At 36.7% G+C, this 72,089-nt stretch overlaps 1 protein-coding gene across 6 annotated transcripts; it reads left to right on the forward strand.

Moving 5' to 3' along the window:
- Positions 1-20,122: 20,122 nt before the first annotated feature.
- On the forward strand, positions 20,123-39,190 carry Macir (macrophage immunometabolism regulator). 6 transcript variants are annotated; one of them, XM_005326122.5, is made up of 3 exons: positions 20,123-20,302; positions 26,827-26,916; positions 36,654-39,190. In XM_005326122.5, exon 3 carries the CDS (start codon positions 36,677-36,679, stop codon positions 37,298-37,300), a length of 624 nt encoding a protein of 207 aa, XP_005326179.1. In that variant the 5' UTR covers positions 20,123-20,302; positions 26,827-26,916; positions 36,654-36,676; the 3' UTR covers positions 37,301-39,190. The 6 variants fall into 6 exon arrangements, with proteins under 6 accessions (XP_005326179.1, XP_021582555.1, XP_077901366.1 ...); XM_078045240.1 differs by lacking the exon at positions 20,123-20,302 and adding an exon at positions 20,645-20,791; XM_021726879.3 differs by lacking the exon at positions 20,123-20,302 and adding an exon at positions 20,818-21,406.
- The last annotated feature ends 32,899 nt before the right edge of the window (positions 39,191-72,089 follow it).

Raw genomic sequence — 72,089 nt, forward strand, 5'->3', positions numbered from 1 at the left:
ATACAGTAGATACTTTTCTCTTCCCCTTTCCATAGATGATGGAACTAAGGCACAAGATATTTACTTCCTTGTGAGCCAGAACTCGAGTCCAGGTTATCTGACTCCAGCATCAATTGATGCTCCATGCTTTCTTTGAAAATCCATAAAGTAGAACACACTGCTGGGTGTGATCCTGTATCATTCAATTGTTCAAATTCTAATCACAGTTATGAAGGAAAAACTCCCCTTCTTTTAGGTCCTCTGAAATGGGAGAATGTTCTCCACTTTATTCAAAACTGACTGACATTAGTGTTTGTCCTGTGACCTCTTGATATATGACCTTTTCTCAATCCAAGATGAAGCTAAAATTGATGTGAGGGATACTGTTCCAGGTAAAACAACTCAGGTGATAAAACATGTTACCTCAGCAATGCTGCCTAAAGGACAAATGTACATTTTTTCATGAAAAATTTTAGTTAGAAGGCCTTGATATCATTTTATGCACCATTTAATCAGATTTAGCTCTAGAAATAGAGACAGAAAAGGTTTCATTTTTTGAATCAGCTAATGTTTGGGTGGAAAAATAATCTACATACTACAGAGAGTTTTGAATAACATCATTAATTTATAATTTAAAATAATAATGTATAATTCCTCTACCCAAAGATAATTACATTGATAAATTTACTTATGCTCTCTTTTGTATATTGAATATGTGTATGTGTGCTTGACATAATGAAGACCATACTAAACACATTTTACATGTTATACACTTTATTTAATATTATATTATGACATTTTCTGAAAATATTATGTCCCTAAAATTCTTGGTATAAGGTTAATGTTTATTCTGATGTTTGTCATCTTCTTTTAGGATTTTTACTTTTATGCTTTGGAGCCCTTTCCTTTGTTATCTTTCAGTAAAAGGAATATGCTTATTTTGTTTTTATCTTCTGCAACCATTTTTATGGTTTTCACTTCCTGGCTGAACTTAACAGGTGAACAAATAGGTTTCTAATTATGCAAGTTAAAATCAATCCAAACTGTCTTTTTTGACTCAGCCCACTTCAACAGATGCTTTTTATCTTTCTGTTTCCTCTTGTTTGTCTTCCTCCTCGTCTTGATCCTTGTTAACATCATTTGGGGGTTGTGTTAGTCAGCTTTTTGTCTCTGTAACCAAAATACTCAACAAGAGCAACTTAGAGGAGGAAAAGTTTATTTTGGTTCACAGTTTTAGAGGTCTTGGCCCATGGTTGGCTAAATACCTTGCTCGGGGCTTAAGATGAGGCAGAACATTGTAGAAAAGGAAACCCTCTCAGCTCACAGCAGCCAGGAAGCAGAGAAAGAGAGAAGCTACGGGCAAGATATAGCCCAAGGGCATACAATAGGGACCTGTTTCCTTCAACCTACTTGCCTATAGTTACCATCCAGTATTTCATTCAGCTATCAATGGATTAATCCATTTGCTGATCAGAACCCTAATCATTGCCTTAAAACCCTTATCTCTAAACATTGCAGCATTGGGGATCATGTTTTCAGTACATGAACTTTTCAGGAAACATTCCATATCCAAACTATAACTGGGTTTAAACTATTGTTTAATCATACACATATACACACATATGTATTCTCTTTTTTAAAAAAAAAATTTAGTTGTAGATGAACACAATACCTTTATTTTATTTATTTTTATGTGGTGCTGAGGATTGAACCCAATCCTTCACATGTGCTAGGCAAGCGCTCTACCACTGAGCCATAACCCCAGCCATATATTCTCTTTAAAGATAATCATATGTATATATACATATATATATAGTCATATATATACATATATATAATAAAGTCCCTTTAAAGATGATTTACCATTTTCAACAAATCTTGTGACCATATTCATTCAGAAATAATTTCAAACATGCAGAATATTTTTAAAAGTACAAAGAAAAAATCTCTCATAACCTTTATCTAAATTTGACTACTCTTAACATTTTATCCCATTTACATTCTCTATCTATCTACCTACCTACCCATCGCCTCTTCTCTGATCCATTTAATTAAGAATTATCAATGGATGCTATATCCAGGAGAAAGTGTAGATGAGAAATTCAAATTAAAACTTCACTGAGAGACCATCTCACTCCAGTCAGAATGGCAATTATCAAGAATAAATGCTGGTGTGGATGTAGGGGGAAAGGTACACTCATACATTGCTGGTGGGATTACAAATCAGTGCAACCATATGAAAAGCAGAAAACTTGGAATGGAACTACCATTTGACTTAATTATCCCACTATTGGTTTACACCCAACAGACTTAAAATCAGCATACTACAGTGACACTGCTACATCAATGTTTATAGCAGCTCAGCACCACATAAACTATGGAATCAGCATAGTTGCCCTTCAACAGATGGATGGATAAAGAAAATGTGGTACATTTACACAATGGAATGTTACTCAACCATAAAGAAGAAAAAAATATGGATATTATCATGCTAAGTGAAATAAGCCAATCCCAAAGAACCAAAGGCTAATTGTTCTCTCTGATATGAGGATACTAAATCATAATGGGGGGGTAGATAAAATTAGAAGTACTTTGGGTTAAACAAAGGGGAATGAAAGAAAGGCAGGGGGAATGGGAATAGGAAAGTTAGTAGAATGAATTGGACATTACTTTCCTACACATATATATGAATACATAACCAATGTAATTCCACATCATGTACAACCAGAAGAATGGGAAGTTATATTCCTTAAATGCATAATATGTCCAAATATATTCTACTGTCATTTATAACTAATAAGAACAAACAAAAAAAGTCATTTTTAGGTAAGAATTATCATTATCCTCCTCATCACATTTGTCTATTTGTCATTACCATCCCAATAAGTGTTAGTCTTGCTCCCTCTCTCTAAAGCGCTCGCACGTGCACAAATACACACACACACACACACACACACACACACACAAGAAAATTCTTGGACCTGATTGCCTAAATATTGGAATTTCCTTGCTACCAACCTCTTTATACCATATCTGAAAATGCAAGCACCAAGGCTTTTTTATTTGACAAATTATTTACAAAATGTGCTTCCCTCTCTCCCTCTCTGCCTTCCTTCCAGCCTACCTTCCCTCCCTCAACAGTTACTGGGCATTTACTATGTACTAGCACTAAATGATATTGGAGATAAAAAACGGAAAAAAGTAGTGGTCTCTGATCCGTGCCTTCCACAAGACCTAGAGAATGGGTGAGCTCAATGCTTGGCAGCCTTAAGCTAAGTATCCTGGGGGATAAGAGGTTTGAGGAAGCAAAGAAACTGGACCACAGAGCTACTGATGGCACATCACCAGGATGTAAGGGTGAAGGAAATTACTAGTCCAGGATTTGTAGCAATGGAAGGCAAGAACAAAATGTGATTAAAGGTATACTGGGTTTAAAGAAAGGAAGAGTGAATGCATTCCACTGTCATATATAAATTAAAAAAAGAAAGAAAGGAATGGTGATCAGCAACCTCTCCAGGAAGGTAAAGATAGCTCTGCTCTCCTCTCGATGTTTCTGTTTTGATCTATCTCTTTGCCCCTGCCCCCATGCATACACACCCCAGATTTGAATTATGGGCCAAACCTTAAGCTTGCTCTGTGTGATTTCAAGAATCAACTCTTATTACCTGACCCAATGATGATTTAACACCACACAGAGGTGCAAAGGTTTTCCTTTGCCTGGGACTCTGAAGTGGTTAAAAAGGTAGCATCCCTGAGGTGTTTATGTTACTGAAAAGCAAAAAGAGTAGATTTATGAACTCTGGCGGATGAGTCATTAGGACGAGCTGAAGTTTCAAAAACAATCAATAACATAATTGTGTGAAATTATGATGCCTTATAAGGAGGTCACAGTTTTCCTGCTTGCTTGTGGTACCTAACATGGTAACTTGTTGATTAAACTTGCTAACTTGTGGTGAGTGGAGGTACCACTTCCTTAAAAGTCTCTATAAGAAGTTAAGAGGGGTTAATGCTGAGGGGTTCTCTGTAAGAGAACTGCTTATTCAAGTGAATACTTAACAAAAGAATAGCCTGAAGGACTTGGGAACAACTTAGGGCTCTTGCCTTCAGTGTGGTCCAGGAATGAGCCAATAAGATCTCAATAATCCATTCAAACCTACCTTGGTAGGTGCAGTTTTTAAGTAAGCAGAGTTCTAATATCACACTGGTTTCTGTACCAGCAAGAATATTTCCCTTGAGAAGAGTTAACTGGATTTTCTACTTCAAATTCATCTCATGTGACTTGGACAGTGATTTTTTTCTAGGGAATGGATCTTTTCAGTTGGACAAACTGTAGCATAGGATGAGAGAGAAAAGGAATTGTAAAGTCCTTTTTAAAATACTACCTTGTCCTCCTTAACTATATACCCCTCAAAAAGAATTCAAGAACATTGTCATGTACTACAGAAGAAGAATTCAGTATTATAAAAAGACTATCTTTTTCAAGAAGGATGTACTGAATTTGAGATTTGTGAACACTGGGATCCATACATTATGTCCTTGTGAGTCTTCTATTTATTAATTCTTTTGCACACTTTGGGAGAATATTTGGCTTAAATAAAAAAGTCTGTTAAAGAAGTTTAAGAAATGATAATCATCTTGTGGTGCATATTTACATATGTGTATTATTATTTAAATGATTATATGAAAGTCCTATGATTTGATTGTCCTTTTGACTAAATTATAGTTTGAATTAAGAATTTAGTGCATGCAAATTGTGCATCAACTAATGGCATATTATAATATGCTATTATGGGGACTTCAAAACCGCAACTGAAAACTTACATGAAGGCTTATTTTAAAAATTTATTCTTCTACATCATTTTAGAAACATATATAACCCTTAGCTATTAAACCAATATTGAAAAATCAAGAAAACATCACATATATCTATAGGTTTGGTTGGATATGCACTAGCTTAATATGTATAGAACTGTGTCTCTTTTTGTGCTGTCCTCAATTAGGTGGATGCAAACATAGATACAACATATTACCAGTGTCAAGCTATTGATTTAATAAGCACTTACCTGTTAAAATGTACTCGGATCAATTTGTTTTCAGCTTTGGTTAGGTGACTACGCAGCTGTCAATCCTGTGACTTTGGAAGTTTGCTTGTGATGAAACAAAGCACCCAAGGAAAGAACAGCAGAGGTGAATGCAGGAACTGTAGCTTGGTTCATTAAGGGTAGTTTCATATCTGAGAAGGAATGTGTCCTCCACAGAGTGTAATCTTCATGGCTGCCTCCACCCATTTCAGATGTCAGTTTCTCCACAGGATGTCAGTTTCTCCACATCCACTCTTGAGGCCTCAGCTTGGCAACTGCCTCTTCACTCTGCATCCCCTCACCACCCCAGTTCCACTGTAGCTTTCTATCATTTGAGGCTCCCATCTGTCCTCCATAGTAAGGGTGCCAGGCTGGACTCTTGTGGACTGGTGTACTAGGAAAATCCAGTACTTCATTACCATGCAGCTTAGATGCCCCAGAGCACGAGCAATCAATGCAGCTCTATGGGTGAAACAGTTTTCCCTGAAGATTTGGGAACTAAAGAAAGTTAATGACAACCACTGCCAAGAGGTCACATGTAAGGGCATATGTCATTTCTCCCTTGTTCTTGAGCCTTCTCTTACTTTCCTTCCAAAATGTGACCCTCTCTTTTTAAGAAAAACTCTACTGTTGACCCCCACAGGGACTTGTCTTGCCCTAGTTTTGTACTCTTTCTCTGAAAGTGCAATCAATAAGATGAAATAATCTCCAACCATCTATATTTTCAACCTCTGAGTTGTTCACTCTGGAACAACATGGAGGAAACATCAGCAGAAAAGTCAGTCTGGGGGACTTTGTCATCACAAATGTGGAGTATCCAAAGGTTTAAGGTATAGTCATGATTTTCCCCCTTCCCAGAAATAACTAAAGAAACACACACACACACACACACACAGCCATCTCAGACCACAAGAGTCTAAATCCACAGACTATGACATTGCATTTGTGACAAAAAGATGAGATACACTTGACATTGTTGTACAGAGCAGTTAGTTCCCTCTAGCTTACCTCAGTGGGTGCTTTGTTTTCTGAAACTGAATTTTTTTCTTTCAATAATTTTAGTTCTTGAGCCACCACTGTTGGCAGACACTGCAGATAGCTTATATTAATACTGAAAGTAATCTGGAAAAAAAAGAGATATTATTAAGTCTTTTAGAAATGAGGAAACAGTGTTAAACCATTTGAACAAGGTCACATGGATAGAAATCTTATCTTATGCTTTCAAAATCCATGCTGTCTCTACCCTGATGCTACAGCACCTCTGCCATACTTCTGAGAGCCAGTGATCAGTCATTCCCAGCCCCACCGGGACTTCATGTCACAGGCGTGTGTAGGGCGGGCCTACTGGGGAGTCCACAGCACCAAGACAACACACTCCAGGGACCCTTAGCCTGAGTTCAAATCCCAGCCCTGCCACTAGCCAGCTGCAGAGAGAGAGCCAGCCCCAACCAACTTACTGTGCAAGCCACCTCCCTGCCCCATGTTACATCGTATCTTGTAAAGAAATTTGGTGACATAAGATGTCAAGGCTGGGGCCTGAGATTTTAGCTTAGTGGTAGAGTGCTCGTTTTGCATGTGGAAGGCATGGGGTTCGATCCTCAGCATCACATAAAAATAAAAGTGTTGTGTTCATCTACAACTAAAAAAATATTTTTTTTTAAAAAAAAAGAAGATGTCAAGGCTGCTCAACTGACCTATACATGCAATAGTTCACAACAATAGGAACAAAAATTATTTTAATTGCTTTTTTTTCACGGAAAAGAATGAGTTTACAGAAGTGACTCTTCATAATTAAAAATGATTAAGCTTTTGGCTGTGTTTGGGAGGATCTAGAAGCTGTAATACTACAGTAGGTTAATGATTAAAAGGATAAAAAGCCACTACATGTACTTTTAGACTAGAAAGTTAACAAATTAACAAGACTGTTGGCAATGGGAAAACCTTGAGTTTTGACTGAGAATTTAAACTGATATTAAATTTAAAATTTTTTTTGAATGGGCATCTATTTAACATAATCAATATTTAAGACTTATGAAAGACTATTTAGTAAAAAGTTTATGTCTTGCCTCTGTTCCCCATAAACTTTTCTTTCCTAATGAGATCCAGTGTTTTCCACTTATTACGTATGATTCTAGAGTTAAGTTCTAAATGTGCATATGTGTTGCTTTTACACTTCAGTTTATTTTTTTTCCTTTTTTATTATTAGTTGTTCAAAACATTACAAAGTTCTTGACATATCATATTTCATACATTTGATTCAATTGGATTATGAACTCCCATTTTTACCCCGTATACAGATTGCAGAATCACATCGGTCACACATTCACTTTTTTACCTACTGCCATACTAGTGTCTGTTGTATTCTGCTGCCTTTCCTATTCTCTACTATCCCCCCTCCCCTCCCCTTCCCTCCCCTCCCCTCCCCTTCTCTCCCCTCCCCTCTCCTCCCCTCCCATCTTCTCTCCCTACCCCATCTACTGTAATTCATTTCTCTCTCTTGTTTTTTTTTCCCCTTTCCCCTCACTTCCTCTTATATGTAATTTTGTATAACAATGAGGGTCTCCTTCCTTTACCATGCAATTTCCCTTCTCTCTCACACTTCAGTTTAAAATAACATTTTATTTTGAGGTAAATGTACAACCACAATCAATTATAGGAAAAAATAGATCCCCTATACTCTTTATCCAGTTTTGCCCAATGATAATTCATATTATAGTGCTATGTAATTTTATTTCATAGTACAGTATCAAAACTATAATACCACACCAGAATATTGGTCTTGATGCAGCCAGGATACAAAAATATTTACATTAATCACAAAGATGCCATACATTGCCCTTTTATAGCCACAGGTACTTGCGTCCCATCCCCATTTTCTGCTTCATTCCTGACAACCAACTATCCGTTCTCCATTTCTAATATTTTGTCATTTTCCAGAATGGCAAATGGAAATAGAATCATGTAATTCATAGTCTTTTAAAATTAGTCTTTTTCTGTCAGCAAAAGCCACTGGAAATTCATCCAGGTTGTTGCAATATGAGTAGTTTGTTCCCTTTAATTGCTGAACAGAATGCCACCATATAGATGTTCTACAGTTCAGCTCTTCACCTAGTGAAGGACATCTGTTCATTTCTAGCTTGGAGTCATTATGAGTAAGGCTAAATGTTCTGAGCATTCGTGTACAAATTCATGGATAAATATACATTTTTGTTTCTAATAAATGCTTAGAAGGGTAAGAACTGCTGGATCTTATGTGATTACATGTTTAATTATTTTCAAATTAATTTTCCAGATTGTTTTTCCAAAGTGCTTCCCAGTGACTGTACAATTTTACATTCTAACTGGTAAAGTACAGGTAATTTAGTTTCTCTATGTCCTCATCCGCATTGGGTGTTGTCACTGTGAGAGTCAGTGGTGATATTTTGTGGTTTTACCTTTCAATTCTCTAGTGGTTAATGTTCTTGAACATCTTTTTGTATGCGTATTTGCCACCCATATGATCTTACTAGTGAAATGACTCTACTATCTTTTGCACATTTTTGGAGTACTTGACTTCTTTACTGTTGAATTTTATGACTTTTATTATATATTCTAAGTACTTGTCCTTAGATATGTGGTCTGCAAATATTTTTGCCTACTTTTTAGTTTGTCTGTTTATCTTTTTGACAAAGTCTAAGTAGAGCAAAGGATTTTAATATTAACAAAGTCCAATTTATCAATTTTCCTTTAATGAATAATTTTTTTCATGTTAAACCCATGAATGTTTGCCTAGCCTCAGATTCCAAATGTTTTATGCTTGTATTCCAAGTATTTTATAAGCTTTACATTTTATACTGAAATCTGATTCACTTGAGGTAATTTTTGTATAAGGTGTAATTTTTAAGGTAATTTTTGTGTAAAACCTAAGTTGGTTTTTTAATTATTTATTTATTTTGCAATTTGTTGAAATGTCTGTCTTTCTCCGTTCTGTTGCTTTGGCATCTATGTCAAAAATCAGTTTGTTGTATTTCTGTTAGTTTATTTGGTTGTGTCTACCCTTCCATTAATACTACACAGCCTTGATTATGATAGTTACGTAAGTTTTAAAATGCAGTCTATCTATTCCTCCACTTTCTTTTTCTTTGCCAAGATCATTGTGGCCACCACATAGATTATGAAACTGACATTTTTACTAATTAAGCCTTCCAATTCACAAATATCTCTCAGTTTAGTTAGATTTTTTTAAATTTATTTTATCAGTTTTTTTTCTTTGTAGTTTTCAGCACCCAAGTCTTACATACATTTGTTTGCGTTTAGACCTAGGTATTTGCCATTTGAAGTGATTGGAAATTATAAGTTATACTCTAATTTTTATTTTGATCTTCACATATTCATGGCTAGTACATAACTAGATTCTTATACATTTACCTTGTATCTTATAACTTTGCTGAATTTACTTTTTAGAGTGCATTTTCCTTTTTGGTTCTGTTTTTAGATTTCTTGGGGTTTTTATATAGATAATATGTCATCTACAAATTGAGGCAGTTCTGTTTCTTCCATTTTGTTTTCTTGCTTTACTGTACTAACTAGATCTTTCAACACTGTGTTGACTGAGAGTGAGAACAACTTTGTTAATATTAATTATTCTTTAAACATATGGAAAAATTCTCCAAAGAGATCATCTTGGCCCAGAGATGGCTTTACTTGAAATGTTTTAAATTATAAATTTAATTTCCTTAAGAGGTATAGGACTATTCATATTATCTTTTTCAAATTGGTGAGTTGTGACAGTTTGTACCTTTCAAGGAATTGGTTAATTTCATCTAAGTTCTGAAATCTCTGAATGCAAAGTTTCATATATTTTCTTATTATTCTAATATCTGTAGGGTCTGTATTTATAACCTCTGATGTGTTCCCATTATTGGTTTATTGGGTCATTCCCATTTTGATCTTCTCTCTTTTAGTAACTCTTGCTAGCGGTTTAACAATTTTATTGATCCTTTCAAGGAAACAGATTTTTGTTTCATTCACTTTCTCTTTCATTTTCTTCAATTTCACTGATTTCTGTTAGTATTTCGATTATGTCCTTTCTACTTGTTTTCCTTTGAGTTTTTTATTTTTCTTTTTTTAAATATTCTTGGTATGAGAGCATAGATTATTGATCTGAGTTTTTCTTCCTGTAATTAATGCATTCATTTAGTGCTATAAATTTCCCTCTCTGCCCTGCTTTACATGTGTCCCACTCATTCTGTATATTCTATTTTCATTTTCATTCAGTTGAATGAATTCTTTTCTCCCCCTTGAGTCTCCTTCTTTTATCCAGGTGTTATTTAGAGAGGTGATGTTTTGCTTCAAGTACTTGGATATTTTCTTGTTTCCTTTCTGTTATTGACTTTCATCTTGATTCATTGGATTAAAAAAAATGCTCTGCATAACTTCAATTCTTTAATATTTGTTGAAGTTTGTTTTATGAACCAGGATACACCTTCATAGATATTCAATGGGCACTTGAAAAGATTTTACATTTTTCTATTCTTGTGTAATGTTCCATAGATGCCAATTTATTCTTGTTGGTTGATGGTATTATTGATTCTTTCTGATTTAGTGTCTAGTTCTATCAAATGTTATTTGTGTTTTCAACTATAATTGTATATTTGCCTATCTCTCTTTTTAGTTCTATTAGTTTTGAGTCCATATCTTTTAGCTCTGTTGTTTGATGTATATACATTGGGTTTTGGGGTGTATTGACAACTTTATCATTATGTAATGTCCCTCTCTGTGTCTGGTAATTTTATTTTCTAAGGAGAATACTTTATCTGATGTCAGTGTAGCTATTCTTGCTTTGTTTTCAATAATATTTGAATGATGTATCTTTTTTCCATCCTTTTACTTTCAATCTGCCTGCCTATATCTACGTTATTATATTCAAAATTATGTTCTTGTAGATACAGTTTAATGACTTTTAATTCCACTCTGCCAATCTTTTCTTACTGTGTACTTGGCTATTTATATTTAATGTAAATTTATTTGTGTATGTGTGTGTGTGTGGTCTGGAGATCAAACTATGGCTTCACATATGCAAAGCAAGCACTCTCACACTGAGCTACACTCTCAGTCTAAGGTAAGCATTGATATCATAGGCTTAAACATGTTGTTTTATTTTTTGTTACCTCTTTGTTCTCTTTTCCTTTCTTGCATTCCCATGTATATTGAGCATTAATTTTAGAGTTCTGTTTTTATGAATCTATAACATGTTTTGACTGTACCTCTTTGTGGAGATTTTAAGTGGTTGGTTTAGGTATTACACTATTCATACACGATTTATTACTGTCTGCTGGTGCTATCATATTGTCAGTTCAAGTTTGAAAGTTTTCTTCCTCCTTTACCCTCCATTACTTATAACTATCTTAAGTATATCCTCTATATACATTAGAATCACATTAGACAGTGTTATAATATTAGCTTACTCCATCAAATATCAACAGTAAAAGGAACTTCTATCGTTCTTACCATACTTATTCTTTCTTCATTTATGGTGTACCAAAATTCCTTCTTTTATTGTCTCCCTTCTGTTTAAAACTTTCTTTAATATTTTGTTTAGGGTTGGTCTGAAATTGACAAATTCTTTTAGTTCTTAACTTGCAAATATCTTGTTTTTTCCTTTCAGTTCTGAAATATATTTTAGCTGGTATAGGATTCTGAGATAATAGGTTTTTTTTTCTTTCAGCAAATTATTTGTGGCTTGCATGGCTTCTGATAAAACATCTGCTATCATCTGAGTTATTTTTCTCTGCTTTAGTCAGTTTTTCACTCCTATGACCAAAAGATCCAACAAGAACAATTTTAAGGATAAAAAGTTTATTTGGAGCTCACAGTTTCAGAGGTCTCAGTCCCATAAGTGGCTGACATTTTATGGGGTATGAGGTGAGGCAGAAATGTGTAGCAGAGGAAAGCAGCTGGGAATATGGCTTTCAGGAAGCTGAGAGAGTGGGTAGTGTCTACTCTACTCACAGGAACAAAATATAGATCCCAAAGGCACACCCCCAACTCCAGTGATCTACATTCTCCAGCCACACCCTACTTGCCTTCAGTTATCACCCAGTTAATCCCTGTTGGGGATCAATGCACTGATTAGGTTAAGGTTCTCACAACCCAATCATTTCACTTCTAAACTTTCCTGCATTGTGTCACACATGAGCTTTTGGGGGACACCTCATATCTGAACCATAATGTTATAGATGAACTATAATATTTCTCCTGCTGCTTTTAGGATTTCTTTGTCATAAATGTGTGTACAATGTGTTTTAGTGAGTATTTTGGGAAGATTTTCCTCTTTAGTATTATTTTTCAGCTCTTGACCTTTTGGCTTGCCTTTTGCAAAATTTGGAAAGAGTTTGACATTTATTAACAGTAAGTTCTCAACACTATCATCTTTCTCCTCTCCTCCAAGACTCTGATGACATCAATGCTACACCTTTTTCATAGTCCTACAGATTCCCAAGAATCCACTTGTTTATTTATTTTCTTAGCCTAATATTCCTCCGTTATTTAGATTGGATCATTTCTACTGCCTTATGGTACTTCCTGAAATAATTATTTTCCAAATTATTTCCTTTGTCATCTTCATTATGATTTAGAGCTCATCCATTGCATTTTTTAGTTCACTACTGTATTTTTCAGTTCTAAAATTTTCTTTTCATTTCTCGTTATATTTTCTATTTCTTTGCTGAGACTTCTTTTTTCTTTTTTTTAGGGCGGGGGTGGGCAGGGCAGCAGTACTGGAGCTTGAACCAAAGGTACTTTACCACTGAACTAAATCCCCAGCTCTTTTTATTTTTTATTTTGAGGCAGTTTTGGTAAGTTGCTTAGGCTGACCTTGAATTTACAATTCTATTGCTTCAGCCTCCTGAGTCACTGGAATTATAGGCTTGCCCTATTATGCTTGACTTTTGGCTTGGACTTTCTATTTCTTCTATGAATCTTTCTATTTTTAGAGGGGTGAAGGTGTGTTGCTCCTAGGTTTAATCATTCCTCATACCTCAGCCTAGGAGTGCACCATTGCATCTTGCTTCATTTTCTGTGTTTCAAACATTCTTATAATAGCTTGTTAAAGCGTTTTTATTGTAATTGCTTAAAAATTTTTGTGAGAGAATTCTGAAATCTTTGTCCCCTCAATGCTGACACTGCATCTATAGATAGTCTTTTTTCATAAGTTGAGATTGTTCTGATTTTAATGAATGATCTTTAACTTGAAAATTTTGTGAGATGTTGGGTTTTATTTAAGCTTCTGACCTCAGCACTTCTCTGGGCACCTCTGGCAGAACAAGGGAAAGTGCAGGTGGTAATAAATGTCCAGGTTCTCCACTCAACCTTTGTTGGTACCAGAATGAGGGGACTCCTCATCACTTCTGGGGAGGTGGGTTAGGCAGGAATCTGGCTTTCCAACAAGCCTCTGTTGATGCCACCTGCGTGGAAAATGTCAGGATTGCTTTGTTACTGCTCCTCAAGGTGTTTTCACTAACATCACTCGACCTCCTCTGACTCTACCCATCTTGTGCCACTAGATGGAATGGAAACATAGACTTCCCAGGGGCTCCCACTAACACCACAAGGGAGAGAAATTTATTTTACTTCTCAGTTAACCTTCTCTGACACCAGTGAGGTTTTGGTGTTGAAATGCCCACAGCATAGCAAAGGTGAAAGTTCATGCTTTTCACTTGGTTTCTACTGGGCCACAGTTTTTAAAGTTAATTAATCAATTGAAAAAATTTTGTGTGTTTTACTGGAATAGAGTGATTATTATCTAAAAGTTTCTTTGTGGTCTTCCCCTTTCCTTGTCCTTTGGCTAAAGAGTGTAAGATTTTGTTAGACTTTTTTCTTTTCTAGCTTCATTCATTGTTATTTTTGCTATCTTCTCTGACATCAATTCTGTTATATATGAGGCAAAAAGAAAATCCAGTGATTTCACAATTGTAACCATTTTAAAGGGAGATGTTACAAAAAACCTCTAGTTGGTTTGTCATTATCTCTATTCCTTTCAGTCTTCTTACATTTGTTTTATATGAAACATCCAGGATTTTGCATTGTATTTTGTGGGAAGAACAGGGAGAAGTATATCTACTCCATCTTCACAGGAGAAGTCTCATTTAATTTTAACACAGAGTAGAGCACATTTTTTTCCATAACATTTTTTCCCCACAATGATGTAGTATGAAACCCATTGTTTTATACATTATTTTTATTTACTTTTCTATTTTGGAAGTTACTTCATATTAGTTTACATAGACCAGTGTTTGGGGCACATCTTGACTAAGAACAATTAATATTGATAAACTTTGTTAATTTCACTTACTTCCATGATGAAAATATTGTGATTTGAAAGAGTTATGTGATTCTCAGGCCCCACGGAGGGAAACTCCCGAAATTTCTCTTCAAACAATCGTGGAGCTTAATTTTGCAAGTTTGCATGTCAGTTATTGGAGTCTTGGGCCTCATTTTCCCATATAAACACATCTTCAGAAAATCAAAGAAAGAATCATAAAATATTATGACACTAAATTATAATTGTATAATTACTTGTCTGCCTTATTTACTTGACCTTCAATTCCTCGAGAGCACTGTTTTGTCTTCTCTTTGTGTTCTCAGTTACCTACACAGGTCTGGCACATGGTATGCTTCAATAAGTCAGAACTGGAAGGGATTCTGAAGATGTTCTGGTGCTCTCTTTTGTTAAAAGGAAGACTTTTCCTCACCCCTAATGTTTTCATCTTCATTGAAGTAGATCTACTTATATCTCTGTTCTATCTCTATCACCTCATTTTATCCCTCCCAAGGAAAGAAGTAATCTCACTGGAGAACTAAATTGGGCATGCTCTCCTTAGCTGCTGTCCTTGCCTTCTTGGGGATGAAGCACCTACATGGATGTCAGTGTTCCTTAATTCCTGAATCATGATGAGAGGAGGCCTGCCTGATCAAAAGTTGCCTATAGGTTTTTTGTTTTTTTTTTTTTTAAAGTGGGGTGCCGCAGTCTGGCTGGGCACAATTCAGGAGCCACTTGTCAAAAGAAACGAACTTTATTTTTAGAACACACACACCGCACCACACAGCTCTTCAGGAATTCCCTCAGAGCCCAACTGCCACCACAGACTTCCCACAAGCCTCTCCACCTCCCCCACTCCTCCTGCTCTTAAGGCTGATTGGCTGGGTCGTGTGGGCGAAGCCAAAAAAAAATCCCCCAATGAGCAGCTCCGTGGTCTGAAAGGGCGGGGAAACAGCCCAATGAGCATCACCGCAGAGGCAGCTAGAAGTTTGCTGGGGCCGCTGTGAGCTAATCATCATCTGGCAGCTGGAAGTTTGCTGGCAGCTGGAAGTTTGCTGGGGCCCCTTCAGCTGTGGCTCTCAACAGTGGGGCCATTGTAATTTTACACTAAACTATGTCCTCTAGTTTTACCGAAACAATTGGCTACATCTATATGCCTTTTTCTTATTTATCTGTTTATTTGGAATGAGGCAGGGAATATGGGTGCTATTTATTAGTACCTCTTGAGAGCCTGTGTCTCATCTCTTAATTGCAGATGAAGGAACTGAGGCCAAGAGAAGTAAAGTTTAACTTAGCAAAATTAAGGTGATAATTTTTGAGTACTTATTATTTGCCAGTGTAAGTATTCAGAGACTCATATACAAACACAACTCAGAGATGTTTCTTAAGAAGTTTATAATTTAGTGACCAACCCCAGGTCCCACAGCAAGCTGCTGTCAGAGCTGAAACCCAGAAGACATTTACATAATTTACACTATCTTATGACATTTACTTTCAAATTTATTCTTGTTCCTTTTCTGCCTCTATTTTCCCTATTTTTATAATATAATTAAAAGTCAAATAGAACTTTCCAGGCAAATTAGGGAACTCTAATTATACTTTGTCTATGAAAAAAATATTTTGGAAGTCACATAATTTAATTCTCTGATCTACCTTGCTACTCTGTACACAGGAGGGACCTTTGACCCTCATCTGGAGTATGCTTATAACCTCGCTTTTGGAGGTGGGTGGGGAGACTAAAGAGAGGCGGGGAGCCCTGTTCATAGTGTTTGCCAATTTCCATAGTGTAAATATACCCTCCATAACTGATTTAAGAACCAGCTTGCAACATTCCTGAAAATTTAGCAATCAATTCTCCTGACTCAGATAAAAGCTGGCTCTAGCAGCTTTACTGCAGGATCTTCTTCCCCTTATTTCTATTAAAACAAACTAAAATTTAATGAGCATCTATTATATGTCAGTCTCTGGGCTTACTTTGGGGGTTAGACATAGTTCATGTCCAAAGGGAACACAGAGTCCAGAGGGAGAGACAGTCTGTTTCAGCACTCTGTGGAAAGTGTTAGATGAAGAAAGGACAAACGTTGATAGTAATCAAGAATCAAATCACTCTTCCCAGAGGTTGTGACATCTACACTGAGAGCAAGGGAATGGGTGGAAACGAGTTGGACTCAGAGGCAGGAATGAAGAATGTTCTATGATTAGGGAACAACTGTGTACAGGCTCAAGTGATAAACAAGAGGGATGTGAATGTTGAGTTACATGTCGTGTAAAGTGAGCTGAAGAGCAGTGCGCATCTCCTTCCTGAAGCTCTCTTTTGTTAGAAGAAAGACTTTTCCTTACCCCTAAAGTTTTCATCTTCATGGAAGTAGATCCACTAGTAATTACATCTGGTCTATGTCTATCACCTCATTCACATTTCCAACCTCCAGCTGGACACCTCCGAATGGATATGCTGCTGTCCCCAAATCTGGTTCACACAGTACCCACTGTCTCATACTTCTAGGGTTGGATAATATGATGAAACATTGATATTTGATTTTTTTAAAATTTTGTACTTACCCTTATGTTTGTTGCATCAGATGTGTAGCAGGGCATAGAGGAGTTGCCTAACAGAATGTTTATTCTTTTGTCTTCTTTTTATTGCCAATAGTCTGGCCTAGAGAGAGGAAAGAGTTTGCTGGCAAAGGAAGAGTGTCTGGAAAAGACAAAAGGAAGAGAAAACCTTTCCCTAAGAAGAGATCCTTCTGTATCTGGACAGAAGAGGCAGAGATCAGCATGTTACATGAGCCCTTCAGTATGAATGACTGAAGATGTGTGAGGCTTAGCAGACCGGTATCAGACCTCCAATATTTCTCTGGCCTCAAGAAGTGCTTGAGCTAGGGAAGAGCTGAACAGAAGAACTAGATATGTATGGCAGAGCCATCCCATCTATGCAGCATGTGGCCATAGGTGGCAGTTCTAAGAGAATATGAAAGAAACCTCTGGTGGACAGATGAGTAAAAGGCAAAGGGCCTTCCCCCACTCCCTGTCACCACCACCCATTCATAGCACAGAATGGTATATGCCCTTGGAACTTTGTCTCTACCCAAGGGAGTGGAGGAAACCCTGAAGAAAGATTAAAGCCTTGAAAGTGAAATAAAAGGATATGCTGAAACTTGGCACATTCACATTCTGTGTTTTACCCTGTTTTTGGTGTCTTGGTGGGTAGACTCCTGCATCCTGTTTCCCTAGTTCTTATGGCAGCTGCTTACGGGTTTGGCCAATGGAAGATACTGGCAGGGAATCAGAAGGCGGAGAAGAGAATTTGTGGTATATTTTCTCCTTCCCCTGCCGTAGGTGCTGCTTTGGCGGTGACTGTGTCTCCTCTGTGCAGCAGTTCCCACTAGCTGGCCACACTGCTTGGCCCCAGGGCTCCAGTAACCCTGCCTCCTCTCTTATTTCCCTAGCTAGGGGCTGTGGTTACTAATTTCTGGATTACTTCACTATCCCCATGTTTAGTTTCTGAGATCTTCCATCTCCCTGTTACCAAATCCTTGCTTTCAGTTATCCCTGTTTGTAGATATTCAAAGTGGTCTCTGTTTTCTTGGTTAGACTCTGTTTGAAACAGGTTGACTCGTAGAAAAGGGGATGTGGTATTTCTTGCACACCTGTCTTGGTAGTTTCTGTTTTATATCACTATGTCGGTATCAAGTTCATCTATCCTATTCTCTCAAGCTGGTTTTATTGCTAGGTGAAACTGTTTACATCAATGTATAATCATTCCCAGACAACTGACATTTTAAAGTGATTTTTTTTTTAAGAGGATGACTTGAGGCAAAGATAAAACTATACAAGGGGCATTTGAGATGGAGCATGTGAACTCTCAGGTTCAGAAGCTATTCAGACCACAGGTTCACTTCTGTATTTGGGCCTAATCTTTTTTAGTGTGTCATTTTTTTTTCTTTATAGATTGACTAGGTCTTCATAGAACAAAAAAAGAATTCTGGGAAGGACTTCTGCATTATTCCCATCCCACAAATCCCCCTCAGCCACAGTCCTTGAAAGCTCAAACCCCATCTACTTAAGATAGTACTCAGTCACAGCCTTTAGGTGGCACAGACATATCCCTGATGAGGCCACACATAAAGCTATTATCAGCCATTATTGCCTGGTGAATTGGTTTATTAGGTATTTTTTGTAACACTCAACAACTGACCCAAGTTTTGATTGGGTGAAGTGTCAGGGCTGGGATGGAAGCACAGAGTACCACCCAGAAAGAGATGCAATTTGGAGATAATTCCTTTCAGGAGGACTAGCTGTGAGCCTAATAAACTAAGTGGCAAGTCAGAACTTTATTGCTTTTGGCCAAAGAACACTGCCAAACTTTCAGAACAAAGGGCAAGTACAAGGCATTTTTTCCTGAAAAGTTTATATGATTTCAGATAGGAAAAAATGAAATTAAGTTTCTGAAAATAAAATATACAATGTTTTGGAGTTGATTTTATGGGAATGATCACCAGAACAATAAACTATTGTGTCGAACAGTTTAAAACCTGAAATAACTTTCAGTGTGTTAAGGTACTGATGGAAAGGAAAAGTCCACTCAGACTATGTTGTGCTCTGTTTTATATTTGAGATGTTATGTGTGTGTTGGAAAACAATAACCTATGTTTCCAAATTTGATTTGAGAACATTCATGAAAACATTCTCTTACCTCTACTTTCCCATGCTTACTTTAGGTCACACAAAAAGCCCTACTACAAAATATCTTCTATCTGAGCAGCCTACTGGTGAAACTGGTGTGTTTATATTTATTAACCTTTGTATTATCATGGACATTATATATAGATTCTGGAACAAGTGCTCTTTGAATTTGTATAAATGTACACCAAAATTTTATTTGTTTTAATCTTCAGATAAAGCATTATTGCTGCTTTTTAAACAACCAACTCTTGGTTTGAGATTGTGACTGGTACCTAAGTTTACAACATTTATAAATTCTGGGGTCCACACTCTGAATTCACATCAAGTCAGCTACTTATTAGGTATGTGACTTCAAGGAAGTGACATAAATTCTCTGCATCTTTAAAATGTATTTCCGAATTGTTGAGAGATGTAAACTTGGAAGTGCATTTAAAAAGACCTGGCCTATAGTGAGCTCTAAATAAATGGCAGTAAATATTCTTATCACTGAACTCAATCAGTCTGGCAGAGATATGCATAAAGATAATCTTGATCAAGAATATAATTTCTTACAAAAATAAAAAAGATCAAGTCTCCAGATTCAAAAATAGTTACGCCAATCAGAATATGAACTTTACCCCCATCCGCAACACACACACACACACACACACACACACACACATTTAATGGATATTTAATAGTTTTTAAAGATGACATATAACTTCATGGTCTTCCAGTCTTTTCTATTTCTGTTCAGTGTTGAGCCTTTAGCAGAGACTAGCGAACGACAAATTTGAGCACATCACTTAACTGGAGAAGGCTCTGCGTTCCCAGGCCTGTAAGTTGAAACTCTCCAGTTGAAAGTAGTGTTTGGACTGAGGAGGGGGTGTTACCGCTCCTCTTTCCCTCTCTACTCAGTAACGCCCCCCTTCTCCGCCCCCACCAACTTCTTTAGGCCTCTTAGCGCCTTTCTCTCCCTCCCGCCCAGCCTTCTGGTGTCTGGGCTGGGCGCAGGAGGCGGGCTCAGCGCTGACAGGCTGTGCCTCTGCAGCCAGAGGGAGGAGGCGGGAAGGCGGGCGGAGGAGGCGGAGGCGGAGGAGGAGGCGGGGACTACGCGGGGCGGTAGCTGGCGCCGAGCGCGGTGGGAGAGGAGAGGGTACCCGGCTGGCTTGGCTGGCGGCCTCTGCCCGCATCTCGGCGCCGCAGCCCTGCACCTCTCCCGCCCTTGTCGCCGGGTCCGCAGTCCCGGGCACAGAGGAGGCAGTGGAGCTCTAGGCCACTGGTAGGTTGCAAGGGGACCGCGGCTCCATCTGCAACCTTTTGTGCCGCAGAAAAGGTGGTGGTGATGGGTGGTTGTGATGGTGGGGGGTTGCCCCAGTCACCGATCCTTGGTGCCAGTCCCAATCACGGCGCCGCCCCTTCCTCTTTGCCTCGTGTCCGGGCCGGGCGCGCAGTGTATGCGCAGTGCTGGGGAATCCCGGCCGGGCTGGCCTCCGGGATGGGTGGCGGTGCGACCTCAGTGTCACTGGCCTTGGCGGGCCGGTTCCCCCGCACCCGTGTAGGGTTCTGAGCTCTGGGTGAACTGGGTGGGGCCCGCGCTAGTGCTGGGAGCCCGCAGTCCTTGGCACAGGGGTGGGGCTGGAGACGCCGTGAGTGTGCAGCGCGTGTGAGTGAGTGTGCGGGGGCGTGCGCCCCCGTGTGCGCGCGGCGTGCGCTCGCCAGGGAGGTGCGGGGATTCAGCGAACCCGAGCGCCTCTCCGGCTGTGCCGCGGTGCGGAAGTCTGGATGCGTTGGCGCGCGTGTTAGCCTCGGCCGCGGTGCCCTTACTGCGGGGCAGCAGGCCTGGGGACCCCTTTGACAAGTAGCTCTTTCTAGGCCTGCTGCGCCTCTGGCCGCGCCCTCTGTGGTGCGCAGGGTGCCACTGCCCGGGTCAGATAGCGCTTAGGGGGTGAGCCTCCAGGGCCTTATCTCACCAGCCTTCCTAGCCCGTGCTGCAACCTTCGCCGAGGCCGTCCGAGTCCGCTGGTGCGGCTGGGGTGGACGGGCAGTTGTGGCCCTGTGCGCGCCTGTGGATTGGGCCCGGAGCTTGCCAGAAAGGAAAGCGGCAGATGTCGTTGGTCATCGCCGCCCTCGCCCCACCTGTCGCGGGTGGACTTTGGGGCGGGTGGTAAGCGTAGGAAAGGGATTTCGAAGCGGTCAGCAGTCAGACCTTGAGTAGCGGCCCCATTGTGAAGCTGCCAAACTCTCTCTAGCGGTGGAATCTGCAAATCTCTGCCAGAATGGAGATGAAAACGCGAAGGGAATGGTGGCCCTGTCCTTTTCCCCTTGCAAGTGTTCCACATCCTTAGGGACTCCCTGCTTCTCCACCCACGCCAGTGTGCACCGGGTGGGTTTGTGATTTGTGTCGAGCCAAGATTTCTGTGTGTTTATGCGTATGTGTGAGGCTGTGGTGCACAGGTAAAACGGGAGCTGGGAACTTTTTCATCATTCAAAGAAAATGAAGAATGGAGGCAGTAGCATTTTGTAGTGTGCTTGCCACTCCTAGCCGAAAGAACTGTTCTTGTACAACGTTTCTGACGTTACTAAACTATTCATTTTACATTATGTTTTTCAAAAACTAGCCTATAATTTCTGGTTGTTCGTTACTTTGTTTTTCTTTTCAATCCTGTGAAGCAGAATAGACAAGGGGAAATAGAAATGACACCGTCCCAAAGTTTATTTGCCCAGTCATTTCAGAATACAGTGTTGGTTATTATTGCAGAAGTCTTGGATACTTCAGTAACTCAAGGACACAATTTATGCGAACACGACTATGTTTAATGAGTAGTTCACATACTTCTTTGTATTTATTATGTAACTGTTCATTATAAGCTTTAAATGTTCAGGTGAAAGGTAAGAGTTAATGAGCACAGGAACCTCATAATTTGATATGCACTGGTATGTAGAATGTTTTTCTACCAGTTTTGGTTTATCTAATTGTGGTTGAGACTTTTAGTGTTAATTATTCCACAGTATAAGATACATTTATTGACTTTGCGTAACAGTGAAGTTGCTTATTTTCTGTGTATCTCCGTAAATTTTGGAGAGCTCTTTTAATATTAACTCAAACATATTTGGCGTAGTTGGAATAATAAAACTTTATATATATGATTTAAAATTTCTTTGATGAGTTGTAGTTGGTAGGGCGGGGGGGGGGTGTCAGCTTATTTCTACCTGAAAGAAGTTTGATTTATGTCATCAGGCTATCAAAATGAGTACCTGGCTTTAAGCTTTCCTTTGGGAGGTTAGTCCCTCAGTGTACACCTTTCCCTTTCATTATGTTTGGAAGACGCAGATTTTTAAAAAGACTGTGTGTAAATGTACAGTTCCAGTTATTGTCTGTCATATTTGCAGTGAAACTGAATATTTTCTCTAAAAGTAGAAGGATGACTTCACCTGGTAAGAAGATATTAGTAACCTGGGTTAATTTTTACTAGCAGAAATGGAATGAAAATGAATGCCACATTTTTTTTTTTTTGAAGGGAGTTGCTATTAAAAGAACCGATACTAGAAAGAGAAACACATTTTTTTTTTTTTTTGTCTTACTGAACCAATTATGGCTTGTCTTACCATGAAGTTAATGGTTTGTTTGTAAGGTCAAGGATGGTTTTAGAAAAGTCACACCCTACTTAACTCTTCTTTAAAACCTTGGATGATTTAAGTTTTGCAAATTGCAAATGGTAAAGTGAGATTATTTGAAAGTATCCTCTAAAATGAGCATGTAGGTACAGATTAACTTTTTGATGTTGTTTTTTTAAAAAACACATGTATGTTTTACTTTGGTAATTAGTCATTTTGTTTCTTTCCAATTTGGGATATTTTGGTGCATCTCTCCCTTACTTGTTTTAGAGTAGTCTTTAAGATTACAAAATATTTCTACTAGTCTGAATGGAATTTTTTAAAAAATGTACTTTCTTCAAACTGCTTTTAAAAAAAAAATTGGCCTCTTCTTAAATAGCCACAGTGAGAAATACTGTTTCCATAAAGAAAAAAAAAAAAGTTTGGGAAGCAAGAATTAAAACCTCACTTCCACTCTACTAATTTATTGGCCTAAAATTCATCTTGCTTTTCTTAGTGCCATCTTTAATGATTAGTGAGATTTATTTACCAAAATTCAAAATGGGTGTGTGGTGGCCTTCCTATTGATAACCTTATCATTTTTCAATAACAGATTTTTAATTTTTTTTCTTCTTATTTTGGTCATGGGCCTATGCTGAAGCCTCAGATTTAAGGGTGTGTGTATAGGATTTTGTGGGGACCTGAACATTTCAATGTAGGCTTCCTTTATTTGGGAGAAAAAAATCTCATTTCTGGTTTCTTGGTATTATTCAAGTTTACTTTTCTCTGTGTTAGATTTATGTATTTCCATTTCTTTGTGTGTTATTCTCTTTGGCCTAAGTTTCCACTTTTTATATTTGCCCCAGTCTCTGAGATATATATTTGCTGAGATATTTAGTAAGATTCAAGAGATATTGTTGAATGACTAAGTGAACATTTGAATGTCCTGAGTGGGTACAAAAAAGTCTTCCTCAGACTTGGTGGAAAGCCACTGTACAAGCAAAGAGATGTTTCTTCCTTTAAAAAAACAAATCCATTGCCTTTATATAACTATGTATCACATTTGAGTAGGATAACAATATAATTGCCATTCTGGGACACTTTTGAGAGTTAAAGGGGATAACTGTAAATAATCATGCCAGGGGGTACTGACTGTGAATGAAGGCATACAATCACATCTACTTTTGAAGGACTTTCTTCTTTAACTGTGATCATATTTATCTCCTTACCTGAGAAATTGGACTCAACTTGCTAGTTAATGTTTGCAAACTTTTCTATTTGTAGAATCTTCATTTGTATGAGGTTGTTGGGTGCCTTTGGCTTAGTCATCTGTGGCTTCCCTATCCAGATGCTTGTGGGCAGCTTGTAGCTGCCCTTAATTTTTCTACTTTTCATTGTTTACAGGATAGTGACCTTGGGCTGTTCTGTTTGATTCAGCTTCTCTTTGCTGGAATCATTGTGTCCTTTAGCCTTGGCTCTACTTTCTTCAATCTGTTTCTGTGTAACATTTAGTGCCTATCTAAGAATTTCATGTAGGACCTTCCTCTTGCTGCTGGTGACAGGAGATCCATTGATAGATACCCTTCCAATCCTTCATGCCAGGATGAGGCCATAGCCATCTGCAAGTGTTAGAGGTTGATATGTTTTTAAAGTATACTAAGAATGGGTGTCATTGGAAAGACATTTGGGGGGACATTTATATTACCATCTTTTAATTCCTGTTTATAGGAGATGGGGGTAAAACCCTTAGTATAATTTTGTGGTAGATTTCTTTATAGGAAATCTCTTACAGAGGAGGTTTTTGTTGTTGTTGTTTTATTTTGTGATTTCTTACCTCACTTTTTTTTTCTTTTTCACCATCCTTGTCTGCCTCCTCCTCTTGGTGCCTGTCAGGCATACTCAGTTAACACACAGCAGAGAGAGTGGTGTGAATAAACACCAGGACTGGAGTGGAGTGTCTCACCTTGGTTTCCCTTGAGTTGCTCCCTTGGGTACTGTTTGTCTTCTATTCTTGACTTGGCACCTGTATAACAGGGACAATCAGTTATTACACTTTAATTTTCAGTCTAAATTTGTAAAACTCTAAATGAAATCTGTCTTACTTTGTGATAAATGTAGCCCTGAAAAGTGAAATGAAAATACTTATCTATATTTGGCCCAACTGTATAACCAGCAAGTATTGACTGAAACTTTTCCCCCCATGCCTTATAGTTTATGATTTAAAAAATAGCTTGGAATTTCTAAGAAGTCCATGATTTATGAAGGATTCTGTATAATACCCTCCACTATGTATCTTAAAGTCTTAATGTTTTTCAAGTTAGAAATAACCTGAGAGCAAGTAGTAAAAACTACCTCCCCCAACCATTTCACAAATGAGGTATTAAGCTTTTAGATAAAGTACCTCCTCAAACATTTAAGATAGGATTCCACTTTTAAAATGAATAAATACACATTTTTCAGAAACATGATTGTTATTTTAAAAGATTGTGTTTATAACTGACCAGAGGCCACAGAGGCATGAAAACGAGGAAGGGCTTTGGAGCCAGACAAGGTGGGATTCAGTTCAGTCCTACACTGACTCTCAAATAGTCTCCTTTGATCAAATATTTAAAGTGGGGATAGTAACTTCTATCATGGAATGAAGACTAAATGCCATAAATAACTTTTTTTGGCATAGAGAAAAAATAAGAATATTGGTTTTCCCATCGAAAATCTACTTACTGTAGATATCAATGTGACCCTTATAATGATAATATTGAGGAAACTCTTTGGGGGTAATTATATAAAGTAAAAAAATTTACCAATAGGTGTCTATTTTTGCTACATTAAAATTCACTTTATGTTAAAACCAGAGGCTTCGTCGTTGAGCTAGAACCAATTCTTAATTATCTAGATTTCTTGGTTACCCACTTTGAAAATAGTTTCAAAATAGTGAAAGGTAACATGTCATTATTCACATCCAGTGAAATTCCAAAGGCTGATCAACACAAGTTCTTTGGAATGATGTTTTTGGTGCATGAACTCCTTCCAGTTTCTGGAACTAAAGAAACAAATACCATTAATTTAGTAAAGTACCCATTTCCTTTGGCTAAAACTTATCTGTGTTAGAAAAATAATCAGTGACAGCTTCCTTGCCTTTTCCCTTATAGTTTCTCTTCAGTTTGAGAATGCTGTACAGTTCTGTTAACACTTTTCCAGCTCTGTGCCTGCATTGGTAAAATCAATCAACTCATTAATCCCCGCCCCCTCCAGTTTCCTTTCCCCCAGCTGAACACAAAAAAAGAATACTCAACAACCCAAGAAACCTTTACAGGTGGAAAAGAGCTTTGGAGAATTTTCTTGATCTCAACACATTAACCCAATTAACAGGGGAGTCAGGAGATAAAGATAGATTCTCTTACACATTAATTCCCCAGTTAAGAGGGGAAAGGCGCAGAGGAGATGCTAGAAACCTTAAGTAAGGTAGCAACTGAAAAGAAGTGAAACAAGTTTTTTCTCTGTCTTAAAAAATATTTTCCAAGAGCTTCCCAATCACTTACTTCACAGCAATCTTATAAAGAATTTTTATTGTTGCTATATATGGCTCAAATGAGTAGACACCAAAAATTAATTGCTTAATAATAACATCACACATCTGTAAAGGGCTTTGCAGCATGCAAAACACGTTCACCTACCTCATTTCATTTGATCCATGTAACAGCTGTATTAAGGAGGAAGGGTGGTATTATTGGCCTCATTTTAAAGATTGCTATTTATGCAAGGTCAGGAGACAGAGAGTTCTTAGCAAGGCCAGCACAAAGATCCCCACTCTTCCCTTGCTTTCTTAAACCCCAGCCTCAGCATTCTGTTTTCCTATAGAATACTATTAATCTGGTAACTGCAATAGGACCAGGATGGTAAAAGGAACATGGTAAGCCCCTAACTTTTCTTGTATCTTTATTTAGCTTCATTAGATACTCTTAGACTGTAGGTACAGTTTACCAGCAGAATACTGGGAACAAGCATGGTAACATGTTTGAGGATTCATTTAGCTGAATAAACTCAAAATTACTTTTTAATTGAATTAATTAGTTATTATATTCTATATAATCTGTACCTGATACTACCACCTGCTAGTTTCATCCTGTTTTGCAGTTAGAATGCACATAATTGCTTTGTAAATTGTGTTACTTGTTAAATTACAGGTTTATTTTTGTATTTCATGTTTAGTATCTGGAGTAGAACAGAAAAATTATTATGCCTGTGCTCCTTTGGGACTCTTTGGAAATTGTACAGTGACATCTTCTGGGATTTAGTCTGGTGAGTTAAAGTTTGCTTTTTCTGTTTGTTAACTAGTTGAACGTGAACATGCTATCATAATGTGCTTTGAGGATTATATAAATAGGTGAATATGCAATGTCAATGTATTATTGCAAATGTCTGTACTACAATTACAAAGTTTTTAATGGTCAGAACTGAAATTAGGATTGCAGTATGCTAACATTATTAAAATGTTTGATTCTTTGAGTATATTTTAAAATTTCTGCAAAATGAATACATAATTTTGGAATACTATTTTAGAACATATAGTAGTTAAAGATAGTTGCTATAGTTTGGGGGAAATTTTAGTAAAAACATTAATCTACAAATGTAGGCGAAACAATCTGCAAAAAGTTCTAGTTGAACATACATAAAAGATGTCTAACAGGTGGAGGAAAGCAGAATCATTTTCACCTGATTATGTCACTGTTTACTGCCAGTGTGGCATTCCTCTTAGCACACTGAATTAAAACTTTTAAAAGTATGCAATGATGTCGTCTCCCCCCACCCCCATGTGTCATCTGTGTGTTGACATAGTTGTCTGTGTGACTTCAGGTCTTTGAATGGGGGAAATAGTAATGATCTTTGTAGCTCTATATTTTTGTGAGTCTGTGCTTTGATATGTCATTCTGCTTGGCCACTACCTTTGTAGGTCCTTGCTTTGAGTTATTTGAGTTATTTAGAGAGGTCATAATCCTTGGAAAATGCAGTTTCATAATAAAGAGATTTCTAAATTAGCAATCAGCTGAAGATTGATTCAGAGAAATAGGGAGAAATAAATGCCAATTACTATTAAGAAGATGTACCCAATCAAGTTTATAAAATGCATTTTAAAACATTAAAAAAATAGAAACACTATTAAAATTTCCAAGTTTCAGGACAAGAGCAAGAAGTTTGAAAAACATAAGTATGAGGTACATTTAGAGGATTTTAAATAAGAAATAATTTGACTGGCTCACTAACTCACCCAGTTGAAATAAAGCACAAACCTAGGAGTGGGTAGAAACTAAAGGAATATATTGGTGTGTGTGTGGCTATGTCTACCTCTATGCATATATGTGTTTGTTTATGTTATACTTGAATGTATATGTTATATTGTAAGTCAAGTAACATTCTAGCAGATTTACAAAAGGTAAAATGAATCAACATAGGAGGCAGCAAGTTTTCATGTCATTGAAGGTGATCAGACATATATACTAGATAACCTTTAAGATTCCTTGTGGGGAGGGGGCTGGTGTTGTGGCTCAGAGGTAGAGCAACTAGGCAGTTAGGCACAGGGTTCGATCCTCAGCACCACATAAAAATAAAGATATTGTGTCTACCTGTAACTAAAAATAAATATTTTTTAAAAAGATTCTTTTGGATTCTAAGATTGTACAGTCTAAAATATTATAAAGTTTGGAGGACCATCTTAAACTTGGAAATATATGACAAAGACGACTTTCATTTTTTAATGTCAGTTGTTTTGGGGAGGCGGGGGCGGGGCGGTTACTGGAGATTGAACTCCCCGGACACTCAGCCACTGAGCCACATCCTGAGCCCTATTTTGTACTTTATTTAGATAATGGGTCTCCCTGAGTCCTTAACCCCTCGCTTTTGCTGAGGCTCAGCCTCCTAAACTGCTGGGATTACAGGTGTGCACGACGTTGCCCAGCTAATGTCAGATTTTTGAAGTAAAACTTACATATAGTAAAATTCAGTGGATTAAAAACAATACATTAGGAGGAAGGCCTTAGGGATAGGTTGTTAGTGATTATTAGTGAAAGAGGAAAAAATTATGTCTATCAACATGACTAAAAAGACATGGGAATTTAAGGGAGTAAAAATCTCTTTAATCTGATTAATTTCAAATTATAAAAAAAAAAAGCAGGTGCTTGGGTTAAATTCTCCTATTGATGTGCTTTATATACAAGTTCCCAAACCTCAATGCATATTAGAGTCACCTGGATTCATTTTAAAATGTAAGAGCCCAGATATACCCCCATTCAGTTAAATTACAAATCTAGGTAAAATATAGATAACAGTAATTTTGAAGCTCCTTGGATGATTTCAATATGTAGACAAGTTTGGGAGCCACACACTAGAATCATGCATGATGAATAATCATGTATTAGATTTTGAGCCGGGAGACTTGGGTTGTAGTTATGGCCACAAACTACTCTCATGGCTGCAGGCAAGCCCTGGTCTTCATGACTTTTATGTCAACTTGTCTATCACTCCAACTGTAGAGCTTCCAGGTGGGTGAATTCCAAGTTATTCTGGCATCAAGACTAGGTGATTCTGGTCATCTCTAGACTAATATTAGTCATGTTTAGAAGATCCCATTTCTCAAAGAATGACTCCATTCTGAATGGTTTATTTTAGGTATTTATTTTAGGTATTTAAAAAAATTAAACAAAACCTATTTATTTGTTTCCATGTGGAAAAACCTGGAAGTATCCCTTCAATCCTGCCCTAGGTATTTTTTTTTCACTTGGCTATTATGTTTATTTTTATTTTTTATTGGTGCATATTTCACTTCAGGTTCTTCTTGAAAAGGATTTTATTAACATTATGACTTTGTTTTAAATGTATAAGATGGTTATGTTCATATCTGTTTCATGGGGTATGGCTATATGTTGCTAAGTACAGTTAAAGCATAGGAAGCAGTTTTTGTTTGTTTGTTTGTTTTTTTACTGGTAGTGAAATTTTTGATAAGCCTGATTCTAAAAAACATTCTAGAATACAATAGTTTTCAAAAAGCAGTTTCATAGCAGTTATGAAACATATGAACAATTTTTCAGAGCTAGTCTATGGAACTAAGGCATCTTAGTTACAGTTCTAGAATATTATAGGAAGGTTGGCTTTCTGGAGAGTGTTCAGGCTGTGCGGATTCCAGGCAGGTTTTGGTGTGACTGCTCATTCTATTGACTGATCATCCTGGCACAGGAGGATCCTCTAAACAAGTGGTGTTTTGGGGGCCTGTTTGCTTTTACTCTCAGCCAGAATACTCCTGTTAGGATGATGTGTGTTGTTCCTGATAATCTAAAAATGTCCATCATGTATGTTTTTCTAGTATATATAAATTTTATTTTTCTTTTGTTTAAGAAAATTTGAGTTTTAAAATTTTCTTTTCAAGAAATATCTAAGTGCAGTAGTATGAGATATTTGAGGTCAATGAACGGATATGATGTCCTTTTCATTTATCTTTTCTCTTTGGCAAAATATTATCCTTTGGGCATATTTTCTTCCTTTCTTCTTCAGTAACTTCTGTTTATAAGCAGTAGAGTAGAAACAGGCACTTTCTTGGTGAGTAAGTTGTACTTTAAAAAAATTACATAAATTTTTAGTTTTATAAGGTAATAAATACATTTCCCTTATTAAAAAATGGGGGGAAAATGTTTAAAGCTTTGTGGTAGAGCTATAAAAACTTAAAACACATATATTCTTTTACCTGGAAATTTTACTTTTAGAATTTTTTTTTAGAAATATATTTTCAGGTGATTATTCCTAGTATGTGATTATATATTTTTTTTTGTAGAAGATGTATTAAGAGAATACAGCAAAAATAGACTTATCCAAGTTGGTATAGGGATCTAACAACAGGTCTCTGTGTCTTTTGACATCTCAGTTAAAGCTTTAGAGAGTTGAAATACTTTTAATATACATAATAGGAAATTGTTAAATCACTTAATTCTTTATTATATGAAATACTACTAGGATGCAGTATTCTCTGAAAGAATTTTTGAATAGCAGTTTGGAAACTTCCGAGCTATTTTCAAGGCTGGTCTAAGGAACTAAGGGCATTTAGATTATATTTCAAGCTATTGTTACTTATGCCCAGAGTATAGGAGGTTTGGACTCTTGGAGAGTATTCAATGACTATGCAGATTCCATATATAGTCAAAACCATTTGAATGTTCTCATTGTGATAGACTAGGTTCCCCTGCACACATGTATCGTGTGTGTGTTGTAGTTTGGACCTTTTGCTTTATTTTCAGCCAAAATTCACAATTGCATGCTATACTCACTGCTTTAAACATGTACTGTGTGTGTACATTTTTTCTAGAATTAGTATTATCTTGTCTAGCGTTGTCTAATTGAATCCTCATGTATTTCAAAAAAATACAGTAGTACATACTACCACTGCCAGGTCTTTCATACTTTATAAATAATTCAGTGCTATTATTACTGGTTGGATTGTGAAGAAATTTGATGTTGAAGATTTTTAGGTGTCATTTAAAAAATCATATTTGCTTTTAGTACTTGTTTTAAGAAGCTCAATTTTGGGCCGGGGATGTGGCTCAAGCGGTAGCGCGCTCGTCTGGCATGCGTGCGGCCCGGGTTCGATCCTCAGCACCACATACAAACAAAGATGTTGTATCCGCCAAATACTAAAAAATAAATATTAAAAAAAAATTCTCTCTCTCTCCTTCTCTCTCACTGTCTCTCACTCTCTCTTAAAAAAAAAAAAAGAAGCTCAATTTTAAAAGCATAATTTCATTTTCTGTTTTACATTCTTTTTGTCCATAGAAATTTTGCTGCTTTCCATAGAAATTTTGTTGTTTCTCTTACTAAAACTTTAACACTTCTTTTTCTATTTTGGCTCCAGTCTATTTCCTTAAACACATGTGAAAAGCACTAATGGAAAAAGAAGGCATCGTGGGTCTTTAATTTTTAGTGGTCACAAATGCAAAAGTTAGCATCAGGCCTGATTTCTTGATTTACTGTTTGTTGGTGCAGTGGAAGTCCTGCTTGTTGCTCATTCTTGTGGTGATGCTTGCAAGAGCACTTTGTAATCCTTTATCATGGCAGTGTGCTTTTGGGATACAGGTTTATTTTAGAATATGAAACAAAATGCTGAATTATGAATAGGCTTGCTAAAAATACCAAGCCTGTAAGCAGTTTTTTTCTTGATAAAACCTGAGGAATATGCTGCTAAACATAAGCTATCTCCAGTTACAGTCACTGTAGTTTTATTTCCTAATGAATGCTTTTTAATACAAAATTGGGAGCTGGGGTATATGTAGTTCAGTTGTAGAGCACATACACACCCAATATACAAAAAGGCCCTGGGTTTAGTCCCCAAGGGGGCAGGGGGGAAAAAAGGAAAGGAAAGGAAAGGGAAGGAAGGAAGGAAGGAAGGAAGGAAGGAAGGAAGGAAGGGAGGGAGGGAGGGAGGGAGGGAGGGAGGGAAAATGAATTTTGCTGTGGAAAATATTGACCATTCATATATTAAGATATCATGCTGGTCAGGCACAGTGGTGCATACTTGTAATTCCAGCTGCTGCAGGTGGGGGAGGGAAGATTATCTCTTTTTGAGACTGTGCATTTTTTACTGTTATTTTTTAGTTAAATTCTGGAATTAGAAGGTACTTAAACTTCTTCAGGTGGAGAAGTACCTAAGCAGATTCTAGTTTAATAAACAAACAAAAAATTTTAAAAAATTGAAAAGTTGATTCTCTAACTTTCTGAGGATTTTGCCTCAGTATTTAAATTCAGTCAAGAAATTCTTAGGAATTTAATAACAAAATGTTTACTTTTCAGTTACATTGAATGCTTAGTAAGCATTCTGTCCAATTAAAAATGAAATATTTACCAAATCAGAGCTCTCTTTGCTGAAACCCAACCTCCATCTAGCTTTCTTAGAGCTACCCAGTAGGTGTCCTGAGAAGGGCAATATATAAGTAAAAGGATCCTTTTAAAAAATGTAAGCCATTTGTGAGAATCCTGGTTCTAGCATTCATGTTCCTATAGAATATCAAGACATGAAGATGCTCTTGTTCATATGGTGATAGACACTACAGAGATCAATGAAACCACCCAAAAGAGCTATTTTAAGAATACATTGTTGTTTGGTGCAAAAGGACTGATGTTTAATATCTAAAAAGTGCAGTGTTCTAACTCTTAGAATTGCTTGTCAGAAATTCAGCAGGTAGCAGCTGTATATGTAATATTTAAAATGAGTCTTTTGTGTTTCAATGCAATGAGAATCCCATTCAGAAATTTCTTCCAGAGTGTGGACCTGTTTTGCATTGGCTTTAGTTGTTAGGTTACATTTTTATGTCAGAGGATATTAAAATCCTTATTTTTAACGTTATGTTTAAGTAGTATTTTCTCTAATGAGTATGTTGTCTGTTGTCTGCCTCAGTAAAGTATAGGTTACTTACACCAAGCTGCTTGGTTGAAATTTCTAAAGAACTTAAACCATGTATGTTTCTTCTATGTAACAACCCAAGTTAAACTCTTTTCTCCCAGGTAGATATCTGAAGATCTGTTTAAATAGTTTTGCTTGACTTGGGGAATATTTCCTTATGGTGTTATTGCCTATTGGAGACTTAAGTGATGTTACTTATCCATCCAACAGCATATGTATTTCATGCTGCATCTGTGAACATTATACATTTCTTAACTTACTTTCTTCGCTTTTCTAGTTTCCCAGATACTTATTTGCTAGCCAGTATGTCATTTTTCCTATTTATTTAGACCCTTATATCTTGCCATCTTTTACCTTCAACATGAAAGATTCTATGAATTCCCAGTTGTTTGTCTTAGTACAGCAGGACTGGTTTAGTGTGGGAAGAAACTTGATGGCTCTATTGACACAGAAGCTTGTGTTATCTCTTCTCTTTCTCCTGTTCCTTCCCCTCCTCTTCCCCTTCTCCTCCTCCTTCTGCTCACTCTTTGCATGTGTGTGGTACTGAAGATTGAACCCAGGGATGCTCTACCACTAAGCCTTATCCCCATCCCTTTTTACTTTTTATTATTTTTTATATTTTTTGGTACCAGGGATTGAACCCAGAGGGCACTTTACCATTGAGCTCCATCCCCAGCCCTTTTTGTTATTTTGAGGTAGGGTCTTGTGGGGAGCTAGCCATGGGCTGTGTGTGTGAACTATGAGCATGGGTACATGAGTGGACTGGACTGATGATGATGCCTCTCATCTGGCTGGTGATGTATGTGTCCTTTTCACTCACTCTGCCTATGATCCCCACACAATACATGAGATGGTGTGGCCTTTCAAGATGTCAATCAATCTGCTGACCACAAGACATCAGGAAGCTAGACTCAACCCTCTGAAACCTGACCCCCCCTTCATTGGGGTGGAACTTTCTCCAATGTCTTCCCCACAATAAAAAGGGAATGGTTTCCCACCCCCACCTTGTTTGTCTGCCTCCCTTGTGGGAGCTGGAGGAGAGGGGAGGTCACTGAAGAATCCCAAGAAAAAGATTTTTTCTCTGTCTCGGTGTGATTATTTCGTGCCAGCCCATTTCACCTGGAGTGACCCTGAATGACTTAGTTATGTATGGAGACAGGATCTCACTAAGTTACTTAGGCCTTCTAAGTTGCTGAGGATGGCCTCCAACTTGCAATCCTCCAGTGTCAGCCTCCTGATTCACTGGGATTATAGGCATGTTCCACTGAGTGGCCCTTTATATTTTTTTAAATTGAGATGGTGTCTTGCTAAGACACCAGGTTGGACTTGAGCTTGAGCTCCTCCTACCTATGCCTTCTAAGTTGAGAGAATTACAGGAGCGTGCTATTGCACCTGGTTGCTCATTCTTCTTTACTGCAACTTTGTACACTGTTGATTTGCTTAGCAATTATTTCCTTCTTCAGCAAAAGAGATGAATTTCAGACTAGCATTGATAAGAATTATTAACCTAATTTAGAATGGGTGTGATCTGAATTCATAGATTTTAAGTTCTTTCTAATATAACAAATGAGAATGAGGTGGTTGCTGGGAATCTGTGGATTCTTGTGAATAGTCACATTTGGAAGGGACCTAGATGAGTGTCCCACTACCTGCCTGTGGAGATCATTGCTTGAGTGTCACTCTCTTGGTAGCTTGTTGGGCATGTGCATGTAATCTTTATGTGGACCTGCCATTTCCTCATGGCCTGGGTTATTTTGCTTTATGACCATCCCTTCCTTGACCTTCAGAATGAACATCAGAGAAGCAGTTCCTACCTGTAGCTGCCAGTCAGGTTATATGGGTCAGAGGCCTTGGATCTGTCTTCTTGTGTTCTTTCAGGGCCATAGAATTGGGGATAAAGGAAGAATTAATTTCTCATTTGGCTAAATGTTTTTGTTTAGCCTAAAACTATGGTGATGCTTCACATGGTCCTTGAAAGTTTATTAGCTGGGAAATATTATTTTATGCATATCAGAGTACCTATATCAGTCACTATCCTGATCCTTCCCACAAAAACAAATTACACAATGGAATATAAATTTAGTTTACATTAATAAAATATGACGAGGCCACTTATTTTAAATCTAGAAGGGTTGAGAGGCTAGGGCATTTTTGTAAAATAGAAATTGGAAATAGTATAAGGTTTAGAGTAAATAGTGATCCCTGTATTGATCCCTTTGACATTTGCTTTGCTTCAGGAATCATTATGAATGTTTGTTTTCAGTTGTGCTGTAGATGGGGACCATAGTAAGAACAAGAATGGCATCTGGTAACTTCACAGCCTTTTAATAAAGGAAGGTAGAGCATGCAAGTGGAGAAATAAGGTTTCATTTTGTTTTTAGTTTTTCAATTGGACTTTGAAGTGAATATAGAGCTTAAAGAAATGCTTCAATTAGGAAATAGTTACTTGTTTTGTGAAAGAATTCGTAAGAATTATGTTATGTCGTATCCTTTTTCTGTAGATTTTGCCATCTGAAACTCAGTTTTTGACATTTTGATTAGTGATCTGAGATACTTTAACACTGTAACCTACTTCCAACTGAAGATGAAGTAGAAATCAAGTTTCTCAGAAATGACACTGTCACTATTTCCCTTAGTGTCTGGTTTTCAAAATTTGTTTTATCTGTGACTTTATGGGAACCTAAAATACTTGTGCTACTTCTTGTCAGTGGGTCCTCTCCAAACGGTGTAATGTGATAATTGTAATGAACATGTTAGTATTCATTTTGAATCATTCTGGCTATTTATTAAACTATTCAAAAGAATGTCTGAGGTATTGCAGACTATCTCAAATCATGCTATGTTTTATGATTAAAGAGCCATGTAAAATGACATTTAATATTTTATATACTTTTAAAAATAAAAAATTCCATGACATTGAATTTAGAATTAACTTGTGAACTATAAAATGATTTTTAAAAATAATTTATTGAGGATGTAGAAGGGACAACATTTGCAGTGTTTGGGGGAACCTTCTTCAGAGACTCCTCCATACCCTAAAAATATATATTTTCAGGTCTAAATTGGATTCTTCACAAAAACTGACCAGCTTGATCAATTGTATAATATTGGCTCTTAAACACAATTGAATGTAATTTCAGGTATAAAGAGCCAACCACTTACATGAATTTAAATGAGGAAAAAAATATAATTCTCAAGTTGAAAATACTTTGAAAATTCTTGTGAAACTTTCTCTGCTTGCTTTTATTTGCTTAATGTTGAGATCTGGATTTGATTTGCTTCATTTTGTATCAAGGAGCAAACTTTATCTGGTTGCAGGGTGTATTAGTACTAGAGTATTATTTTCTGTTTGTGTTTTTATATCTTCTTTTTCATAGTACTTCAGGCTTTTGTTTAATCTGCTTGAGTTCTTGCAGGCAGAGAGGTAGTGGTCCTTTCATTTGCCTAAATGTCCAGTAGACATGGAGAAAAATCTGTCAATTTGTCGTCGGCTACCTTTCAGATGAGTCTCATTTCATGGCTTCCTGACTTCTAAAATCATCCAGCATGACTTATCGTTCTGTGCCTTACACTCTTCTAATCTGAATCTGTTTACTTTTAGGAGTGTGCAGATTGGTGCCTAAAATGGAAGTAGATATAAATGGGGAGTCCAGAAGTACCCTGACCACCCTACCCTTGCCTGTGGCTGAGGTGAGCTCCCCAGGAAAAGCAGAGGCGGAGAAGCCTCGCTGCTCCAGCACACCCTGCTCACCCATGAGGCGAACTGTGTCAGGCTACCAGATCCTCCACATGGACTCTAACTATTTGGTTGGCTTCACAACTGGCGAGGAACTCCTGAAGTTGGCCCAGAAGTGCACTGGAGGTGAAGAGAGCAAGGGAGAAGGCTTGCCTTCCTTTCGCTCCAAACAGCTGGATGCAGGACTTGCACGTTCCTCTCGTTTGTATAAAACCAGAAGTAGGTACTACCAGCCATATGAGATTCCAGCTGTCAATGGCAGGAGGCGAAGGCGGATGCCCAGCTCAGGAGACAAGTGCACTAAATCCTTACCTTACGAACCTTATAAGGCCCTCCATGGGCCCCTGCCTCTTTGTCTTCTTAAAGGTAAGAGGGCTCACTCCAAATCTCTGGACTACCTCAATCTAGACAAAATGAACATCAAGGAGCCAGCTGACACGGAAGTGCTACAGTACCAGCTTCAACACCTAACCCTCCGTGGGGACCGAGTGTTTGCTAGGAATAATACATGAATGACTCTCACAGTTTAAGTCACTTTAGGTCAGCCTGCACTTGGCTAGAGAAAATCCACTGTTGTACTCTGTACATGACTCTTCACATTATAGATGGTTATATCAGCTAAGTGTCCCTGGAATATAAAAATTGTTTGGATCAAATTTTGAATACAGGAATGAAATCACAGGTACATGGGGGGAGGGTATCATGCTAGAGCACGCAACTGCAAAGAAAACAGAATGTTGACCGTTAGTTTGTATAGCTCTTTAGCTAGGAAAAAACAGACAAACAAACAAACAAAAAAAGGCTTTGGGACAGTAATTTCATCTTTATGATTCTGACACTCAAATTGGGAATGTTATCTGCTTGGTTGTTGCTGACTTGGTATGATTCATTAGAAATTTATATCTTAAGTACACAAGTACTTCTTGAAACTCTGTATTTTACTATAAAATGTATGTAATGATTTGTTTTATGAAATTTAGAACTTGAACATTGCTGAATTGGACCACTTTTTATTTTTAAATATTGAGTTTAAATATTTTATAACTGGTTTTGCACTGAAAAAAAATTAACATTTCAGATTAAGAGAATAATCTTTCTTCACTTGTCTCAATAATATTATTGAGCAATGAATTTTTTATTTCCGCATGGAAAGTTATTGATCTCTATGGCTGTAAAATATTTCTTTATAGCGTTATTAAAGTGTGTCTTAATAAAATTAAATTTGGGATACAAAGTATTTATTTTACAATGGGCGGGGGGGGGGGGGGAAGCTTTTCCAGAAAGTTTCCAGTATGAAGTTTTCATAAGTTGAAAAAGTTTCCTTAGTGCTTATTTTCTAATTTAAAATTCACTTGGAACTTTACAATGGAAAGGATTCTTTTAATTGTGGGTTATAGGCATAAGACTGTTTGCATCTGAATTTTCTGTAAGTGAATGGGACTTTAATAGAAGATCTCATGATTTCTACTATTGAATGCTTAAACTAAGTATGAACTTAATTCAGCATGGCATTGGGTCATTCCAGTTTTAGTTCTGTGCAACACAGCACTCATTGAAATTCCAGTTTCTAGGATTAGTGTAGGAGACTAAAGTGCTTCTGTAATTTTAATGGGTTAATCCTGGATTACTTAACAATTTATGTCAATTGCACTGGTTCAATTTGTTGCTAAAGAAATAATGCCCTGGCTTTAGTAACAAATACAGCTCAACTATTCTTGAATATATTTTGGAAAAAATGTATGTAACTTACCTTTTGTAAACATTTCTCTTTCTTTTTTTTTTTCCTTTCACTCTTTTGTTCTTTTTTTTTCTTTTTTGACTCTTGAAGGTGCAATTTATTACTAATCTGGCATCTCTGGCAACATAAAACCGCATATTTTTGTTTTACTGTGGGGAGTGTGAGGTTTCTCGGGTGTTAGCAATCTTGCTTATAAAAATAAGAACACCTTTTAATTAATGAGTGGGTCATTCCTGGCACAATTGTGATTTTTCCTTTAGCCAGAAAGAATGGCAAACTTTATTTAGAGCAAAGTAAGTATTAGGAAACCCTAGGAACTCTTAATCAATGTTTATTGTACTTTTACTAAGGCAAACCATGTGGAAGAGCCTTGGGAGGTTGGCGCATATCTTACTGAGTTGATCAGATTTCTTGGTGGGCTGGAAATTTTCAGCTATTGTATATTTTAAAGTAAATTGCACCTTTGTAACATATTGTATTGATGAATGATCACTAAGATTAACTATATCTATACAGTCAATAGTTTGACAAGAAATAGAATCCTGTCAGATGCCAAAGAGTTGGGATTTTTACGTTTAATGATTAAACACCATTATTTATTGATGACTTACCCTGTGGAACTGTATTATTTCTAACTATGAAATAAAAGGGTGATGTAAACACATACTGTTATGTGGTGCTTTAAAATAGATCCACCATCAACAGGCTAGTTATTGCTTAAGAATTTTACCTAAGCATGTACTTTAAGACCCTAACTTTGTGAAACAAAAACCTGAAACATTTACTTTTGATGTTCATTGGCACTTCAAGACAAGACAAATTATTCCTGGCAATGATATGTATTCCATTTACTAGGGAACCAAACTATTTTCTTGTGTGATTCATTCCTGTCTAGGTGCCTAAATTTCTTGAGTTAAATAAAAATATAGAGCTTTTTTGTTTTGTTATGTGTTTTTACTTAAGGACAGGTGATACTCAGTGGCAAAAAACAAAAGGACTTAACATATAAGATATGGCATATTTTCTGTTTCCTGATGAGTAAAGATAGATAATTTAAATTTTGGTTTCCAAAAACAAAACCAAAAAAACCCTTCAAACCCTAGATTAGTAGGGTTTTTTTTTTTTTTTATTGTTTTGTTTTGGCAAGGATTAAGTCCAGGGCACTCCACCATTAAACTACATCCCCAGCCCTTTTCAGTTTTTATTTTGAAACAGCGTCTCACAAAGTTACCAAGGATGGCCTTAAACTTGTGATCTTTCCATCTCACTTCTTGAGGCACTGGTATTACATGTGTCACTGGGCCTGGCAGTTAATAGTTTTCTAAATGAGTTGCAAAGTCCCTTCATTAGTTCAGTTTCACTTTTTCTCTGCTCCGTGGAATTGTTCTCCTATGGTGGGTAGCATTTTATTTATTTATTTATTTATTTATTTATTTATTTATTTATTTATTTATTTATTTATTTATTTTTGTGAATGGATACAGTATCATTTTATGTTTTTATTTTTATATGGTGATGAGGATCAAACCCAGTGCCTCACATATGTGAGGCAAGAACTGTACCACTGAGCTACTGCCCCAGCCCAGGTAGCATTTCCTTTTTAAAAAAAAAAAACAAAAGGTTGAATCTCTTTTAACTGGGGGGGTGGGGGTTGGGGGAACCTTCTAACATAGTTTCTATTTTTCAACTCTTTTTTAAAAATCCAATTTAATATTACATACTAAGTAGGACATGCTTCTGGCCATATACCTGATGATGTAACCTTACAGTACTTGTTGCCCTAAAACATTGCCATAATATATAACTTTAATCTTTTTTTCAAATGTGCTGTGTGTTCAAGGCTCAGATGATGCATTAAGTAGCAATAGAATTTCAGTCCTTGCCTGAACCTGAGTTGAGCCTCTTATGTTCCTTTTACTTCCATCCAGCAGCACTGGATACAGGGCTTCTCTGGTCAGCAGTCATAGAAGAAAAGACTGAACGTGTAAACCCATTCACCGCCCCCTTCTTCCCACCTCATCTTCTGGACTCCTACTCAACTGGACTACTACTGTTCCATGTCCATCAAGTCCTATTCATTTCTCCCCATGTCCCATAATGTCCATCTGTGGATTGCTGGGTCTTTTTCCTTCCCTGAGATTTACTTAAATGATTTTAATATTTGGCCTTTGGGAAGCTTTTAGAAGATTCTGAATTAATTTTTTAAAGGCAAATTGGTCTTTCTCCAGAGAAGGAATATTTCTTGCCATCTTGAGAAAATCAATGCATTTTTACTTATTTTCTCATCCTAACATCCATTTGTCTAGGAAAGGTTTTTATTCCATTATAACCATTGAACTTTTTATAAGGAAACTTTTGAATCACCCTGGCCTGAGTGGTTTGTCCTCAACAAGAATAAGGAGGAGGAGAGCCCATTACAGTTGATAAATGGTATAAATGTTCTGGAGGAGTTGGGATGGAGAGGGAGCAAGGACGTACATTATTGTAATGCAGAGTACAGTAAGTATTAAGTAAAATTGCCTTTTTAAACAATGTAATTTGATTAGGGAAATAGAAATTGATGAGGAAGATTGTCTGGGAAATACAATAAATGTGATTACAAAACTAGAAGTGGAGGTTGTCAGCACTTAATGATGCACTTCTGGTTGTAATGCAGTTTTTTTTTGATAAGAATTGTGAAATGGACTTCTTTGATATTTTGCATTAGAAAAAAAATTAAGGATTTTTTTTCTGGCTGAGAACAGTAGAAACAATCAAAAGAAGAATGGCTTTGATTTGTTAATATTGAGTTTGCCAAGCCCCTGGACACTACTGTAGTGGGGGAGATGTTAGGATGGTTTTCTTACCATTTTGAAATGACTTTGTACAAGGTTTCCTTAAATGGTTTCAGAGACAAAGTCTGAAACAAAATCTCAACATTGTCACCCCTGATCTTGGGGTTGTGTTTGATGTATAGATCTATGGGAGGGCCCAGGGTGAGAAAAGAGAACTCAGCATCTACTGGGATAGAAGCGAGTAGCTGTGCAGTCAGTGGAGTCCTTAAATGATCCTGGCTGGGGTTACTTCTGGAAAGGAGAGCTTTGATGCTTTTGCTTTTGTGGAAAAGCTAGCAGCACTTTCAAAATTCCTTCTGAATGTTCTCCAGAAAGTGACCTTACTGTGTGTCAGTGGAAAGAGGAGGGAACACTGTGTCCATGATGTTGACCTTTAGTCTGATTGACCAGGAAGAGTATTCTTCACCAAACTTTTATGTTAAAGGATTACACTTGAAAATATATATTTGGAAGACTTTGAATCCTCTACCCCTGGCTTAATGCTTCAGTTAGGCAAAGGAACTTATGCAATAAAAAGTTTTTTGATCTCTATCAAATCAGTTCCCAGCTAAGGGGAGAGCATGTACACCATCAGGCATGTGGCAGACATCACTAATCCATCCCTGCAGCCTCACTTGGAGTCCAGTGGCCTTGTTATCTTTCTTAACTATCACACAACTACTACAGAATTGATAGCAATGCCTAGGAGGTACAACATGTTTGCCCACCACATTCTAACACCCCTTGCAATGGATGACAATGTAAAATGAAAAATGGTATGAACATTCTTGAGTAGGAGACCATTTTGGACACTGCCTTTTAACCCCAAAGCAGAGGAGATGGTGCTGCCAATGTCACCACAAAGCATGGACTGAGCATGTGCAGGCACTCTGGGAATAGAGGGTTTGAGTCAGTTTTCACCTTCAAGGACAGGCCTATTTGGAGAGGTGGATAAGATACCACAAGACCATGCAAAGTCAGTGTTTTGTAGATTAAATAGCAATTTAAGAGAGGGAAGCTTCAGTCCTGTGGGACTGAAATCCAAGAAAGAAGTCTTGTTCATTTTTCTCTCAGTAGCCTACCCAGCTTATTGATGTGCTCACTTACATTGCTGATCTGTATAAAAGCTGAAATGTAAAGATTTTTTTTTTCCTCAAAAGTGCCTTTGTAAAAAAGTCTGGGGAGACAAACATAGGCAGAAGGCAAAATCTTAATAAGTGACTCTGAGAAGGGTCAGGGCATGCCAACTGTGTTCAGTTGTTACCTCTACTGTGTCCTCGGTTTGTCTGCTAAGATGAATTGACCTACTTTCTAGAAAAGCTGAAGCATTGAAGCTGGTAAATAGATATTTTTTTGTGACTTTTTCCTCTTGTCTTGCCATTCTCTTTATTCTTATGTACAGATGACACAGGAGGTTTACTTAAGTATTTAAGGTCAGAAGCACATTAAAAATATGTACTCTTGATTTAGTGCATACAAAAAATGTAATCGAAAGTATTTTGCTCAAGAAGTTTCCTAATGCAGCAGCTTTGTTTGCAGAATCCCTTCATTAGTTTGGTCTTACTTTGTCTTACTACTACATGGAATTGGACCCTATGATAGATAGTATTTTATTGAGAGAGAGAGAGAGAGAGAGAGAGAGAGAGAGAGAGAGAGAGAGAGAGAGAGAGAGAGAGAGAGAGAGAGAGAGAGAGAGAGAGAGAGAGAGAGAGAGAGAAGAAAAGAGAGAGAGAGGTTAGGCTGGATCTTTAAGCTGAAAAAAAAAATCTTGTCTAACAGTTTCTATTTCTAAACTCTTTTAATAAATCTTTTGAAATAATAAACTTACAACCCTAGATTAATTGGTAAATTTCTGTATTTTACTTTTGAATATTTATAAAATTTTAGTTCTGATATTCTTAATGTTTTGCATATATTTTTAGTGTAATGCTGATCTAATAAGAGTTGAATGCAGTTATAAGTAAAAATTTCTAAGGGATTTTCTCTACATTTACAAAAGGATGTCTATAGAAACGAACAACAGTTCAGTGGTAAGCCACATGAGGTAAATGTACTCATAGTTCAAAAAGAAATTCATCAAGCATGACAAATTGACTTTTTTTTAGGAGAAAAGGACATTTTATGTTACATTTAATATAATATTGCCTAAATACTATTTGACCCCAAATTTATGTGCTAAATGCTTGCTGGGACAAGCTGTCAAAGTGACATGATGAGAATACATTTTATTCTTCAGATTATTTAAAAGATCTTCCTTTGATTTTTTTTTTTTAAAGAAACATTTGACTAGAATAGAGATCCCAGAATATAAACAGTAGAAAATATGGCTTTTTCCACTGGGCCGGTGACTTTGTATAGAAACCAAAGGAAATGCTGCAAATGATTATGGCTCCTCATTTGTGAATGAGAAGTTGTAAGAGTGACCTCATTTGTGTTGTGTTAGGTGAATAGTCAGATAGTAATGAGACAAAGCCTCTTTGTATACTGCAAACAGATGTAGTGATTAGGAGGCTATGTGGACTGCTCAGAGAGCTATGATGGATTTTATGTAAGAATGTATAAAAACATCCGTGTTTGATATAGAAACACTAAGATCAGACTTCTACAGTTTATCTGTAGGAGCTGATATTCCTTAGACTCAGTGAGTTCAGCCTTTATTTAATCACCACATATTTACTGTAATTTTAGGTACCAGCCTCAGTGGTAAGTCATGGGAATACAAGTGAGGACACAGAAGCCATAGTCAGGAGCAAATAGTTTGCATTTTTAAATAAATGATTCTCATAAACAGAAGATTTTTTGAGCACCCAGAGGAGAACCTTCCTAATTCCACATGTGTGTTGGCAACACTTCAGCAGGGGAGCTGTTTTTGAGCCTGGAGAGTAAAGAGTTTGCCAGGTGGGTAAGACAGGTGAGGGCCTACCAGTCAAAGGAGGATGCTCATATAGGAATATAAACCTGACAAAGATCTCAGGGTCCATCCATTCTACTTTTCCTGCTGTCGAAACCAACCTAGACAGAAGTGTGTCATGTGTCTTTCTAAAAATTTTTAGGAGAGGAAATCATGCTGAGTCACTACCACTGTAGTTTGACCCACATTTTCTGGTGAAAAACTTAGCAGTGAAATTTCAAATCATAGTATTTAAACTGCCAAACTAAATTTTGCAGTCAGCATTTTTCTTAATCCTACAACTTTTTAACCTTAAAATTACTTCACCAGCTTCAAGCAGACCCCCCACCCCTGTGTGTGTGTGTGTGTGTGTGTGTGTGTGTGTTTGTCTGTTTCTCCAGTAGTCCAGAGTTGTCACAGTGACATCCACATCTGGAAAATGAATAAGCTTTTGGTTACCAAATAGTCAGCTTGAGTTCCTATATGGGAATAAAGTGGGAAACTCTGTCTGGGCCCTGAGCAAACAAGATGCTTCACTGCAATTAGCCCATGGGAAGATGGGTAGGGAACGTAGCTTTCTTTCTCTCTTTGGCTCTTGTTCTTTCCCAGTGTGGCGTTGAAGGCTCTGATGACTCTGAAAGCTCCATAGCTCATCGTTCACACATTCTTTTTTAGATTAGAAGATGTTTGGGGGAAATAGGATGTAAGTTTCTGGTGACTCCATGAGGAGAACCTTACCCTGGGCCTAGTTTGCCTGGCCACTCTAACCACTCCCAGAATTCTCTCCTTCTGCCTCTTTCTAGGACACAGAAGGATTATTTGCTGAGGGAGGATAGGAGAGAAAGGATTAGGTAAAATGTCTGGAGGCTGTTATTGTTGCTTTTATTTTTAATCTAAAGTCATTTTTAAAACCCAACAGCTCATTTTTCAATTTACTTCATTTTGCTTTAAGGACACAGCTATAAACAAAATACTGGAAGGGCAACACTGCTTTTCACATGTGATGTTCTGTAACTGTGACCATTTTGATTTTGTTGTTTTTAAGATAAAATCGCTCATCCTGGCTCTTCCCCTTTTTTGCAAAATGAGACTAATGAAGATAACCCTTAGTTTCATTTTCTTTATAAAATGGGAAAAGTAATTTCTAATTACTATTCTTGCAACAATTAGATATAGTTGGGTAATATAAAATGCTATATATAAAATATATGGTTGCTGAATAAAGTGCAGCCATTAGTAGTTAAAAAAAAAAATTTGAAACCCTTGATTTGCCTTTTATAATTTCCCCCACAACTTTTAAAAAGTTTTAGGAGTAAAATAAAAACATTACATTTAAAATTAAGTAATTTTGGTTAAATTAAAAACATATGTATGTGCTTTGTAAATTTATGTTGTCCCTCACACCCAGTTAATGAAATAAAATTGCATTTTCTGAAGTGGGATATGAAGTGGGTTCAGAGATGGTACACATGGTTATGAGAAGAAAATGTTAGGCCTGTCTTTAAAGTATTTTAAAATTTTACCCTTTTAAAGATTTTATTCATGTTCGATGATCTGTATTTAGTTTGCTAGTTTAGTAGTGAATGTATAAAATATGTAAGTAAATATAAATATATTTGAGATATCAATTTATTTATTTATTTTTTAATTTTTATTTTATTTTATTTTATTTTTTTTTTTAGACAGGATGTTGCCCAGGCTGGTCTTGAACTTGTATGTTCAAGTGATCCTCCCACTGAGAATTCTTTCTGGGTCACTGGGATTATAAACTTTAAAAAATAAAAACCACTGATCTAAATGGCCATTAATACTAAACATAAACGACATTTATAACAATCCATCATAACACAAAAATTCTTCTCATTGAGTCCAGTTTATGTTCTTGGAATTTTGTTTTATTAAATGTTTGAACATAGGCTTGAGGTTTGGCAAGATTAAAAAATGAGCACTTTTAGATGTTTATGGGTAATTTTAAAAAATTATTATTGTATGTAGCTTTGCTTGTAATTTTATATTCAGTGTTGTGGCTCTTTAGTTTCTTGGGTTTGCTCTCTTGAGGACCTGATATAATTTGGAAAATAAAAGATACTAGACCAAAACCCACCTGTCTCAATGGGCTTCTGAGGTTTGCATCTGTGAACCTTCTCTTGTGTGCTCATTATTTTTCTGGTTGGGAACTTCTGGTCTGTGTGGAGAAACATTTGTTGAATATCCTATTTGCACAATCCATTATTAGTGCTGTTAGTGAGGTTTTGCTCTTGGTGATGGTGTTTAGTCTTGTCTTTCAAAAGCATGAGAGAGAGCTTTCTACTTCTTGTCCTGCAGTTCTTTTAGGCAGCTATCGACAGTCAATTGAAACATTATATTTTTAAGAAGTAATAGAATTCCTTATCTTATTGTTTGACCCATGATTCCAGTACAGAATTTCTCTCCTGAGCTTGATTTTTTGCTCTGACACATAAAGGATTCAAGTAGATTCCTCTATTATACTTCTTAGCCATTTTATATGGGGAGAGTGTAAAACCAGACACTATGTTCTGAGGCACTCTTGTATTAGAAATTTTGTCAAAAAAAAAAAAAAAAAGAATAACATGAATGACACAAAGGAAGTGTGTCTGGGAAGTGGCTTCCTCCTTTTCTTTTTTCTCGTCTGCTTTCCCTCTTTTCCCTGATGCTGCCACACTTTTAAGGAACAGAGTTGAGTGCAACCCTCTCTAGGTCCAGGCTGTATGCTCAAGGATAGTGCTTCGGGGACTGGGGTAGGTATAGTCCAGGGGGCGTGGTTCCATGAACCCATACTTTGTGCTCTCTAGCTTTAGGACTAGCCTGCAGTCATCAAATGATACAATGTATAATAGACCCTGCCACTGTTATTTCTACAATTAACTTTGCTACAGTTACTACAGCTAATTTGCATTAAAGCACATGCTAGTTTTGCTTAATATGGAAAAGGATCCATTTTCATCATTTGCCTACTCTCCTTATAGAGAAGAAAGTATTTCCATATATTTTCAGTCTGTGTGCCACAACTTACATGTGTTTGTCCTGTATTACCTATGTTTCCTCATTAGATTTGTTTTCCTGTTGCCTCAATGCCAGTTCCAGTTTCTGGTGTATGTTTGTTGTTGTTGTTGTTTTTAGGGCTGTTTCTGTCTTGCCTAGGATAAATTTAGATCACAAAGGGTAAATTTTCAACTATTTCCACAGGAGTTTTCTTGAGTTGCTAGCAAGGCCTGTCTTTGTTGTCTAACCACAATGTAAACTGACTTCACAAAGACTGCTGGGAATTCAGCTTGTCTTCAGTTTTCATATAGAAATATATTAACTATCTTTTAATCCCTCCTCCAAAAAAAAAAAAAATCCCTTGTGACTGCTACAGCTTACTTTTTCATAGCTTCTGAAATAAAAACAAATGTGTCTTTTTCACACACAACTGTAGAATTCTCTATTCTGTGACACAGTATCAAAGTGATGTTGGTTCTTCCCTTTAATGCTTCATGACTTATCTAAAAGATGGACAAATGTTAATAAATAAATAAATAAAACGTTTATTTGGTTGCAAATGAAAAAGAAAAAAAAATAGCCTGCCTCCTTTAAATCTGCATTCACTACTCCTCTGTAACTGTTAGTTTAATTAAAAAAAAAAAAATAGCAGAAGCACTCATTGAAAAGTTGGAGGAGGGGCTGGGGATGTGGCTCAAGCGGTAGCTCACTTGCCTGGCATGCGTGCGGCTTGGGTTCAATCCTTAGCACCACATACAAACAAAGATGTTGTGTCCGCCAATAACTAAAAGAAATAAATACTAAAAAATTCTCTCTCTCTCTCTCTCTCTCTCTCTCTCTCTCTCTCTCTCTCCTCTCTCTTTTAAAAAAAAAAAAGTTGGAGGAGGGCTCTGTGAGTGTGTGATTGGACCTTTTGGAATTATAAAAATTTTTACAAAACATTTTGTATCTAAAGGGTTTTCAAAGCAGCATTCCATTCATACAAACTTAGCTATGTAATCAGTGTTTATAACAACTTTCAACCTCTTGGTTGCTTGTCAGAGACTTGTATTAACAAGCCTTTTCATGTGGCCTGTATAATAGGCATCTGCTCATTCACAGATTTGGTATTAGCAGGAAACCTTGTGGCCCCTATTCAAGGCTGGCTGGTCATATGGGCCATGCCTTGTATTCATTCTATCAGGGCTTTATTTTGAAATCTACTATATTGTATAGTATCATATAAAATATATCAATGAACTGCTAGAGAGTGTGTATATATTTTTTGTCCATATCCTAGGTTAAAACTGCTTATGTTATTCCACAGTGCATTGAGAACCTATTGTGTGCACAGAACACCTTCAGCACTAAACAAAATTAGGTAGTAGGTGACTTGTAAAGATGACAGTGATCAGAAAGCCTCTGAGTTTTCCCTGAGTTAATATTGTATGCTCTTTGTTTTATGCAAATAAAACCAAAGGTATTATGCAGTTAGGTTGTCATGACAAATTTATCTTTGGTTTGACAACTTGATAATAGTTAAGTGCTATCATTGATATAAAATTCAAAAAAGAATCTTTGAAATTACTGTTCTAAAAGGAGATAAACAATCTTACATATAAATAATTTTACTCAGTATTTGAAGAAATAAGTGGGTGAAAAGAGGCTAAGTACAATAAATTCAGCCTATGTATGGAGTTTGGGGAATAATTGCTCTAGATTTTTTTCAAAGTCTTACAACACGCATAGTGTCAGAAATGAGAGGAGCAATGCAAACAATATGGAAGCTGAGAAAAAGATCCAAGTCAGTTCAGTAACACCTACTCTCTTTTGTTAATTATCACCTGGTTTAGATTTAAAAATAACTTTTCAGTTGCAGACTTCACCGTGGGCTCTATGTGGATGCACATTGTAAGGTAACAGTGCTTTTGTAACCATTTTGGAATTGCTAAAATATCCTGTTATTTCTGTGAAGTCACAAAAAAAAATGTGCCTGCTGAAATATGCAAAAATTAGAGCAAGATGATAGGATGTAGAACACCCTATAAAAGCTTGACCTTATGCTTTAATTTATCTATCTCTCATACAATCTTTTCAAAAGCTTGATTGGATTGTAGCTGTTTTTTGTTTTGTTTTTTTGATTAGGACAATTATGCCAGAATGACTTTAAAATCCCTTTGCATGAACTGGGTAGCTTGTGCCTTTCTTATAATCACACAAAGAGGGACTAGAGAGTCCTCTCCACAATAACCAAACTAGAGCTATGGAGGAAACTGCCAGGTAAGGGCACTGTGAACTTAGGAAAGCAGTTGTCTGTGTTCTGCATGCACTCTTGCTATTGAGCCCTGCCAAAGTTGGTCATCACACTGAAGTCTGCATGACAGGAAGGAGCTAGGTCAATCTCAAACAAACCTGCATGTGCAATCACAATAGAAAGCACATAAAACCTGGGTTTGAATTCTAGCCTCTAGCCCTGGCACAGACCTGAACTACTACCTTTGCGACTTAGATTTTTGTGTTTTTGGTTTGTTTTTGTTTTGTGGTAGTTCGTTAGCTTTGTTTTCATTTTTATTGGCTTTAATTTCTTATTATTATTTGTCATGTTAACAGTACAGAATTAATGGGTTTCACTGTGATATTTCCATACTTCCCTCTATCATGTTTTGACTATATCCACCTCCTTACTACGCTTAAGAAAGAAAGAAATTATTCTTACTTCTTCCTCTTCACCGCCTTCCAAGTCTGTTTTCAATTGTCTAGTCTTTTATTTTTCCACATATGAGAGAAAACGTGATATTTGTCTTTCTGCAGCTGGTTAATTTTTCTTAACAAGATGACCCCCATTTCCATTCATTTTCCTGCAAATGACATAATTTCATTTTTTAAATGACTGAATAAAACTCTATTCATATAATACTTTTAAAAAATCCATTTATCTGTTGATAGGCACCTAGGTCGATTCCCTATCTTTGTTACTGTAAATAGTGCTGCAATACACACATGGTATGCAGATATCTCTTTCGTAAGCTGACTTCATTTCCTTTGGATATATAGCTAGGAATGGAATAGCTGGGTCACATGGCAGATCTATGTTTACTATTTCAGGGAATCTCCACGCTGAATTCTGTAATGGCTGTATTAATTTACATTCCCACTAGCAGTGAATAAGAGTTGCTTTTTCTTCTTATCCTCTTCAGCATTTGTTATTGTTTGTTGATAGTCATTCTGACTGGAAGGAGATGGAATCTCAAGGTAGTTTCAATTTGCATTTCTTTGATGGCTAAAGATGTTGAGCATTTTTTTCCATATATTTATTGGCCACTTGAATTTCTTTTGAGAAGTATCTGTTATTATCATTTTAACCATTTTACTGATTGGATGACTTGGTTTTTCCTTTTTACTTTTTTGAGTTCTTTATGTATTCTGATATTAATCCTCTGTCAGATGAATAGCTGGCAAAGATTTTTCTTCCAATCTGTAGGTTATCTTTTCATTCTTTTGCTTGTTTACTTTGTCATGTATAAGCTTTTTAATTTGATACAATTCCATTTGTCATTCTTGCCTTTATTTTCTGTGCTATTCGGAGACTCAGTTTTTAAATTTCCAAGGACATGAGCTAAGCTTAGGTGTAATTGCTTAGTGCTTATCTTGTGTATTAGCTTATTCAGGATAGCACATCCATTCACCTTTGAAATGCAGTAAAGAATATTTGTATCATTCACTTTTTTATCACTAAAAAAATGCCTTGGCATCTCATAGACAATGAAAACTAAGTTTAAAAACAATTTGGGGTATTTTCTTCTTGCTCTGAGGAATAAACTATTTTCTCAATAGATTTTGTATTAGATATTGTGCATCAAATACAGGAGGGATATACTGATGTCAAGTCTGAGTGGAGTTTCTAAGAAGAACTTCAAGCAATTGTGTATAGCTTCTAGCTGAATTTTGAAATAACATTCCTCTTCCCCAAATAGATGCTTCATTTTAATGATGAAGGCAATTGAGGATATAATGCATAATTTAACCTATAAAGTAAAAATAGTTTCTTTCTTGCCCAGTGACTTAAATTTGTTTAAGAACAAATAGAAACCCCGTGTCCCTCCTTGACCGCAACTCAAAGCATTCTTTATAGAGATTGAAAATTAATGAAATTACACAATTTATAAATGTACATTTGAAGAAGACTTTTTGCTGGGCTGAGGATATAGCTCAGTGATAGAAACTTGCCGAGTATGCACCAAGCCCTTGGTTCCATCTCAAGAACCCCAGGGTAGGAATGGGGGTGGGGTTGGAGAGGGATCTTTCCAAATTGCATCCAGGCATAGATAGACCTTTAGGTTACTTACAAAGAGTTAGATTTTTATAATATTTTCTAAATGTTTCCTGATATATAGTGATAAATTCATATCCTCTTTGAAATTTGATATTGTGTAGATAAATATATAAAATTGAAAATTAAGTGTTGAGGTGGAAATGTAGATTTACCTTAGTTTTAGATATCACTTTTTTTTTTTTTTTTTTTTTGGTACTGGGATTGAACCCAGGCTTAACCTCTGAGCCTCATCCTCAGCCCTTTTTGTTTATTTTACTTAGAGACAGAGTTTCACTGAATTGCTTAGGGCCTTGTTAAATTACCGAGGCTAACTTTAAACTCATGATACTCCTGCCTCAGCCTCCGGAGCTGCTGGGATTACAGGTGTGTGCCTCTGTGCCCGGCTAGGCATTATTTTTTTAAAGTATAGTAAACCTTTTAGTTATTAAATGTCTTTTTCATTTTTTAGTATAATTCTTGGTTAAGACTTTCCAACTTCTCCCCTCTCAGTCCTAAGACATTAAATGCATCCGGTTTAGGATTCTAGAGATTGTTGTTTCATAATTATATCAATTTATAAATATAGTTTTGAAAATATAGAAGCAAACACAAACTTAATACTTGAGATCATAGTAACTAGCATTCCTGTTTTTTATAAGTTATTTTTATTGAATATTGTGGTGAGGGATCTATTTTCAGTGTGATTCCATAATCTATTTAATTAATACTTAATGATAAAGCAGTTTTATGAGTTTCTGTCTGGGAATTGCTTATTTCGAAAGCAGCAGGTTTCTTCAAGTAATCTTTACCTAGGATTTATTTATTTATGGACAAAAAGGGAAACCACTATTTTAATAAATATAACCTAATTTACACATTTAAAAATATTATTTTAGATCTATTCTGTCATAAGGGAAGTAATTTTTTCCTTTAACATACATGTGAGAGAGCTAAGTAAGATATAGTAGACAATTTTAATACAACCATGCTGAGGACCCATAAGTATGACTATTTTCCAATTTGGGTTCCCTAGTGGGGGCAGTAAGCCTTGGAGCCCACGGTCAGCTGGAATGCATGAGAGAACAGCAGGGACCTTTGCAGCAGGGGAAGACATCGTTCTTCTGCTTCTGGCTTTTCGCAGCTTATGTGTTTGTGTTTTTAATATATGACTGAACCTAAAAGTTCATCTCTAATCTTGATCCACAGAGAAATGGCAGAAATCCTAACCAGCCAAATGATAGAAATTTAAATTTCCTGTGGAGAAAAGGTCAGTAATGTTCTGTTCTCTGGGGACAATCTCAGCACAGCAAGCCATCCTTCTGATTAAAATTCCTGTTGAGAGCTAGTGATTTGTCTGATTGGAAAACTAAATAGGTCCTTAATCACCTAGATAAGATGACATCACTGGTGCATCATGAACTGTCCAACAGATGAATAACCCCTCTCACGTATCAACTTCATTTTAAAATTGAAAAACATAAACATAGGGCTGTACTTAACAGCAACTATTTATAGTTCCATGACGTAAGGCCTCCAGTTTCCTATAATTCCCATTGTTCTCTAAAAATAAAGACCCATTTAACCCAGAAAGACTGAGAAGTGATCTTGTGATGTATCTGAGTTATTGTTAGATATGTGAGACTAGGGGGTACCATGACATTGTGCCAACACTGCTGGGACCTGGCCTGGCGGGACTCTACCTTTGCTCACTATGGATACTTGCTCCTACATGGCTACTTCAGAGAAAATAACACTCCTGTTGTTGGGGTCTGATTTTTCAGTAAAATGCATAAGATGAGCACACAGCCAGCATTATTTAGTTGGTGATAAGGGACAGACCTAATTAGACCACCATATTTCCCTCTCCCATCCATAAGTTTTCTGTTTTCTAAACATGGGAGTTTTGTATTTAAATCATCTCCATCTAATTAGGACTTTCTTTCAAGTCTCAGACTAAATTATCCTGAATATAAAAGAACCTGAAATATACATCATTTTAACCAGAGGCCAACAAAATGGTGCGAAGAAGCTACATACATTCTTGTTAACGTTTTTAACATTAGATTTTGCTTGATGGTCCCTTCTTTTAGTTTACTTCATTTTCTTTCTGGATTTTTATGTACACTGCAGTATTTGTTTTGTTTCTTCTTCTTGTAAACCACAGAAAGTAATAAAAAAATAATGTTTAAGAAAAGACATGCATGCACCTTGGGTGCATGTATATCCAACTTTTAAATTACACAGGAAGTTCCTATTTTCTCTGGCTCTGCTGGAGTGTGCAGAGAGCTCTGAGATCCAGAGATTGTAGCAGTATTCAGAAAGCCCTGGGAGTCCTTGTTTGAGGCTTCTCATCTTGTCACTTAAGGGCTGAAAGGGAATTCGAGGATTTCTCACTATCAGTACACCCTGACATTTTGTATTTAATCTCCTTTTTAATGTGAGCTGTTGGAAGCTCCAAGAAGATACCCAATTACGGTCAGAGTTGCTACCCAGTGTTTAAAACTGCTCAAGAGAAGGGCTTTCTTTTCAAGAGTCTGATTGTGAATGTGCGCCCTGAGCTTTTAGCTTTTCATATGAAATGATAATAAATTGTGCATGAAGGTGAAACACGGTGGAAGATGCAGTCTTATTAAATTGAATTTAGTGGATGGTTAATTCTGATGCTGCTGAAATATTGCTTATTCTGAAGTAGGCACATTGGTGCCAGGAAAGTCCTTGATGCGTTTGGCATGGAACTGTGACATTTAGCTATTAGGTTGGAGTGAAGCATCTTGAACAAAGCTGAAAGAGTGAGGGCTGAATAACTGAATGATCTCCCCTCTCATACATTTATGCCTCATTGTATCTGTGTCTGATTTTCATTAGGAAAATATAATTTCCTAACTAGTAATTGTATGGTCTTTATTCAAATTAACTGAGAAGGCTTATTTGTTGGATAAAGTAAATTTAGTGTATATTTCTAAATGTCTGAATAGCACATTTTCAATGATCAGAATGCAGCTGTATTTTTCTTATGAAAGTGAACTTACTGTGTATTTCAGATAAATAGCTAAAATATGTGATCAAAGGGAATATGTTTATTAATGCTGAGCCATTTTAACAAGCAAAATAATTTCAAAATTTATTTATCCTTATAATGCACACATGGTATAGAAAGCCGTGAACAAATGAAGATGAGCTCATAGCTTGAGAACCTGATAGAAATTTGTGGACAAATAAAATGATAATTAAAAATGGGGAAAAGGAACCTTTAAACAATTTTTGCTGAACCTCATGTGCAATTTCATAGTACCAAGCACTGATAAGGCTGGTGAACCTTTGGAAGGTTTGTAGGGCTTTTTCTTATCATTCCTATAGAATTAGCTATGGATGGTTGTGTCTTCAGTGATAATTTGGATTTTTAACCCCAATTCTGTACAATTCACTTTTAAGCATTGATACTGTGAAGTTATTTCACGTTACTACTAAATGGTTTTTCATTAGAGTGTTCACATTTTAGAGAGAGAGGAAAAAACCAAAACTAATTTATCTGCTCAGTGGCCATAAGTATTTTGCACTGTGATGTGCTTTGCTGACACTAAGGACGGTTGTGTGTGGGTGACAGACCGTGTCATACAGTCTCTGTCTCAGATGCTCCTCAGGCAGGGTAGGGGTCATGCAAGGACAACAGGAATCTGCAAGAGTGGATTATTTTCAAGGAGGCTCCAGATGGGATTTTATTTATCTATTTGGATTTCATTTGAAGTTACATCCAGGTTTGAAATTGTAGCCCCTTGTCAAACATTGATATAGATAAGCCAAATAATATTGATCTAGACCTGTCCTTTGTGAATTCTCAGATGTGCCCCCATTTTCTTCTATCATGCTTTGTGATTGTCTACAAATTATTCTGGAAGGGACTAGAAAAATAACATTTCACACCTAACATAAAAAATCTGTAATAATATAAATTGAATAAATTTGGCTTAATTTCCTGTATGTACAGGAGAAGTAAAATTTTGAATGTTTAGTATTTGTGTTCAAAATGTTTTGCCCAAGGATTTGTGTTGTAGCTCAGTGGTAGAGCACTTGTTTAGCATGGGTCAGACACTGGGTTTAATCCTCAGCACCACATAATAAATGAATAAATAAATAAATAAATAAATAAATAAATAAATAAATAAATAAAATAACAGTATTATGTCCATCTACACCCATAAAATAAAATAAAATGTTTTGCCTGGGTCAGAAATAGATTTTCTCTCAGGAATGTCTTCCCTTGCCACATTTTCTAATTTTGCAAATAACCTCCAACTTTCACAATGTGTTTTCCTTGCTTTATTTTTTTCCCTTATCTTTTTATGACTAATTTTCCTATCTTACTTATCATGTTTTTGTTGTTGCTACTTTCTATCAGAATATAATTTTCATAAAGGCAGAGATTTTGGTCCCTTTTGCTATTATGTTGCCATTATCAAGAACTGTACCTGGAACATTGGTACCAAAAAAGTACTTGTTGAATAAATAAATAGGTAAATTTTAAGAGGTTTGACATTCATTTATTCATTCACCGACATTTATTAAGCAGACACTGTGTGCTTGTGCCTTACATAAGAAGCCCTCTTTGCTTGTTAGCATATCTATTTAGTTAACACTTTATTAAATTTGCAATGCCAAGTGCCCTCATGTCCAAGGGGTCTGTGATTTTCAGTATTTGTTAGTTACATAATTGAACAACTCATTATATTCAACACAGTCCTACCTACTTGTAAGAATTAACACATTAACGAGATTTCTAAAGACAGAGTTTAAAATACTGAAAGTATTTAGTATCACTCTAAATGAATCATATGCATTTAGATATTGGGATAGAACCAAAGAGAAAATCTCAAATCCTACAAATGTACTTGGCCAAATCAGGCCATGCTGTCTGTCACTTGCTAATTTCAAGAGGCTGTTACCACACTGTTGTTGGGAGCACGTGCCTGGGCTTGAATGCTGACTCTGCCACCTACTAACTGAGCCACTTAGACATGTTCGGTAACCTTTTTGCATCTCAATATCCACATCTGACTAATTTTCCTTATCTCACTTATCACAGAACTGGGTTACTGTGAGGTTGAAGATGAAGAAGGGCTTAGAAGTGCCTGGCACACACTATGTGCTCACTGATGTCAGTGTTGATGGGAGCTTCATCTAGCTTGTTTTTGGATTTTGTCTGTTTGTATTTGGAAATAGTGTCCATAATATTTTTCATGCAGAAGAACCAAGTAGTAAACTGAAGTGGTACTCTTTTTCAAAGGCTGTACAGTTATTTGTTTTTTTAAAAATTAAGTACTGTCATTCACACTCTAATATATTTGCCTTATTGGAGAAAGAGAAATCACAATTATTAAACGTTGTCTGGTTGTTTTAGCCCATTGCTGTTTTCATTCTCTAGGGGAGTCAAGGATTTTGTACACTGTGTACAAACACTGTGTTACAAAAAGGAAAAGCACAAGATGGGGAGTTTGTGAATTTAAGAAAGAATTTGGGGTGGGAGGGGAGCAGTGTTCAAATGTATTGCACCCTAGGAGCGTGTGTGCTTCTTGGGGACAGCAAGGAGAAAAACCTACCAGAGGCTTTAAGGAATCAATATTGCAATGGACTCTGGACTCTGGTTCCTGGCAAAGGGATCTTGAATCAGTCCCTGGACTTCTCAGAAAAGAGTGAAGAGTAAATACTGTATAGGAAGACGCCGCACATGGAATCCTGTTGCTAATTAACTAACTTTGGATTTGGGCCAATTTGCCAAATCTCTCTCAAAGTTTTAATTTTCTTATCTGTACGTTGGCCATAAGAAAATCTCTCTCACAATGCCCATAAGATAAAGCATCAGTCAAGTCACTTTGCACTGGGCCCCCCTCTATAAATTTCTGCAGCAAATCATTACTAACATGATGGGGAATAACAGCACCCACCTTAAAATATTTAGGGACTAAATGAGATATATAAAGCACCTAGCACCAAGTACCTATTTTAAAAATGTTCCTACCACTTCCTTCTTGGCTTTCCCAAGAACTGGTGTAATTCGCATACTTCTTTGGAGAGCAGTTTCCACCTTCTGCTTCTTTTTCACCACTCCAGCAGCATCTCTTGGATCAGTCTCTGTGAGTGATGCTCAGCACATCTGCCCACATCTCTTACTTTGTGCTACTGAAATGCAAGATCCAGGAGGATGACAAGACAGGCCACTTAGCAAATGCCACACATTTCATCTTTTTGAGGTTTTCCCCTGAAAGCATATCCACCTACACTCCTCTCTTCCTCCCAAAGAGGATTACTCAGTACTTGAAATTTCACAATCTGAATACCAAATTGTTTAGTCCAGAGGTAGAAAACAGATGGTCTCAAGGCCAGTGCATCCCAGAGGCCTATTGTTTTATTTGACCATGATTAGTGCATATAGTATTTTATTTTCTTTTGAATGAGTTGTTAATATTTTAAAATATTATAAAATGTAAAATATTTCAATTTCACACACACACACACACACACACACACACACACACACACACACATTTCTGGCTACTCTGGAAAGTGAGACAGTGAGGTACAAAGTCCAGATTCCTCCAAGGGAAGATGGTCTGTGGTGCAGCAGAGCCCCTGGAGTGTCCTCTGTTTAGATCCAGTCCCCACCACGGTCTTCCTTTATTCCTACTACCCTTATGGCTTTTGTCCATACAATGGCGTGTATTTTTGTGTTTACAGATATGGGACCTGAAACCAACCAAAGCTTCAGGATGCTTACAGGTCTCAAGGTGAGTTAAAAACCAAGTGAGGCTGAGAATTCTAGTTTGGGGAATCTTGGGCCCCTGCTCTATTTCCTTTGCTGAAATTCATGAAAGATCATCATTATTCGCCTGACAACAGCATTCAAGTTTTTAGCGATGAATTTTCAAACATCTTGGCCCATTATCTCTCTTGGTTAGATCATGAGCAAATACAAATGAATTCACAGGTTTGATCTTGCTCTCCGTCCTGTTTCCTCATTTTTGTTGACAGTTCCTGGCCATATCCCACTGTTTCTGTTCCTAAATTGGAAGGCACTAGCCCTGCTTGCAGAGAATGTTCAGTGAATATTGGGTGACTTCATGTGATGCCATTCATCCAGGGGTGGCAAGTACAGATGCCATAGGTGCTGGCAGTTAACTGAAATGTGTGCTTCAGGCTGGGGTGACTTGGAGTCTATCCACCCTGAACATACAGCACAGCTCTCCCCACCTCCAGCTGACAGTCACAATGAGGGTATCCTAGTGCTGTCAGATCCACTTATGCTTTCATTTTTAAGAAGCCCTAAACCAAACCAGGATTTTATATGGAGTTTTCTGGCTTAAAATTTGGTAATTATTTCACAGTTTAAAGTAAGACTATTTTGGCTAAAGAGAATAAAGGCACAACAGTTAGTGATCTCTAGCAAGGAGAATTCCAGGTGAAAAGTGAACAGCTAACACAACCCAGCTATGAAGAGAGGAAGAGAGATTCACAGAAAAAGCACAAGCTTTGATGTCAGACATACTTGGGTTTGAATCAGTTTTACTGTGCCTCCTCTGTGATGCTGGCCACATCCTTCACTTCTGAGTTTCAAAACCCTCACTTGAAGCTTTCTAATACTGAGAAGCTTGAGTTAGGACCAAAAAGGGAATGTAGGTATAATTCATTGCACATGGCAGGTCCTGAGAAAATCTTCACTTCTTTGTTCCTCTGTTGGTATCATCTTGGTTTTTGTAGGATGGCACATTTGGATTCAATCTGTATACACATTGTTTTTATTTTTTTTTTTCATTTTTCAACTAAGAGTACCATGAAAATGGTGGGTTGAAGATGCTTGCTTTCTCCAGCCCAGAACTGAAAATGATCCTTTAGAAAAAAAATTAAGCTGTATTGAATTCTACCTGATGTAATTAAGAGCCATTTCAAACCAGCTATTATTTATGGCATTAAGATAGGAGTCAGCAATTAAATATATTCATACATGGCATTACAGGGTAGCAATTCACTGATAAAAATATGCTATATTCCCAGGCAGTATTTTAGTTAAAACAATGTCTCTCTCTCTCTCTCTCTCTCTCTCTCTCTCTCTCTCTCTCTCTCTCTCTCTCTCTCTCCCCCTATCTATCTATCAACAATCTTGATATGCCAGTAAATTCATATGTTTTATTTTATTTTTAGGCATATTTCAATACTCATAGCAAAAAAACATTTTATAATTTTTTTCTGGAAAAAATTAAGATATTCCTCACTGAATTTGGATGAACTTTAACAGATTCTCAAAGCTTTTTGAATAATGAAAAACTTTTAAACAGAAGAATGACCAAAGAAAAGCCCACCTCCTCTGTTGATGTCACCTTCTGGCAGCTGGGAGACACGGAAAGTGAGAGTTAAATAAATTGTGGGATTTAGAGTCTCTACCTAGTATCCAACAGGAAATTCTTTGATTTGTAACAATTGTTCAGTTAAAAAAGGAAATAAGGAAAGCTGCAAAGAAACAAATAGAGTCAGAGGTGACTGAACCAAACATGCCCAATATTCAGATAGTGCCAGAGGTGGGCTGTCCCCTCCCCATCCATTTCCTATTTTCATGTAATCTTTCTTTTTCTGTTATCTGATGATACACAATGCTTTCCGTCTCTTAGACACTGATTTCACCTTACCAAAGGTGAAATGCATACATCTAATTTTGCAGTTGTGGTTGGAGGTGAGGGAGAGGATGTAAAGAAAGTTTCGATTTCCCCAGAAGTATCAAAATTTTAGGGGAAATGTTCCCATGATAAAAAAAAAAATGTTTGCTAAAAAAAAAAAAAATTAAGTGTGTTTCTTTCTCATTTTTTTCCCCATAGCTTAGAAGGGGTCTAAGAGTTGTATGATGTAGCCGTTGCTAGGGAAACTTGCTTTTTAGTGAGCAGCAATTTTCCAAAGCAGATGCATTTCCTTTCTAACTAATGAGTGTGTAAATGGTACCTCTATTGCTTTTTGCCTCCATATTTTGGAAACAACTTGAACTATTTGCTTAGGACAGCAGACATCTGCTTTATAAAATCGAAGCAGATAGATTCCTACTACGCCTTATTTATATGCAACTTGTGCTGCATATTTCAAAAGCACATTTGTGGTTTTGCACTTTCTTGTTAGAAGACATTTTACACCTGTTAATGGCAGAAATAATTGCTTGGGTTTACAAAAAGTCTTCTCTAAAAGGTTTAACTATGTTTGGTCTCATTGTGCATTTCATTCCCACAAGTCTAACCATAGAGAGGGGAACTTCACTGATTTGGGCAGGGAAGCAGGCTAGAAGCCCTGCTGCATAATAGCAAACTGAATATTGTCATGCAAAGTTGAGTGGGAGCTAGGCTATTTCAGAGGGAATAACGTTTTCTTCCAGTTCACCGATCCACTAATTTCTATTCACTTTAAACCGCTCTTGTATTTTTCGGAGAAAAAAGCTATTTTCTACCATTTGCACTGTTCTAATCTTTGGCTTTGAACAAAATCTGCCTGGATAACAAGGAGATATAGTCACTCTCCTACACTTAGGGACAGCTGGCAATGGGTCCAAACACATGCAAATAAGGAATGTAGCTATTTCCATAAAAGGTGGGGCCGCATTCCCTTAATTATGCTTTCTGATTTTAGATGGAGAAAGATAGGTTTAAAGAATTAGGAAAGGGCAGGGCCAGAAAATTAGGGCAGCAGCATGAAAAACAAAAGATTGTCTGAGCAAAAGACAAAGTACTTATATCTTTAAAAGTATCTCCCTGGAAGAGATCTCTCAAAGTATCTAAATTTTAGAGCTTTTATAGTACTTTTGATTTGAAAGTACAATAACCCACTTATTATTGTGAATTTATAAGAAGACCTCTCTTGATGAGATATTCAAGATTATCCATGATTTTTTTTTCTTTTTAAAAATCATTTACTCATTTTTTTTTTCTTAAAAGTTGTGTCCTTCTGGACAGAGCCCCTTAGAATGATTAAAGGTCTATTAACATTGGGTATATTATGTGAATGGTTTAGATCTCTGTTAAGTAAATTTGAAGCTTTAATTTTTTTTTTAAGTAAATAACAGTTTCTTAATAAAATGCAGTTTCAAGCTGAATTGACATTACGTTTGTGGTATACGTAAGAAGAGTGGAAAGGAATGCATTATTTTTCTAATATAACTTACAGAAGAATTATCAGGAGTATTCTAAAGTATACAACATGAGCCTAAGCCTAAAGTTCCAACAAGTTATTCAGGTTGCTTTTAATTGTTTTAGGAACTTCCTTTGTGGGTTTTGGTGAAGTGATTAATCCCTTTTTCCATTTGTGTATTGAGGAGATGAATTGCCTTCTTCTAGGGAATCATGAAGGTTTGGTTTCTACTTTTTTTTTTTTTTTTGAGTTTCATATAAAGTTTCCTTCTTTTTTAAAAAAAAATTATTTTTTTATTTTGAGGGATTGCTAGGGCAAATGTTCTACCACTAACTTATACCTATAGCCTGAAGTTTCTGTTTTTGATTTTTTTCAAAAATGAAACTTGAAACTTTATTTGAATTTTTCCATGAATGTTCTTTTTTTGTTCCTGAATCCAATATTGAGAACCACATTGCATTTTACCATTCTCTCTTCTGAATCTCTTCTGGTCCATTACAATTTTTTTTTTTTTTTTATCTTTTATCCCCCAAGAATCACCCAGTATTGGGTAGAATGTCCCCCAAATCTGGGTTTATCTGATTTTATTTTTTCATGATTAGACTGTGTCTTAGTCAGATATTTCACTGCTGTGACCAAAAGATCTGACAAGAATAATTTTAGAGGAGTAAGAGTTTATTTGGCGCTTACAGTTTCAGAGTTCTCAGTCCATACACAGCTGAGTGTATTGCTCTGGGCCCAAGGTGAAGTAGAATATCATGGTGGAACGGTGTGGAGGAGGAAAGCAGCTCAGGACATGGCCAACATGAAGCAGAAATAGAGAAATCTCCTCTTAGCATGGACAAAATGTATATCCCATCTTCTTCAGCTTCAACAACACCCTGAAAGAATGCTTTTATTTTTGTAAATTGTCATTAAAGTTTCACTTACACAAAGCATTCTACTCAAAAAAGTTTGAAAACCACTGTTCTACCTACTTCCTGATTTTAATGATACATGCTCACCTATTATATGGAGGAGAAAAAGGGAAGTAGATGATGATGATGATGATGATGATGATGATGATGATTTTGCTAATTGGGAAGTAGATTCTTTAATGGTTTGGTGCCTTTCCTTCTGACACAGAGAGAGAAGGTAGAATATGACAGGCCTACAGCTAGAGAGCCTATTTTATTTTTCCACCAGAGTTTATTCCCAGTTGCAATTCCATAAATACATGTTCACCTTCCAGAATTTAAGAACCATGTAAGACTGTAAAGCCAAGAAATTTCAAAATACAGTTGAATTTTCTGTTTCCCTTATATTTTTATCATACTATTCCAAAATGAGAAGCTTGAAATAAGCGAATATTTTTGTTATACTATTCCAAAATGAGAAGCTTGAAATAAAGATAGGTGTTTAAGAAGAAACAAGTGATTTTCATCACAGGTAGGGGGAGCTTGTTCTTGAGGAAGACAGATCTCTTCCAGGAAAGTTTTAAAATCTTCCTGTTGATCCAGCCTAATACCTGAGTGTGCTTCCACAAGGCTGGCACCACAGTCTTGGGCCAATGGGAAGGGGAAGACTTGTGTTTCCTACAGAGTATCTACTGTCCAACAGAGAAAGGCTGAGCTGAGTTTTTTTTTTTTCATTTTGGAAACTCTTTTTGCCTTTTTATCCTGGAAGATACAAAGTGCTTTAAAAATTAATTATACCAGAAAAAAAAAAAAGGAGGAGATATACAAGTAAGCAGATGCTATTTCCAGCAAGCAAGTTAGATCCATCATTATGCTTTTCCAGGCTTTCTCTACTAAATGCATAGAATTTCTCTGTCAAAAGGGATTTAGAGGCTTCTTAGTTTCCCTTATTTTATAAACAAGGCAGCTGAGGCCTAGAGGCTTGATCTGCCATGAAAACTCAGAATATAAAAGTAGTAGGCTAAGAAATACTATATTTTATTTATCATTCATATGACTTTGGGATTTCTCTTTACTCTTTCATGCTTTCTCTCCTTCTCAGTAATCAGATAGGATTTTTTTTCCCCTATCGAAAATCTTAGAAAAGTAATCCAAAATAATTTAAGCCAACATGGTATTTATTGAGTAATGTAATTAAAAACACACAGATAGGTTTGACTCTAGCAAGATTTGAGATGCAGTTATTCAAGCGTCTTCTCTAGAGCCTGATTCCTCTCCATCTGCTTTCTCTGTGTCAAATTCATTTTTAAATACACTCTGTCCTTGCAGTGATAGGAGCCTTTTATTCTCCAGGCTCATGTTCAACAGGAGAGCGAGCTGGCCTCCTTTCATCTGCCCAGCAAGTTTCTTTGCATCACGTTGTCTTTGACTGAATCGTCTATCTATTACTAAATCAATTATGCTGGCCAGGATGTTGCACTGCTGGATTTGTCAGATCTTAGCCATATGCTATGTCCCCAGAGCAGCAATGGAGGCTACCATTCTTGAATTACAGAGAATGAGAGTTGAGGAAATTTAGAGTATTATTATGAAGGAAGGGAAATGAATAATGTCTGGCCTACAAGTTACAAATGAATTTTGTATTACCTTTAAATGTTTTTTTTCCTCTTTTCATTTCATTTGTTGAACACCTACTGTGTGCCAAGTATGCAATCAAGAAAACACAGACAAGTTTTCTTAATTCATTTTGTGCTGCTATAACAAAATTCTCGAAATTGAGCAATTTATAAAAGAAGGTTGTTCTCTCAGAATTCTGGAAGTTAGGAAATGAAAAACCAAGGCACTGGTTTAGTGTCTGGTTCAAAGATAGTGTCTTCTTGTCATTTCTTTCTATAGAGGAGGAATGTTGTGTCTGTATGTGGCAGAAGAGCAGAACTGAGAGCATACCCACAACTATGAGCAGTTTTTATACTGATATTAATCCCTTTATGCCTCACCTTCTGTATGGTTGTACTGAGGATTATGTTTAAAGCATGTGAATTTGGGGGGGCCACAAATCATAGCAATTTCTAACACATGGAACTTTTAACCTGAAGAAGTGAATGTATTTAGAAACAATCATTAAAACTAATAAACCCACAAAATGGATTAAATAAATTTTTTAAAAATTTAGTGCCACTCTGTTTGTTAGTGAGAATATACTGAAATATTTACAGATAAAATTGATGTGATATTTCTTCCAAGTTGTCTGGGATTGTAGGGTAATGTAGGGTGGTATACAGAAGTATAGATGAAATGAAATTGAGCTTTGGTAGACTAAATGGTATATGGGGATCCATTATACCATTCTCTCTAATGCTGTGTATGTTTGAAGTTTTCTATAATAAAACAGTTTAAGAAAGCAATTTCACAAATAAGTGCCGAGAAAGGAGATATATATATATAATTTTCCAGGAAGATTCACCAAAGTTTCAGTGATCAGGAAGAATTTCCAGGGAGTGATATATGTGTTCTGATCTTAAGTAAAACTAGTATTGAGATACTAGGAGGGCAGATATTAGCAGTAAGATAAAGGTGGATTGGTCGTGCTCAATCTCTTCTTGCAAACACTGCAATCAAGTGAGACATTCCTTATCCTAGGGTGGAGGAGTGAATCAAAGTGGGACAAAAGGTCATAAATATCACTATGGGAGTTGTTCACAAATATGTGCATGAAAGTTAAGGGATTGCCACTGCTCTCTTAAAAACTAGGAGTAAACTAGATTAAGGCTTGTAGGGTGGGGTGGCAGTGTGGGCAGGTGGCTCTGTCTGTGCTATGTGTGAGACACTGTGCTTTTTATTGGAGATATATGGCCATGGGTGGGGCTTAGTTCCACCCTTTAAATTGTCTGTGATCTATGTAGGAGATAAACAGAGAGAGCCACCAACCAGACTGACTGAGGTTGACATTATAGAGGAAGTCAAGATAAAAATCGAGGAAAGGAGGGAAAAGAGATAGCAAAGGTGGTCCAGGAAAGATCTCCCAGAAGAGTCACTATGCAACAGATCCTCCATAGTGGAGGTGGCAAGGAAGGGCACTCCATGCAGAGAGAACTGCACAGGGGATCTCCTGGCCTATTTGGTCCGGTGTTCCCACTTGTACACCCATCTCTTCATTGCTCCAGTTTCTGGGGGAGGCGAGGTCCCACCAGTCACCTCTCCCAGTTCCGCAAAGGCTCAGAAGGAAGACCTTTCATTCAGCACCCTTCTCTGTTCTCCTGCGTCCCACCAGTGCAGCCATACCCTTAGGCTCCCTTGTGCTGCTTTTTATAGGGCTTCTGTAGGAGTGAAGCTATAAACACACCAGGATGCAAATCCATAATTTTGATGGTTTTATTAGTGGTTTGAGGTCAAGATTGCAGAGAATTGGACTTTGCCTCTGTAGAATGAAGTTCACTGAGATGAGTAGCAAAGGAGTTTTTATTGTATGCTGCAGCTGTCACAGGGAATGATACTGTCATCCTTTTTCCTCCACCCTACTTTCCAGAGCTTTTAAAGAAATGAGCTTGAGAGGGTGCTTCTTTAAAAGGGGAGGATAATGAGAGAGTTATTCTCTTCAGAGCATGTGGGACAAGGGACAAGTCTTTATCTAATGTCTTTTGCATAAATAGTGGGATTCCTGCTTACCACTGTTACTCTTAAATAAAATACTGGATTGAAAGCATATCTATTTTTCAAAGATTCATTAAAGAGGATTATTAAAGAAGTTTTTCTTACCCTAAATAATTTACATACAGTGAAGTGGAGGTGAGTGAGGGCTTGTCACACTGAATATTTTTGAGCCTTTTAGTATTTACAGTCTTGGTTTACAAATGAGCAGTTTTAAGGGATGAATATATATGAGCGAAAAGAAGAGGTGACTCTTTTATCATAATGCCTACCCTCCAAAAAAAGTTTAGGGGATGGGCTATAGGAGACAATTTGGAACGACCTTCCAAGTCCTATGTTATGTTATGTCCCTTCTGCTTATGGCTGCACAGTAAACTTACCCAGGCACTCTTCTTCCAGGTGCAGGCAGCCTGGGCAGCCGGGCACAGAAGCTGGGTTCTGGCCCCTGCTGTGTCCCTCCTCCAGGGCCTCCCTGCAGGGAATAGCCTATTAGCCTGTGGGTATATTCAGCAACTGGTCAGTTAACCACTCTGGTTTGGGTTGCTGATTTTTTTTAAATATTTTTCTAAACTTACATCTTTTTAAATTTGAGTGTAAAAAAATGATATCAAATCATTTGATTTCTCCAAAATATATCAAGAAGTTTTCCTGACCAAAAGATACTCACTCATTCTCATTAGGAATATTTTCTTCCTCTGATTTTCTGTATCATTTCTTTTCAATTCACAACTCCACCAGTCATCCTATTCTTTTTGTTTTAGGCCACATTTCTGCAGTCCTCCTAGAGGCTTCTCTGGAAATTCCAGGTTATTCATATCATATCAGTCCTAGTAGTGATGTTCTCTGGGGAAGGGTCAAGGAGTGGAATTTTTTATTTAGTTACTTTAGAAGTGGGTCATATTCTTGAACTATTAACATGAGAGCTTCTACACATTTTAACTTAAAGAGATTTCAAGACTATTAATGATAGAACACATATTCCATAAAGACTTCATTTATATATTTAATAATCTATTCATCCACTTATCAAGCACTAAGTCCCAGGCTCGGTGCTATGGTGAAAACAAAGATGAATAAGATGTTGTCTGTGTCCTTGAGGTTCTTTAGTTTAATAGCACAGTTAGAAAAAATAAATGCTTTATGATATGATTCATGGTACAGTGGATCTAAGAAGCAAGTTCCAAATCCTATATCAGTACAGATAATAGAGAGGTTCCCTCTGTTTAGTAGGACCTGGGAAAGCTTGGTGGCGGTGACCCTTAAGCTAAGGCTGGAGAATGGATCAGATAACAATGGGATGGTGAGAGAATTGCAGGCCAATGCCCAGGCAAAGCACAAACCATATTGGGGTAGGTAGCATGTGGTATGACTTGTCTGAAACATAGGTTATAATGAGTATGATGATAATGACAGCAATTATGTACTGAGTGCCTGGCTTTTCACAAAGGGTTTCTAATCTACAGTCACAAAATGTAGGTATCATTATCTTCTTTATAGAGGGAAAAATCTTCATCTCAGAGAAGTCATATTGTCCATAGTTGTTTAACTCTTTAGTGCCGCTGTAGGGAGTCAAATGCAGATCCTCCTGCCTCAAAAGCCAGAGTACTTTCTACTGAGGACTATAGTCCTCAATTTGTGCAGGTGGAGAACAAATGAGCAATGAAATTTGGGAGACAGAAATACCCCTGACTTCAAGGGGTAAATTATTCAGAAGAAAGGAAGAAGGAAGGTCAGTCAAACAGGCATATTGCAAGGATGATTTTAATTTGTGAGTTGATCATTTTACCCATAGTTCCACATGTAAATGATGGGGTATATACTTTGATTGGAAAAGCATTGTTAAATATGATAGTTAACATAGTTAATATCTAGTAAAAGAATATACATATTTAAATAACATTATTCAAATGATGATGATGATGATAAACATGTGGTGAACTGAATGTGGACAACAGGCCAAAATTATATCATCTCTAATGCTCAAGACTCTTTGTAGCCTTGTTGTGTGATTTGTCACCTTGATGTAACTGAAGGAGCAAGGCTGTTGAGCCAGAAGGAAATTGGTTCACATCCCAGGACACAGAACCTTGATTAACTTACCTAAAGAAATATTTGGAACAACTTTTAAGTACCTACAATTAGCATGTACCTACACTCTATTCCTGTTATCTAAGCATGTTATAGTATTGGTAAGCCTCAAAGTTCTCATCTGTAAAATGGGTGTACAGTCACATGCTATAAAGTTGTGAATGTTTGTAAAAATAAACTTAAAACACATCTTATAATGACAACAGAATAATAATTCAGTGTTAAAAATAAAGTTTTCCAATAGAGTATTTCTCTCACAGGATATTACTGAGCATGCTTAAATGGAAACATGATAGTAGCATGACAGTATTATGAATAGTCATATTATCAAAATTTAGCCTACTTTAATGATGGCTGTTCTTTCTTTTACAAAAAGAATTATGTACCAAAATAAGCAACTGAGTATATAATTTTGAATTTAAATATATTCTGAGAATTGAGAGGATTTATATAAGCACATTTAATAGTAAAAACACCTTAAATTATTGGTTGTACAACTTTGTGAAAAATACAACTCATTCTTACTATGTTGAAATATGATTTTACATCCATTGTATTAATGCAGTTCTGTCTGGCTTTTTAATGACAGTTTTTAATTCTTTTTGAGAAAAAAAAATCAGTACCTCAAAAGTAGGTCATGCTGTGCATAGATTTTTTTTCCTAGCATGATGTGTGCTTATAAAGTAGATTGTGAATTCAGCCTTCTCAGAATGAAAAAATGAATGATACTGACATGTACATTGAGAATCAGAAGTATTATGTGCATCCATTGAAAATATTGCTGCAATTGTTTTGAATATTCCTACAAAAAAACTCTTGTCTACAAGACTTTGTTTTTGTTAACAGAGTCTTCTAATTGAGACCCTTGTGTGGAAACCTCCCAGAGGGAAATCCTATAATTGGTGAAAGCGAAGAGGGAGTGTACCACACCCGGGATAATTTCATCTTCCTGAAGCCCTTGCCCCCAATGCTTAAAATGATCTCTTACAATATCCCAGGACACAGAATCTGAATTAACTTATCTGAAGAAATATTTGGAATAATTTTTAATTAGCATTGTCTTTAGGATGTATTCCTGTTCATTTTGTAAAATACCAAAAAGCTATTCCTGGAGCATTTTGTGAAGATTTCTGTTGAAATGTCAATGGTGTTCCCAGATTCATAAAGCAGAAAATAAAAACAAAAACCAAAAAAGTTCCCAAACTAGGAGGGTTCTTTCTTTTCTTTCTTTCTTTCTTTCTTTCTTTCTTTCTTTCTTTCTTTCTTTCTTTCTTTCTTTCTTTCTTTCTTTCTTTCTTTCTTCCTTTTGTACTCGAGATTTTGGTCACTCAACCACTGAGCCACATCCTCAGCCCTATTTTGTATTTTATTTAGAAACAGGGTCTCACTGAGATGCTTAGCACCTTGCTTTTGCTGAGGCTGGATTTGAACTCATGATCCTCCTTTCTCAGCCTCCGGAGCTGCTGGGATTATAGGTGTGTGCCACCATGCCAGGCTCTGGGAGAAGTTTTACAAACGGATCCTTTTTACGTCATTATGACAAACTTCTGAAAAATAAGTCCAGCCTATAAACTACTTCATTAATATTTCCTTGGAATGACCTGTGCATAAGGTATAGTTTAACAAATAAATACAGGCAATGAGTTGATTGGTCTATCCTTTTTTGCAACCTAATTCTGAGTAACTTAACATAGACATATGCAAATGTTATGATACACATTGCTCTTATTTTCTCAGTATGCAGGTGGTCTAAAGTCTTGAAAATATTTATACATCTTAACCCTAGAATTTATCCTATCTTAAGAATTCACCTCATATAAGTGTGGGTGCACAAAATGTATAAAATGGTCACTATAATATTAGTTATAATAATAAAAATACTGAAAAAAGACTTAAATATCTAAAAATAAGAGTTCTTAAATATATTAGACCAGACTCATAAACTAAAATATTACTTAGCAATTGAAAATGGATTTTTTGGAGAATAGTTAACATCTTTTGAAAATTCTCACTATTTGCCTGGTGCAGTGTTGTATGCCTAAAATCCCAGATGTTTGGGAGGCTGAGGCAGGAGGATCATGAGTTCAAAGCCAGACTCAGCAAAAGTGAGGCACTAAGCAACTCAGTGAGACCCTATCTTTAAATAAAACTCAAAATAGGGCTGGGGATGTGCCCCTGAGTTTCATCCCCAATACTCAAAAATAGGAAAATTCCCATGATTTGAAGTAATAATTATAATTAAAATTGTACATTTATAGTATAATATCTACCCAAATTATAAAAATACCAAAATATGTTTTCACTGATATTAATGGAAGGAAATACATCAAAATATATTTTCCCACTTTAGGGAAATAAAATTTAGGGCGATTTGTTTTCTTCCTTATCCATTCATACATTTATTCATTCATTCAATGAGTCTTTATTGAGGACCTGACAAGTGACAGGCACATATTAGAGCTGCACATTCAATGAGGAGCAAAAATTAAAATGGCCTTCGTCACCAGCATTTTCCAGTTTAGTGAGGAAGACATATATAAATGATGAAATCCCATAAATAAATATAAAACTGTGACTGATAATGCACTAAGCAGGAGGGTGACTGAGAGCACATAATAGGGAAACTTGAATATTTGGAGTTTAATTCACTGAGGAACTGACTAGTGAATGGAAATTTGATGTGTGTGTAGGAGATTGAAGCAGGTGCTGGGGGAGGACTGGGAGAATATTTCTTTTTGGAGGAAAAACATGGCAAATCCCTGTGGTTGGTGGAGCAAGTTGTGTTTGAAAATGTGAGGGTAGTGGTATGGAGAGAGAATTGGGTGACATAAGATTTTTGTTTTAAAATTTTAATTTTTCTGCACCATAAGCCAGTGGTTGATAACTGAAGTTCTACTGGATAGAAATATTGAAGAGCAATATATAGAATGAGAAGAAAAGATATCTTAAAATTCTATAAAATATATCATTTAATGACTTTTTTACATTGCTGCAGATTGACCCTAGGGTCATACACAAGCTAAGCAAGTGATCTACCACTAAGCCACATTCCCAGACCCACTAAATGACGTTGATGGAGGGGAGAGGACACAGAAAAGTGGGGAAGTAGCAAGAAAACTAGACGAGGGCTTATCATGCAAAACTGGGATGTAGTGGTGGGGAGATCACCCACATCAAAACTGCTGGTAAGTCATGTGAAGAAATGGTCGAAAATGTCTTTTGGGTTTTACACTAAAAAGTTTTAATGACCTTAGCAAATGTTAGTTTGCTCAAGAGTGAATGGGGAGATTTGAGGACAAGGAGGTAAGGATCGTATCTAACAAGTGATGTGAGAGTAAAGGGAAATTTTCGTTGCTATATTTAATTGCCAGAGACTTAAAACCTTTGTTTAAATGGCATTATGAGGATGGATTAAGATTGTGTGTGAGAGATAATTGAAAATGAAGAAAAGAAATTTTGTGCTACGTAAATTTCTCATGAGGTTAGAAGAATTAAAATCCAATGCTATAATAAGAATGTTTCTGAAAATGATAAATAAAGAAAAACTGAGGAAGAGGGTTAAGTTCCTAGAGAGGAGATGGACAGTTTCTTTTTGCTAACAGGTGACAGGGAAGGATAAGTTGTACAGCAGCTTAGTCTTTTTGCTTTGGGAGGTAGAAGGACCCATCATCTCCTGAGGGAAAGAGTGAGAAGAATTGAAAGTTGGAGAGTTGAGAGAAATGGGGGGCACTTTAAAGAGTTATTTGGAGAGTGTGGGAAACTTCCCAGAAAGGTCAGGCAGAAGT

Source organism: Ictidomys tridecemlineatus, chromosome 1, assembly GCF_052094955.1.
Source record: "Ictidomys tridecemlineatus isolate mIctTri1 chromosome 1, mIctTri1.hap1, whole genome shotgun sequence".
Classification (NCBI taxonomy): Eukaryota; Metazoa; Chordata; class Mammalia; order Rodentia; family Sciuridae; genus Ictidomys; species Ictidomys tridecemlineatus.

Bases quoted from the DNA above. Each gene is read 5' to 3' on its own strand.
- Macir (XM_005326122.5), top strand. From the start codon at position 36,677: ATGGAAGTAGATATAAATGGGGAGTCCAGAAGTACCCTGACCACCCTA.